The sequence below is a fragment of the Macrotis lagotis genome, chromosome 1 (assembly GCF_037893015.1).
Source record: "Macrotis lagotis isolate mMagLag1 chromosome 1, bilby.v1.9.chrom.fasta, whole genome shotgun sequence".
NCBI lineage: Eukaryota > Metazoa > Chordata > Mammalia > Peramelemorphia > Peramelidae > Macrotis > Macrotis lagotis.
The window spans coordinates 820562188-820634276 of record NC_133658.1 but is presented as its reverse complement, the minus strand read 5'-3'; the positions used below and the strand labels follow the sequence as shown (position 1 = coordinate 820634276).

Here is a 72089-nt window from a genome sequence, read left to right as displayed (position 1 = left end):
TGAGCTGCTTCAATTCTGTCTTGCTTGTAGAGCACAGCATCCTCTCTGTTGAGGACATGTCATGCTGGATGATCCCATGCCAATGTCTCCTAAACCTAATAATCAATTCCAAAGATCATAAGAGAGACTTTCAGGATCTTCCTATTTCCCTTCTTCTGACATTTCCTATGAGGAATTCCCTGTGTAAGTTCTCCACAGAATATCATTTTTGGCAAGAATACATAGAGCATTCAATCACTTTGGCCAGTCCATCATAGTTGTGCTCTTCACGGTAATGTCTGAATGGAGTAAGCACCTCAGGATCTTTTACCTTACCCTGCCTGGTGATTTTTCAGAATCTTTTTAAGACAATTTAAATGAAAGCAATTAGACTTCATGGCATGGGGCTGATAGACTTCCAGGTTTCACAGGCATATAGGCATGAGGTCAGCACAATGACTCTGTAGAACTACAATTTGCTAGTCAGTTTAATACCTCTTCTCTCCCACTTTTCTTTCTGAGTCACCCAAATAGTGAACTAGATCTGGCAATGCATGTATCAACGTCATCATCAAAGTGTATCTCCCAACTAGGTATAAGTGCTGCTAAGGTGAATGAACTTCTCCAAAGTATTTATTGTAGCTGATGGTCCCACTCATGGTTGGTGTGGAACTGGTTCACGGATTTCTTGTGATTTCTTGATATTGTTAGAGCAGAGAATAGATTCATTCTTTGTTGTATCTCAATGTCTGAGGTTGCATTGAATGTAAAATCAATTGCAAACAGAAAATCATGCACACTCACTCCCTGTACTTTGGACTTGGCCTTTTCAAGTTGAAGAATTTGCAGATGTTTTGGTAACTGAACTTGATACCATGTTCATCCCCAGTAAAGGCATTTAATAACATGGTTGAAAACATCATGTTAAAAATCACTGGAGCAGGGATATTCCATTGATGACTGGGAAATCATGAAAGCATCATCCAGTATCTAGTAGCTAGGCACACATGCTGTCATGAAATTGATGTACAACACAAATGAACTTCTCTGGGCATCCACATTTGTATATTTTTCAGAAGCCCTGAGGACTGGCAATATCAAGGTCTTGATCTTATCTACAAATGTTGTATACAGAAGTCTGTCCTGCTACTCTATTTTTTCCTGTAGTTGTTGGATAGAAAGAACCTTTTCAACTGTTCTAAAGCTGCACAGACTCTCAAATAGGTGATCATCATCGAGGTGAAAGATTAGACTATTAAGGAAATCTCTGGCAAGAATCTTATCAGCAATGACTAAGAGAAAAATACACAAGAGTATCTATTTGTTAGTTTTACTTTTGTAGAGATGGACAATAGAATTGTTCTTGAATTCCTTGGGACAAGCTCTTCATGCCATATAACTGGGAAGACTTTAATCAACTTTTGTGTGAGCAATAAATCCTGCACTGCCACCCCACCTTATAAATTTCAATTAGAATAGAATTGGCACCTTGTGCTTTGCTACATGAAAGGAGCCTAATGGCATTCTAAGCCTCTTCTTTAATTGGAGCTTCAGCTAGGGATGAATTCACTTCAATTTGAGGAAAAGGATCAATGGTTTCTTTTCTGATGATGATCTGTTAAGGAACTTATGTAAGTCTGCAGCCTATCTGTCTAAACTCATGGCCCTATCACTAATCAATGTTGCCCCATCAGTATGTTTGAGATGCATCCTATGAAGTTGGTCCATGAATAGCCTTAAGGACATCTTAAAAGCATTTTGGATTGCTACTATCCACATAAAAGTGAATTTTATCTGCCTCTTTATTGAGCCAACAATCCTGAATTTCTCTAAACTTCAAGTTTTCTTTTCTTTCAATGGAATTGAATTCTGCCTTTTTAAAAATGAATAAACTATCCTTCTGGTAAACCCTATTGGAGTTCTTATTTTTCATTTAGCAGCTTATGCATTTATTTCCCTCACATTTTCATCAAACCAGTCTTGATGTTTGTAAGGGTTCTGAACCAGATGAGCAAATGCAATGCTGTATACCAAATCTCTGAAAGCTGCCCACTCCTTTTGTTCTGTACTGTTACCAACTGTGTATTAGATCAATATTTCTTTCAAGTTAGCCACAAACTGCTCCTCCTCAGAGAAAACATCCAGTCTCTTGATATGAGTTCTTCTGTTAGTCACTTTGCTTTGGTTTGGCCATTTGAGTTTTCTGTGAATATTGAGCTTGGAAATGAGTCTGTCATCAGGATAGCACTCTGCAACAAACTCATTGCCTTCTTTACTCTCACCTATTGCCTGTCTCTTCTTCTTACAATCACAGAGTATTAGATGTCAATATTTGCTGTGTGGGTACATCCAGGAAATTGTATTGCATTTAATAAGGTAAAGACAGTGTTGGTGATGAGATCATCAGGTGCACAAGTCATCAGTGATAAGTAACCATAATTATTGCTTCTTCTTATTCCAGTCTTCTCAAGGATCCCTGTGAAGTCTGGTAGTCTGAGCCCACTCTAGCATTAATGTCACCCAGAATTATGTTAGTCTTCTTTTGTTGCATTCACGATAAAGATCTCCAGGTTTTCATAAAGTTTTCTTTGACCTCATTAGTTTTTGTCTTGGTATGATTCTAGATACTGATGATGGTGTCGTGTCATTTTCCTCCCAGTGGCAATCCCATTGTCATACATAGATAATTCATTCCTTTTGTTAGTTATATAAGCTTGTTGATTAGGTTAGTTTTCATCAAAAAACCTACCCCAGTTTCACAGTGTTACTCCCTGTGAGTTACTTCAGAAAAATGTATATTCAGCTCCAACCTCACTAAGCCATCTTTCATTTGCCAGCTTTGCCAGTCAAGTGAAAAAAAGAAATAAGTGTGAATACCCTGGTAACTGTAGTCCCAGTCCTGAACATATGTGGCCCATGTAATAGAGTTGTCTCTGCAATGGAAGCACAAGTAGGATTCAAAATTCCTCTGGATGTCTGGGCAAATAGTATGCCATTTAGGTTGCTATTTAGATATAATAATTGCTGAGATCTCTTGCAACAAAAACTACTCAATTCTCAGTTCTATTGGACTTGAGTCTGAGTGTTCACACATTTTATGTACATGAAGAAGCTTTTGTACTTTTTTTTGTGTTTTGAGCACAGGATGGATTCTTGACTGCTGTGGTAATCAGACAAGGGTTGATTAAGCAGACAAATTTTAGAATACCTTTTCTATCCCCTTCCTCTCATCTGTATCTATATCTGTAACTGTAGTATAAACCTACAAAGGCTGCTCAGACACTCAGGGGACTTCAGAATCCCAGTGCTGCTTCCAGTGAGGAGATAACACTATGACCTGGGCCATATATATTCAATGTTGTGACTACAGCTCCCATGGTATCCGCACACTTGTTGCTTTGTTACTTGCCTGTTGCTACAGGTCTTTGAGATAAAAATGGTAAAATGCTAGGGATGATGTCTTTTGATTCATGTGTAAATTGGATTCAAGTGAGTCAATGTTACACCAAGTCATGATCCTGTGCCTCTCTTCCAAAGGCATCACAAGTCAGTGGCAAAATAGGGTCAAGACAATTGGTGATGGCTCTAGATATAGTGGATGACCTTGGCATCTTTTCCAACCTCCAAGTGCTTTCATACTCCTGCTTCAGCTTCCTTGATAGACATTGGAGGGAATTGTTCTCATCCATCCATTCTACCTGTGGCATGATTATTATCCATTGGGAAACAATTGTTACAGGCTTGTGGGGGGGGTTAGGAGAAGGAAATTCCACCCAAGAAATCAAAAGAGAAACTAAGTGAGAGCTCCACATCAAAAATTATTAGAGACCGGGTTCTCCCAAATGACATGTAGCACAGACCCTCTTGTGATCTGAGATGCTGATGCATTCCAGTACCCCACTTTTATAGGTCTTTTAAACATGGTACAATTTTATTGGTTGTCATATGATGTATCCCCTAGAATATGCTAGAAGAAGCAGAAACAAATGCCAGGAGTGTCATTATTTGGGCAAAGTTAAAGTATTTATGCTGGCTACGTAGTCATAATGTACTACTCCTACTTGGAGATGGTTCAGCTAGCTCGTCTACTCCTAGGTTTGAGCAAGGGAAGATGGTATGGACATAGATGTGTTCCAGGAATTATTGGGGAGTAGTACCCTTAAGTACCAGAGCAAGAAAAGGGACTTTCCATACCATACCATCATCCTGAGGAGGGGGACTTTCTGTACCATGCTATCACTTATACATAGTTTACGTATGAATATAAGCAAAAACAGGATGGAGATATCTTGTATCCGTTTTTGCAGTAAGCAAGTGGCAATGAAGGCTTAAGGCCCATTACAGGTATTTCTAAATTTTATATATTTCTATATTCTATATATTTTATGTAGTTAATTTATAGATAGTATAGGTTAACATATAGATTGTTTATTTTCATGCTATTACTAGATGATTGGTTAAACATTTTGTACTCAGAATATATATTTTGTTTTTTTTCAAGGTTTTTACAAGGCAAATGGGGTTAAGTGGCGTGCCCTAGACCACACAGTCAGATAATTATTAAGTCTTTGAGGTCAGATTTGAACTCAGGTACTCCTGACTCCAGGGCCAGTGTTCTATCCACCGAGCCACTTAGCTGCTCCCCTATTTTATTTCTAACCCTAACCTTAACCCTATTGTAACAAATTGTATATGAAATTTATGTTTTCTAGTGAAACATTCCATTGAAATGAGTTCTGCAGATAGATTGAAATATTATTTAGAAATAAAAGATGAGAAAACAAGAAAGTAGAAGTAAAGGCAAGTAAAGTGTGGAATCAATATGTAAAGAAAGATAAGAGTCATTCCATTGTCAGAAGCGATTTGAGCAGAATATGACAGAGAGAGAGTGAGGGAGTGAGTGAGAGAGAGAGAGAGAGAGAGAGAGAGAGAGAGAGAGAGAGAGAGAGAAAGCAGCCATGAAGCTTGGCTTTACCTGACTTGAAGGTTAAATACCCTTCTATGGTATGGTAGGTTGGACAGAGGGTGGCTCTTGGGGAGAGGTCTTACATCTTGGGCCAGGTATCTTCCAGTGGCAAGCTACATGCTATTCCTTCCTGTTCCGAGGTGTTTGAACTCCAAGTTAAACATGTTATTGCTTGTCAAGCCAGTATCTAGACCAAGGTTAAGTGAAGAGGCAAATGGGGAACAAGATACAAGCCACTGTGTTAAGGGTAGGCAGGATACAATCAACAGGTGTTCAGTTTACATTTTGAAAGGTGAACCTCCACCCATTTAACAAGATTCAACAGCATTTTAGATTACAATTTTTGTTTCTGTTATGTTCCTAATTCTCTACATCATTTCCCTGGATCATTTCTTTTTATTTTCTTCCTTAGTTATTTATTGTCTGATTGCATGCAGTTTTCAACATTCATCCTTTTGCCAGCTTTTGAATTTCACATTTTTTCACTACCCTTCATTCCTACCTCCTTCTCTACTGCAGCAAATTACCTGATATAGATTGTTCATTTAAAATTGAATTTAATATATTTCTACATTAGTCAAATTCTGAAAGAATAACTAGAACTAAAGGGAGAAACATGAGAAAAGAAAAAGCATAAAAATGTTTTAAAAAGTGAATATAATATATTTTGCTCTGTATTCAAAATGCATGGTTTTTTTTAGTCCCTGGTGGATGAGGATGGCATCTTTCTATTTTTAATTCCAAATAAGGATTTTATTTATTTAGAGTTTTACAGTTTTCCCCCTAATCTTACTTCCCCCCCCACCAGAAGACAATTTGTCAGTCTTTACATTGTTTCTATGGTATACATTGATCCAAATTGAATGTGATATGAGAGAAATCATATCCTTAAGGAAGAAACATAAAGTACCAGAGGTAGCAAGATGAGACAATGAGATATCAGTTTTTTTTCCCTAAATTAAAGGAAGTAGTCCTTGGTCTTTGTTCAAACTCCACATTTCTTTCTCTGGATATAGATGGTATTCTCCATTGCAGACAATGCCAAGTTGTCCCTGATTGTTGCACTGATGGAATGAGCGAGTCCTTCAAGGTTGAACATCACCCCCATGTTGCTGTTAGGGTATACAGTGTTTTTCTGGTTCTGCTCATGTCACTCAGCATTAGTTTACATAAATCCTTCCAGGCTTCCCTGAATTCAATGGCATCTTTCTTAATAAATCTCTCTAAATTTCCCTTTATCACTGAACTTCTGAGAGGGGTTGCTTTGATCATAGTTAATCATCTCACAATGTTGCTGTCAGAGTTCTCCTGGTTCTGCTCACTTCACTCAGTATTTGTTAAGGTTAGTCTTTCTTTTCTTAACTCCTTTCTTAGGGAACAATAATATTCTATGACATTCTTATAATATAACTTGTTCAGCTTTTCCTCAATTCATCTCTTCAATTTCCAAATCTTTGCCGATACAAAAATGTCTTTGGATTATTACATTTAAAATGCATGCAGGATAGTCTTTCACACAGGATGCAAGAACAGCCATTCTTGTTCCTCAGAGAGGGCCAAGACTATTGTTCTTACATATTATGTGGAGGACTACCCTGCATGTATTTAGATAGTAACAATCCAAAGATCATTTTCCTTTTTTGCCTTTTTAGACAATCTGATAGGTATGAGATTTTGCCTCAGAGTTGTTTAAACTTGCGTTCCTCTGAGCAATAATGATTTAGAGCATTTTTATATGACAATAGGTAGCTTTAATGTCTTCATATCATTTGACTATTGATCACTCTTTATATCTCAATCCTGTACCCATTTAGACCTTATCTTAATAAAGTGTATGAGATGTTGGTCTAAGACATTCCAATATTAGTATATATGCCGCTAAAACCTACAAGACTCTTATTTTCTGGGATAAAAACTCCTTATTTGTAAACTGCTCGGAAAACTGTAACATAAGGTGGGGAAAAATTAGGCATAAGTCCTGAGAACCAGATTTTTCTGCCACATAATCTTATTGGTGGTGAAAGAGGTGATACAATTAAAGATGAAGTAGAAGGCTGAGAAAAAAAAAGATTCAAAACTTCAGTGACTGCAGATTGAGGAATGGGAGGGTCAGGAATAACTTGAGAAGAGAGTGATCTGAGAGAGGGGTGCTTACTGGCCCTAAAGGTGTATGTGTGTGGGGTGGGGTGGGGGGAAACTAGTAAAGGTCATAGCCTATGAGATTATTACTTGCAGATTTCCTGAAACTCTGGAGCAATTGTAAATTTGTGCTTTCCAAGGTGCATACTGACAAGGTAGCTTTTTCCTCAAGTGACATGCTGTAATGAGGATCAAAATTTTGGGTCAGTTGTTATGATAGTAGCATATGGAACCATATGATCTCAGCAATGGCATTCCTGAAGAATTTCCTCACAGCTTTCACAATACACAGTTATGTAACAAAAGCCTAAGCAAGACCACCATGAAAAAAAAAATACAAAAGAAACACAGTTGATATAGAAGCTCTTGATTTTGTCCTGAAGCAAGTATATGATTCCCTGAGTCAAAGAATGTTTTATGGAAGAAAATCAGTATTCTGAGATGCAGGTAAATGGTTGGCTGAGTAGAGAGAGCAGTGGGTAAAACAATATCAGTAGAATCTTGTCTTAGAATAGGGGAATGTAGCTGCACAGTCAGGACCTTTAGCAATGAACTTACAGAAAAAAGTCAAAGAGAAGAGACCTTCCCTAAATTAGCTCATGTCCCTGAAGTGGTAATTTCGTTCTCAGACTGAGACATTTTTTCTGTCAACACATAGGAAATCTGTTGAAGGGAGTAAAGGGATAATTGGATTTTTTCTACAACTTTTAAATTTTCTTCTTCTTTTATGGTGCAAAAATAAGGATTTTGTGATTATAGCCACTATCAGAAATGCTCCCATACTCCAGACAGACACTCTTAGAAAACAGTAAAACAATTGTCTTTGATGTCTTTGGAAAAAGGCAATCTGTGCCATAATAAAATGGGACAGGAAAGGAGGAATGGGTGAAGTAGGCCACTGGCAACTACAAGGAGTCTCTGGAGGTACAGCAAAGAGAATCAGTCTGAAATGAAATCTTGGATATTATTATCTTATGTTAGGACAGACAGACAGGAACACTATTCCTCCATGAAAAGTCATAATGGATTAAGAATAAATAGTCAAATTAGTACAAAATTTAAAAAGCCAAGTTAATAAGGAAAAATGAAGTTAAGGGTCTATGAAAAATGAAAGTTTAAACTCTTACCAGTAGCTTAAAGTTTGAACCATCTCTGTTGTAAGAAGCTTGGCTCACTGAGATAATGTATCTAAATGACCCTCTAAAGCAGTATTAAATTGTTCAGCAATCCCTGATAATGCTGTGTTAATTTGCCAGTTGCCTCACTGAATCAAAAGCATTGATATCCTGTGATCTCCTTAAGCCTTGAAAAAGTTGAGGAGTCATCCAGGGACCAGGGCTTTTGGTTTGCTTTCTCTTGATTGGCGTATTCACCTGTAGTCATTTCTTCAAGAGAGCATCTCCAAATATTAGAGAGTACATCATAGGAGGGCATCATCCCTTCTCTGTTCTCTTTGTGCTTTTACAAATGGAAACTTTTGCAATGGAAAGTATAAGCAAGATGACCCCAAGCATCACAAGTCGAGACATATTCTGGTTCCAAGGATGCTAATTTATCTTCTATCTTGATGAGGGGAAGGGACTTCACAGTAGAAACTGAGGAAAATTCCATTTATGACTTTAGCAATAAGGGACAAGAAAAAAAAATCAACAATAAACTCTGAATGCACATCTGGTAGGTATCTTGAACTCACATGCAAAGCAGCAATTAATGCTTACTCAAAAAAAGAATAGCAATAAAAAGAAAAGTTAAGACCTACGTGAGTATCAAAGAATTTCTCCTCCCTGCAAGAGAGAAGCAATCCAAAATTCCCAGGAGGAAAGTTCCCACTATTCTCTACCACTTGGAGGCAAATAAGTCTGTGGGACTCTGTGTTGTGTCATTCAAAATCCTCTGGAGTTTATGTATATTAGTAATGATATTTCCTTTAGGGGTTCTATAAGAACAGCAAGATTGTTAGATACAGCCACTAAGGTTGTTAGAGGCATTTGTTTTCCTACTGACTTGTGAGGCCCTGAGTCCATCTCCATGTACAACCTACCACCCTGAAATAGCCACAGTAGTACACTGAATGATAGCTCAGGTATCTTGGGCAAGATTTTTCAGGGTAGTTAACAGGTTCCTAATAAGTCAATAAATTTTTCAGTCAAACCTCAACTGGAATCAGAGCACAGAAAATTACTGTAACTGGTTCCTCTTTTCACCAGACGGTTTGTCAAATTTCTCAAATACTATGCTTTTGGCGATACTACCATGCCCCTATTCCTGGTTATTCTCACCTCAATCTTATTGTATAATTACTTACAGTCACATGTGCAATGAAATAAGGTATTCTGCAGGTCCTGTGACAGCAAGGTGGGAGACAAGAAAAGACAACAGGAACAGATAAAAAGTTATCCAGGGGTATCCAGCTCCTATGGCAGTTAAGGGATTCTTGCAGTAACACTGGTCTGGTTGTGCTCATTATAAGTAACAGATGCAAAGGAAACACTATAATTCTCAAGTTTTTGGTTTGTGAACATACAAAAGAAGAAACTTCATTAACATCAGGATTAATGAATGTAAAGTTACACTTCACTGAATTTTCCAAATGTATTCCAGTATTTATATTCTTACTTTTATTTACATAGAAAATAAAATCACTTAAGGAGTGAGATACTGTTAATGGAGGAAGACTAGCTTTATAATGATCCCAGGTCACATTGTTGTGGGCCAATATGAGAAATTTTACCTTAAAACATTTGAGGCCCAATTCTTGGTGACACAGAAATGTCCCATTTAGTAGCTTCCCATGATTTTTAACCAGTGGCACAGTGAGCATAAGGAAAAGGAGCAATTGGTCCAGTGAAAGAGAAATGATTTCCTTATACTTGGATCATAATATCTTCTGTACTGTCAGGGACAGCTATCCATGGTTCAGATGAATTATTATAAATCTTATGACAACTTCAACATCCATGCTTTCCAATAACGTCTGCATACAACAATTTATAATTTCTTTGACCATGCATTCGAATAAAATAATTGTTCAAATCCTATTCATTTTTTAATTTATGAGCTCTCCTTATCAAATTTGGGGGTCTTGAAGGTATGAGTATAGTTGGGGTACAGAAAAATTTTCCTCCTTGGTGAAAGGTCACAAGGTGAACCCAGGTGCAAGGAAGACAGCAATAAAGATGGAAATGAATGCAAAGGTGTCTACTGAGGGAAATAACAGAAGGCTTGGTATGAGCAGTATTCAGCAGTGGGTATTGGAGAAAACGTGCCTTTCTAGAGGTTATAGGAAGCAGGGTGATATGGTTCCTATAGGGACTGGGAGTTGTTTGGGGTCACCAAGGTGAGACTGGGAGCTTTTTGGAATATTTATGTAAGTTAGGATTTGTTTTCTTTGGGAAGGATACTCAACATGATTCTACTGGGCACGAGTGGGACTCAAGTCTGAATCGAACATTCCAGCTTTTTTGTCGGTTCTTCATAAGTTGCTTCTAGTTGAAAGAGCATGATATGGTGGTGGCTAGATGGCATAGTGGATAAAGCACCGGCCTTGGAGTCAGGAGTACCTGGGTTCAAATCCTGTCTCAGACATTTAGTAATTACCTAGTTGTGTGGCCTTGGGCAAGCCACTTAACCTCACTTGCCTTGCAAAAACCTAAAAAAAAGAAAGAGTATGATAACATCATCAGGTACTGCAAAGGTTCGAAGGTGGAATTGTTGGGCCCAAAGTAACATCATGAATTTGTTCATCTGTGAAGTTGCTTTATTTATTGTCTTATGGATGAAGGATGAATATATCCTGAACTAAGGAAGACCTAAGAGGAATGCTGAGAGAGCATGATTAGTGGGATTAATATGGGGAAGAGTCAAAAGAGTATTTGGCAAGACTGGAACCAATTGGACCAAGTGTCAGTTGATTTTTTCTTAATATATGCGGCTCTGTCAAACAGTTTTTGTAGCAATATCCCAGACCAATCCAGATTCTTTAACACAAAAGCATCATTCTTCATCCAGGAACAAAAAAGGCCTGCCTTCTCCAGTATCAAAAAGTCTAGGTCTGTTTTATAAGGTTACAGCAGCTAGGGAAGCCAGCTGATCTTGAATCTGTAGCAGATTTGTGGCTATATCATCAATACTTTCCTGGAGGTCTTGTGATGGCTGTTGGAGATAATAAATAGAAATTGAGAGGCCTCTTACCCCTGTACCTACTTCAGAAAGGATCCCTATTTAGTCGCTAAGAAAGGAATGAGAGGGGTTTTTGTTGAACCAGGCAGTTCAGGAGAGCTAAAAAACTGAACATTCCTTCTTTATACAGCAAATCACAAATTTATTACCTATGACATTGTAAAATGCTAGCATCTAAATTCCCCAAATAAAATTATCCACAATGAAGCAATTACATCTAAAGATATAATAAATACACAGTATTCATGTCAGATTTGTCCTTTGTCAATCACTATGTTAAGCAATTTCAGTCATATGACTCTCACAGTGACCTTGGAAGGTGGGTGCCTTTAGTATTCCTTCCCAGAAGAGTATCCAGAGATAAAAAAGCATAGCATAACTTATTAACAAATTTCTTAACGGCAAATAATAAGTGTCTTTTGAGTTGATCTTAATTATCATAATTATCTCATTGATGCAGGGAATTATGGACATGGGAGAGTGGTACATCCCAGGAAGTGCCATTCCTTCGAACTCTCTTGGTTCTTCCAGTCCCCCATACAGAAGGTTGGGGCTTTCTCTGGCTCTTTTTAATCCATGTGAGGATGTGGGCCTTGCCATGCAGCCTGATTAAGCCAAGATTCATGACTGCCTGCCCTTCTCTGTCTCTCTGTCTCTCTGTGTCTCTCTCTCTGTCTCTCTGTCTCTGTGTCTCTGTGTCTCTGTCTCTGTCTCTGTCTCTCTCTCTGTCTCTGTCTCTGTCTCTCTCTCTCTCTCCCCCTCAAACTTCACCTGGCCTCTCCTCATGGTACTTTACTGCTTTCCTTACTAATTTTGCCCAATGTTTCTTGTAACAAAATTTTGCCATAATAAAATTCTGAGTAGTTTTAACATCCCAGAAAGCTGCAAATTCCTTTGCTTTTTTCAATGACTTTCAATCTTGTGCCTTCACTCTCCAAATCTTTAATAATTAGCAAGAGTTGAAAATTGGCATAGAACCTACAAGCACTTCAATCACAATAATGCTGTTCATGCTTTATCTTTTTAAACCTTGATGCACATTTCCTACTGATCAACTTAAAAGGAAAAAAATAATTCCTTTTTAAATAAATATGTGTTTTGTCCCATTCAGATGCTATGGTATTAGGAGTGTAAAAGAAAAATTCAGTAATAAATAATACTCCCTTCCAAGTCATAGGCAACTGATAGAAATGGTGTTTTAATTTTAGACTAATTATGTTCTTAAATTATAGCTGCACAATTGTTGAAAACTTATGAATTCATGGATTCTTACACAATTCAGTATATTATTTTTGAACTTAGCTGAAATTATTAAATATAAGTTCCTAGATAACTATTAGATATCATGCTATTGAACAATGTACTACTACTATTATGCAATATTTGCAGTCTTTAATGCATTTCATAACAATATATGTATGTACTCACATATCTACATAAATATGCATACACATATCTATACATATTTAGATGTTTGTGCATTTCACATTAAACATTTTCCTAAACATTTCTTGGTCTCATATTAACCAATATGATAATGGGACAAATGCAAAAGAAAAAATGTTCCCCTTCTAAAGATATTACTCCCCTTTAAGGAAGTTAAATATGGGTAAAGAAAAGAGGGCAAGAAAGTTAGACAAGGGTTGGGATATTGAGGGCCCTCTTGGGTAGGGCTTCTGACCTAGATATTGCTGCTGTGGTGGTGGATAAACCTGATGTGAAGGTGATCCTTGATATGCATCTTGCTGCTGACCATACTGATCATTCCCATCAGGGTAATATTGCTGGTTCATGCCTTCTGGAGGACCTTGACCATCATGACTGTATTAGTCCCTATAATAGTCTTCATGGCACAAATATTGCTGTGGTATACCTTGCTGAGGTGGCCCACAAGGAAGAATCTGTCTTTGATTCTTGGTTATATGATTAATTCTCTTGGTTAACATAACTTGTCATTTCCCTTGGGGACTATTGTCCTGGAAAATGCTTAACACCTCCCTTTGGCATTTTACTATTGTGAAGGAGGCTGCTGGTGCATCATTTGACCTTGGTTTGGTTGCATGTTCATATTTGGTCTAGGGTCATAGTTTTACATAGGCTCTCCTTGACTCCTTGTCACCTGATTCTGTATAGGCCTACTTTGTGAGGATGGCACAGAATGGTTGTTACTTTCCATGGAACTATGATTATTTGAAGGCATCTCCATAGAACTGCTTATTATATTGAGCTGATTGTGTACAGGCTTGTAATTTGGCACACATATATCTGGCTGTTCATCTGGTTCTGGAGGTGTGGTACAGGAGGACCCCCACCTACCATTCCATCTGAAGACATGTGAGAATGTGGAGGTGGGAGAAGGTCACTCTGCTTCATCCTTTTTGGACCCACAGACATATTCTTTGTTCATGGTACCTGTGTAACCTTCAGAAAGTCATTTCGCCCTCTCCGGGTCTCAGTTTCCTCATTTGTAAAGAGATGGAATTGGACTCAGTGACCACTAAGGCCCTTGCCAGCTCTAAATCTATGGTAGCATAGTCTGCATAGGTTGATTGGAGCCTGTTATAGCAAGACAAACAAAATTTGTATGTAATAGCTGTTGATACCTTCTGAGTCCCTGCAGTAATGCCTTGGACCTGAGGACAAACATATTGACCCTCTTGCAGCTGACACCCAGATTCAGCATTTTTATAACATGACTAATACAGTAATATGCTTTGCAAAATTGAACAAGTATAACCTATGTTAAATTGAGGAGGTTAGGGAGGAAGAAAGAAAATTTGGAACTCTAAAATTTTTAAACATGAATGAGTGAATATTAAAAATTGCCTAAATGTGTTTTCACATGTGAATGGGGAAATAATATTTTTTTAAAAAAAATCATTATTTTGAAGAATAGAGTTTAAAGAATACTTTTTTAAAATTTTTAAATATTTATTTTTTCTTTTTTTTGTAGAAATAATTTGTTTTATACATGAATAAAATAATCTTGTTTAAGAGTAAACAGAATACCCCTCCCCACACAAAATATAGACTCGCTTGAGTGATAAAGTAAAGGGGAGAGAAAAAATTAAAATTAAAAAAAATACTAGTAATAAGTGTAGGTATGGCCAGGTGGTACAATGGACAGAGCCCAAGCCCTGGAGCCAGGAGCACCCTAGCCCATATCCAGTGGCATAAACCCAACAATCACCCAGCCGTGTGACATGCAAGCCACCCCAACCCCAATGCCCTGCAGAAACCAAAAAAAAAAAAAAATAGAAAAAAAAGAGGCAAAATAAAATAAAATAGTAATAATAGTAGGGGTGGTTGGGTGGTGGATAGAGCATTGGCCCTTCAGCCAAGGGGCACCCAGGTCCAAATCAGACCTCAGACACCCAAAGATCACCCTACCTATACTGCTCCAGGCAGACCACCCAGCCCCATTTGCCCTGCACCCTCCCCCAAGTAATAATAATTATAAAAAATGTGCTTCAGTCTTTGTTCCAACACCAACAACTCTGTCGCAGGTGGATGACATTCTTTATGGTAAGTCCATGGCAAAAGTTACTTCCATATTTTTCCACTGTTGCCAGTGCTGATCGCAACTCCCTCCTTTCATATTCCTCCACTACCATATACTATATTTTCTCTCTCCTTTCACTGACTCTGCTGTAGGGTATTTGAGTGGCACAGCAGAGCTTCTAATGTAGTTGCTGCTAAGTCCTGTGTGATCCTGACTGCAGCTCCGCAATATTTGAACTATGTCCTTCTGGCTGCTTGTAATATTTTCTCTTTGACTTGGGAGTTCTGGAACTTGGCTATAATATTCCTAGGGGTTGGTTTTTTGGGACCTCTTTCTCGGGGGGGATCGGTGGATTCTCTCCATTTCTATTTTGCCCTTTGCTTCTAGAATATCAGGGCAATTTTCCTGTAGTAATGCTTTGAAAATGATGTCAAGGCTCTTTTCCTGATCAGGACTTTCAGGTATTCCAATAATTTTTAAATTATCTTTCCTAAGTCTGCTTTACATATCAGTTATTTTTTCAATGAGATGGTTCACATTTTCTTCTAATTTTTCATTTTTTTGGTTTTGAAGTAATGAATCCTGGTTTCTCATAATTTCATCAATGTCCCTGAGTTCCATTCTTTGTCTGAAGGATTTGCTCTCCTCAGAAAGTTTTCTCATCTCTTTTTCCATCTCGCCAATTTTGATTTTTAAAGCATTCTTCTGCTCAACAACTTTTTGAACTGTTTTATCCATTTGACCTAAGCTGGTTTTTAGCATGCTATTTTCTTCAGCATTTTTTTGGATTTCCTTAACTATGCTACTGACTTCATTTTCTTGTTTTTCCTGCATCTCTCTCCTTTCTTTTCCCAGTTTTACTTCTAACTCCCTCATTTGATTTTCAAAGTCTTTTTTGAGCTCTGTCATAGCCTGAGACCAATTTCTGTTTTTCTTGGAGTCTTTAGATGCAGGAGCTTGTGCTTCCTCATCTTCAGACTGCAAACTGTTTCCCAGTGGTCTTCCTCTTGTTTCTCTGCTTGCTCATTTTCCCAGCCTGAGCCTGGTTTTGTTGTGCTTTCTGAGCTTTTGGGACATTTCCACAAGGATATCAGTGTGAGGCTCTGTCCTCCCTCCTGGTCTGTGAATGACTATATGTACCCGCCTCTGTCATGGGGCTGAGGTGGGAGGGGGCCCTGCTGCTCTATGGGGGGCCTAGACTGTGATCAGGATGTGAATGTGGTCAGAGCCCCAGAGTCCTGTTCCAGGGACAGAGGACAGAGCTCAGCAGTATCTCCTCACTCCCCTCCCTCAGCTCAATGAGCTCACGCATGGGGGCTCCTGCTTACTGGCTCCTCCTGCTTCTGTTTCCTAGATGTGGGCTGTGGTGGCCTGGATACTTGCTGTGTGCCGTGATGGCTGGGCTTCACATGCTAGCTCTGGCAGAGGTCTCCCGGCTGTTCCCCCAATTTTTGCGTGGTACTCCCAGAGTGTAGCTCAGGAGACTCCCCCGCTGCTGTGAGCCGTGGCTCCCAGCGCCGTGGGGCTGCCTCCTGGCGGCTAAAGTTCTTTCCCTCCCGCGGGCCGCCCCTCCGACCCTGGGGAGCAGAGCCTTTATGCTCTTTTCAAGGTTACCTTGAGTAGGAGAACTGCCTCACTGGGTCCCTTTGTGGGTTCTGTCTCACCAAAGTTTAGTTAGCATCCTTAGTTTCGAAGATTTATGAGAGAGCTTCTAAGAGACACTGTTCTCTTGCCGCCCACTTGGCTCTGCCCCTACATCTATCTTGAAGAGTTCTTTAAGGGCATTCCTACTAGGTATTGAGGAGAAATGTTTTGATTAGCAGGTCAAATAAGTCAAATTTCTGGTTTTCTAAAACCAAAGCTTTTAGTTCCAATTGCAATTTTTGTCATAGGTCATTGATATTTCTTCTCCCACTCTACCCTCACAGTTAAGGCAGTCCCTCAGACATTTTATAAGTACATGTATATGTTTTTGAGACTGTCTCTTTAATTATAATGAGAATTCCTTAAGTGGAAGTATTCCATTTTTTAAATTTAATTTGTATTCACACGTTTTAACACAAAGATGAACAATTAGCAATCTCTTATGAAATGGTAGTTGATTGATTGAAGAGTTAACACCTTCATTGAAATAAGGCACAGAAAGGTCTGGATTCCCTGGTCTTTTCAGAACTGACTTAGTCTAGTGCTTCACACCTTGAAAAGGGTTTTTGGAGGAGGCTAAGTACCTGGCAAAGGTATAAAAGGCCAACCCTAGGTTAGTGTGTTGGTGCAGTCTTCTCTGAGCCAAGATGCTCCTTCAAGCTGAATTCCTGAGGCAATACCAAAGGTAGGTTTCCTTCTGAGGACAGTTCTTTTCTGGGATCACTTAATTCTACCACTTCATTTTACATATGGGGAACTGAGTCCAAAGAGACTTAAGTAACTTGTGTCCAGTGTCAGCCAGAGAGAAAGTTTTGAGTCCAAATGCATGCTTTGGTGAATAGAGAGCAAACCCTGGATTAAGGAGGGACCTGAATTGGATTCCTACTTCAAACTTTAACTAAACATTTCCTCTGGAGCAACTACCAAACCTCTCATCCTAATTTTCTCTAATCATACTGCAGATAATTAGAGTATCTCCTTGATTTGCACTAGTTGGCCAAAATCAAAGTGGGAATAGCAAGTTTTGAGTTCCAGTCAACTGTTTGACTTTTAGCTTAGAGCTGAGTAAAATAGAGGCCTTGGTTGATATGTTGTTGCTTGAGTTTATTATCACCTGTGAAGAATCACACTTTGAGACTTGGGAATGCAGGTATAAAAGAGAAAAGGGATTTATTAAAGAAGTTATAAGACAAAAGAAAGTAATAGAAAAGTTAAGTAGAGTTGTAAGAAAAGGCCATGTGGCTAGAAAGCTAAGAGAGTCAACCTCTTCCCCAAATCGCCTTAAATTCTCTCTGAAGGTGGGGAGGGATGGTGACCTGGGATTGACCCAAGTCCCACATTGGAGATTTTGCCTTTTGAGGAGGGGTCCCATGTGTGGTCTTAGTGTTTCCAGCATCTATGCCCCTGGCTTCCCCTGACCAAAAGAGAATGCAATCCAGAGCAGATTGAAGGTCAGGCCCTCAGGTCTTGGCCAAAATTAGATGATAAAGGAAGGAGACTGGATGTTGATCTTAGGTGACTCAAACCTCAAACTGATTTTCCCCATTCCATCTCCAAGACAGATAAGCAGTACCTACTTTAAAAGAGTTTCTGTGTGTATCAGTAAAGATCCTCTACATAAAGCATGTCCCAGATTTATAGGGGAAATTGATTGTTACTTTGCTTATGCCATTTTCTAAAATGTCTTTGTTTTGAAGTAAAAAACAAAATGACAGTAGAAGAAACTTCTCACTGTCTCTCATTGTCTCTACTCAGGATGTATGCAGATGAAATTGAAGAAGAGGAAGACAGTGTTTGTGCTATCTGCTGGGCTTTCCACTCTAAAACAGTCATCACTGAATGTGGACATCGTGCTTGCTTATCTTGTTTCAAGGAAAAGCCTTTCTGTTGCCCTACATGCTGGGAATTCTCCAAGCTGAGAACTCTTCAGTCTGACATTGCTATGCATGCTGAAGGAGAAGGCATTTGTGAACTCCACCGGGAAGATCAGAAACTGTTCTGTGAGACTGAACAGCAGCTACTCTGCGTGACCTGCTCTAAATCAGAGGATCATCAGGATCACATACACTGGCCCATTGCAGTGGCTGCTGTGAGTTATAGGGTAAGTTATGAAAGGGTCAGTGGAAATCATCCAGGTAGCTTAGGATGTTCATGTGTAGTGACCTCTCCATGGCCATTTTGGTTGCCTCTATTTTGCTCTTTCCCTTGGAATGGTTTCCTGAGAACACTACTATCCTTTGGGGATGAGATAGATACTCTTTTTAATCTCTACTATAGATAATGTCATCATTTTTGGTCTTTTAGTTTCATGATTTTCTTGGCTCTTTATATTTTTTAGGCCTTAGGCCTCCTGGTAATGCTTATTTATGTTTCCCCTACAGAAAAGGATCCAGACAGATAGGGACATCTTAAGTTATCATGTGAAAAAAATTCAAGAACTTCATTTTCGTGAGAAGGGGGCGCCTCTGGCATGGGCTGTGGTGTGGACTGTAAGTATGTCATTCTGTCTCTTTAAATAGTATCTTGCACTTATTTATTCACTCAAGAAATATCTCTATTAAGCCCTGACTTTCTTTTCTGGCACTATGCTAAGTGTTTGGATGCAAAACAGAAGCAAAAGATAGTCTCTGCCCTCAAGGAGTTTGCAGTTTAATGGGGTGGAAAACACTGCAAACACATACAAAGCAAACTATAAAGAGTGTAAATATTTACTAATTAACAGAGGCAAAGCAGGAGAACTGGGAGAAAGTTGAGAAGGTTTTCAGGAAAAGATGAGGTATTTGTTGGATTTAAAGAATGTCAGGGAGGTCAAAAGGTAAAGCTGAGGAGAGACAGCATTTCAGGCATTTGGTATGGTCCAGAAAAAGACCAGAGTGTCTTGTTCATGCAACACACAATCTGTGTTGGATTTTTCAACGGACTTTATATTTTTAATCATAACTAACAAATGAGGAAACTAGTGTTCATAAACATTATGTCTCTTCCTCTTCTTGGTACTACTGAGTATAGAAAATGGATCAAACCCATGTCGTCTAATTTGAAATGAAATAATGTATTTTAAACTGTTAAACAGCTAAAGTTGGCTTCTATCTCTGCCACATGGCTTCAGTTTTCTGATTTGTGTTGCTCAGGGTCAAACCCTTCCATTCACCAAAGCAGAGAAGTAAGCACTTGATGTGAGAGAGAACAAGGTAATTAACCAGATAGAAAATTTAGTCAACAAATAAGCTTTGATAAATGACAACCTTTGCTAATTAAGTTGTATGACATGATTTGAAGTATGACCTTGGAACTAAGACATGGATAATCTTTCTACCATTATCAGACTCAATAAAACTCAATCAAGGCACATTTATTAAGCACCTATGTACCTCTAAGGACCCTTTATAAAGTTTCAGGCATCCAAGGAAAGACAAACTCCTCCTCCTGTGGAACCCATGGTTTGACGACACACTAGACTTATAAAGGGAAAACTGGCAATAATCAATACTGGGGATTTGTAAAACATGAAGGGGATGTTTAGAAATTTCATACTTTTTCCTGTGATTAGAGGGAGAACAGGAAGACAGAAAGCAAAAAATGAGGAGAGAAAGAGTTCCAGGCAAAGGAAAAAGTCAATGAAAATATATAGAGTATATGGATATATGGAGTATGGAGTGTCTTGTTTGAAAAGCAGCAAGAATATGAGTGTTACTAGGCCCTCGGGGCCATAGAGGGCAATAAGATTAACAAGTTTAAAAAAATTTAAGAAGACTGGAATGTTAGCAGCACATTTTTAAAGCATATTTCTTGTTTACCTTACCAACTAAGCCAGGTTGCTAAGTGTTATGATCACCTTTTTTTGCAGAAGATGCAAATTTTAGTTCTCCTTATACAGGCATCAAAATTTCTCATCCTACAAAACCAATAACTAAACAAAAGAAACACCAAGGTAGAGTTCAGAACCAATGGCACTTTATTAAAGACTGACCCTTGCATTTGTCCTGCAGCAGCTACCACACCTCTCATCCTTATTTTTTCCAATTATAATGCAGATAATTAGCATATCTACTAATTTACAATATGGTCACCTCAGATGAAGTGGATCTCAGATTTTCTTCATGATCTGAGATGATCTCTTCTACCAAGACCTTTTTTCATAATTTTTCAAAAGAGGCAGGCAAAATATAAAATGTTACTATTTGATGGACCTTATTCTTGAGGGTCAAAAATGACATATCATCAGGAAGGGGTGCCCAGTTGGGAGAAGTGTGGACCATCACCCCTCACTAAGTGGTCATAAGATAGACACTTGCTCATGTGGGATAAGAGAGAGAAGTTCAGAGATAAAAAAATAAGTTGGGGGTCTTTTCATGTCATCAAGTCATCCCACCCATTCTGGGTTTAGACATAGAATTTAAGCAAAACAGGATGGAGATATCATTGTCAACATTCTTGTGTTTGTGCAAGTGGGCCTCAGGTGACCTCTTAATAAGCAATTAGTGAATATGAAATTAAAATTTGAGTTCCACTATGAAACCTTTCTATCACTCAATGATTTATGTAGAATATCAAACCTATTAGTACTGATTGTAATAGACTTGAGGCCCAAATTATTTTTTTTCTCACCCGAGGTTAGGGAGAAGTATTTAGGATTTCAAGTCACTAAATTACTGTAAGTACAGCAATGCTTATAGAAAATGAATGCATTTACTAAATAAGGAATATCATTGAAGACTCTGATTGTTTGTAGAACTTAGCTTGTTTGTCTACTAAGACAAAGGAATCTATTTTCATGTTTTCTTCCACAACCTATAGAGATAATGACCCTTGAGCCAAATTTAAAAGGGAAAAAAAGCATAAATTTTCAGAAGACAAAGTGTTTGATCTTGGAATTTGACTTCTAATTCAAAGATGTGACATAAATAACCAGAGACTAATAGGACGTGTAGTGAAAATAAAAGGTCATTGCAACTTGTGTAGGTCAAGAATACCTAAATGTCCACTGGTGAGATGTTTCATGAATAGTATTGTCAATGTAGGCATTAAGGATTAATGTGACCACGAGATAGAGAAACTAGATGATTACTGAGATAGCCTGAATATTAGGGAAGCCTCTATGAATGTAGTCTGGCTCCAGGTTGTTGAGGGGTTCAAATTCTTGTCAAAGTATTTTTAATCTGACCTATCAAGAAACAGGGACCATGACAGGAAATTTAAGATGGAAGACTTGAACAAGTCCAAGCACAAAGCTTCCCAAAGTAAATTTAAGTTTAAATTCATATGATTTCATAAATTTTAAGAAAGCTGAATTACTTGGGAAGGGGAAGAGAAATCAAAGAAGAGAATAGGGTAAATGATAGAAAACTTGAATGCTTTGTTTAGGGATTGTTTAAAAATTGAGAAGCCACGTTTGGACAAAAAAACAAAGTCAAACTCTCACCTGGACTGCAATGGTAGATGGAAACTTCCAATTCCACTGGGTGGAAGATAGCTCTTTTAGTAGAGGAAGCTCAGAGGCTAAGAAAGATAGTTTGGTCTCTAAAGAACTCCAAAAAATTGGAACTGGAAAAACCCTTTGGCATCTGTCTTATTTCTATGAAAAAGAAGTCCTGGTATGATTGTTTCCAGATGAATAACCCCACTCCCCAATAACCTCCAGTTAAGATATCAGTTAGACAGATGCATTTAATATGTCCATTGCTACAGAGTATGGACAGAATGGATTGTAAAATATTATTAATATATAATTAAATATAAATAAATTATATTATTGACATAAATACCTAAATGATAATATGAATAAATGCAGATTGTTATACTTGGAAAAATAAGATATTCCCTGAAAATAAGCTCTAATGAATCTTTTGGACCAAAATAGAACCAGTATTATTTTGAAGGAAACATGATATATATATATATATATATATATATATATATATATATATATATATATATATATACATATACACATATATATTTATATGTATATCTTTCTATCTATCATTGCATATCTATATCTATATAGTTTTATATCATTATTTATTTTAAAATAGAAAACTAAAGCCAGAAAAGTCTCCAAAATAAGTCACACAGTCAGTTGAGCTTGGAATCCTGAACTCTTAGTTCAATGTGCATTTGCACCATTCTGAGCAGGCAGAGATAGAGTAAGAGCATGAAGCAATTCTATGTACACCATCAGGATAACATCTTTCTTTACAGCCCCATGAAGATTTATCCAGAAAAACATTTGAAACAAAAATACTGGAAATATGGCAATACCTGAAGAATAAGACTGAGACAGCAAAAATAGAAGACCTCATAATGGCGATGGGTAATGAGAAGTTTATTAAACTCTATCAGAGGCTGAAGGAGATGGAAGCTTTACAGAAACATGACATAATGGAACAAAAGAAGAAGTGGGAGACCATGATGTGTAGCAAAAGTAGATTTTTAATGGACAAAATCAGTGAGTTGGAGGAAAAGAATCAGAAATCAAATGTGGAACTGCTACAGGTAAGATTAGTGGATCCTTGTCAGGACAAGTTGTAGGGGGGGAAATTGATGACATCATTTTTCATTGTCCTTCTTTTAGACTTTTTGGAGAATTGGAGTTAAATGACTTGCCCAGGGTCACATAGTTTCTGAGGATACATTTGACTTCCTAGCTGATCCTCTCAGGTTCTTTTTGAGATCTGCTTTTGTTTTCTGCTGTATGTGACTTGTGTTTCCTGGGGGAAGAACAGGAGTTCTTCCTGAGTGAGGAGATGCTTGCCCACAGGGTTTGACCTTGAAAAATGGACACAGCATTGTGTGATGATGTTAGGCAGAATGAGTTCTTAAGCAGGAATCCTGACCCTTCAATTTGCATTAATTACATATCTAAGCAACTATGGCTAAAATTAGTCACTAAAATCATTCAATTAATAAACATTTATTGAATGCCTAATATGTGCTAAGTGCTGAAATGCCAGAAGTATACAGAGTCCTATGGAGTTAGCAGTAGCAGAACCCTTTTCTTATGAGGATTTAAATGATCATCACAAATAATTTTTTGTTCTCCTTGTGATAGATATGCACTGAATAATGAGATAAAAATATAGAGTCCTGAAGAAATTTTGCTTAACTGCCTTTTTTTTGTATCACAACACTGAGTCTACCCCAAAATTTCCCCAAATTTCAGAAATCTGTGTCCAAAATCTAACTTTCCCAAGTTGAGAATGAGTAAGAAAGAGAGAGGAGAGGGAGCCAGGGAAAGCGAGGGAGGAGAGAGTGGGAGGACAAAGAAAAGAATAAAAGTGCAATGAAAGTCCCTAGGGCAAGGTCAGGGAAAAGGAACTTCATGAGCTTCTTAATGACTATGAACTTCACTGACTTTATTTTTTTTTCCCCCTAGGATGTAAGTGATACATTTGAAGGGTATGTACCTATCGGATTATTGTAGAAATCTGGGGCATGGGGCTATAGAATCAGAAAAGAATGAGTTTCTTTGTTTGATCACAACAGAACAATAACTGATTTCCTTTTTGTTTGTAGGATTTTTATAGAAACAAATTTAACACATTTCATTCCTCATATGGATATTTCTTATCTCACTGTGGCAGCTGAATTTCTACAATTCTTCCATAGTAAGTATCAATGTTTTAGCTATGAATTCCTATTAGAGTCTCCTTCACACCACAGTCAGTTTCAACTAGCTAGTTATTGCATGTAAGGTCTTGACTGTCTGTTTTGAAGACTCTGAAGTCCTTGTGGCCTTACCTTTAAAGGTCTCTTAAGTTTAGATAGAACCATTTTATTAAAATTTTCCGGAAACTGGAATAGTTTTCCTCTTCAAAGTTGTATGATGGAAGCTGACACTGAAACTGGATGCAGAAACCACTGAAAGAAAGAAGTAAACTGAGGAGATTCACTGAGAGTTCTGTCCTATTGATGGTCTCTGTTTATAACTAACTGGGCAGTCATGGAGATCCATTGGGGTTCATTTTTGCTCAGAAGCAGAAGTAAGAACAGTAGGAACGGAGATCTGTTTCTGTGGTGAACTGGGTGGGGGGCATAAGATAGCTAGACCTGATGCTTGGCATAGAGCATATATTTAAAAAAGACTTTTTCATTCTTTCATAAAATCTGAAAGAAAATTGGAAATAAGATTGAGGAGGAATTTCTTAGAGACCCAGGAAGAGGAAGATTTTTGAAAGGAGTCATCATGCTCCTCCTTCATAAATTATGCAAGATCAAGAGGAAGGCCTAGGCATCAAGAAAGAGTAGGGTCAGAAGAAAAACCTCTTGGGTTGAAAGCATAAACAATTATATTATTCCTGCAACCTTCTGTGTGTGTTTTAAAAATTCATCTCCATTTATTGGTGAATTCCCTCATCTCTCCCTGGCAGAGAAATGTCGAGTAGAAGATTTGATCAGATTCTTTCCAAATCTCTGATCTTATTATATCTTTTGCAAGTGAAATCAGAACCAAGAACCTTGAGATTTGTACAGTTGTACAAAGGGGTTACTATCTGTGTAGTTGTATATGAAGCTGTGTATAACTAGGTAAGAGATAAGGGCTTATTTGATGGACAGATACTGAAGCCCTAGGAACTGATGATATCGTTTATCAAGGTGTATGTTAATAAACTTTCAGCTATTTAGGAAATATTCACTAGAACCTTAAACATTACTCTGGTCAACAAGTAGACAAATGTGGAAAAAACATTTAGCAAGCTTTCTACTCTGTGGGAAGTAACTAATGGGAAGTAAATGCTGGGGACCTTGTCTGTGCAAGTATTTTGAGACAAATGAAAACTTGACCATTGCATCCTTTGTTTACTCTACTGTTCCCTGAATTATTTAACCCTATGATAATTTTTATTTAACAAGAAGGAGACTTTTCATTCTTTGCCTAGACTAGAGATATCTGGCAGGCAGATCGAGGATCTGGAGGTCTATTTGAGTATTAGAGTAGGAAATGCCTAAAAGAAAAGTCTGTTTCTCAGGGAGAAAAATATGTCTCTTGTCATAACTATAGCATGGTATACACTATTTCTCCCAGATTTCCTGCAGAACAGGGAGAAATCAGTAGACAGACTATGTAAGATTTTCCTGACAATCAAGACATTGTAATTCTATTGTTTTGGACTGATATTATTTTCTTCTCTTTTCTGTAGCATCTGGATTGTCACAGACCTGTAATTCCTTCACTTTTTCTGAAGAAAACAAGAGTGCCATCACATTTGTTCCTGACTCTTCAGGAATGACATATGCCGCTTTAATAACTGGGAATCTTCCAGCTGACTCGATTAAAATGAGAGCATTCTTATTGAGGACTTTATGTCAGGAGAGAATTGTATTAGAAAAAGTATCTTCAAGAATATACACCACTCTCTGGACTGTTATTTTAAAGGAATGAATCAACTTCTAATTCTTTTTGTCTCAATTAGAAATGCTGTATAGATAGATTCCAGGGAATATCAATTGGAGTATTTCTGAATGGTCAGGCAAATATGTTATCTCAATATCTTTGCATTTTGTCAAATACTTATGTTTATCTTATTCATACTTGGTCGGTCCTGGAATGAAAAATTCAGAGCAAGAATTGTCTGTTCTCTCATGTCCCTCTCTCTCCTCCACAAAGACTGCAACTTACTCCTTAAAAAATGAGACAATGTTCTGTTAATACATGAAGGCTTAAACTTGGAGCTAAAAGGCCTGAATCTAATGTGTAAAATCAGTATTGTGTACATTGCATCATTTAGGCATAATTTCAGACTTTGGTAATCTGCTCTTACATTTCTATGAAGGCAAAGACCTTCATCTCCATTGCCTTCACTATTGTGCCCATATCAGGAAACACATTTGGTGGAACAAAACTTTGTGACTTGGAAATGGACATCTTCCCATACTGTTTACTTCACTATTGTTGTGAGAAAATAGCTATATGGAACTCATTGAAGATATATGTAACTGAGAGAGGAATGAGAAAATCAAGTTATACTTTTATTCAAATTATTGATTCAATGTCAACTATGTAGAATGATAATTAAATAATTTCTGTACATATTTGTTCTCTGTCTCTTGTTCTTCCAGGCTTCTCTTCCCCCTCCCCTATGCTATAGTCTAGGTTAGGAATAATAAATATCTAATCAACACAACAGCAATCAAACTTATATTCAATTTTAATAACTTTGGGAGAGGAGAATTTTTGCCACAAACTTTATGTACCTAAGAGGTTTCAAGAAGGAAATAAGATGGGTTAAACCCAAACCCCCCTCCCCCCAATCGCACAGCCCGAGCCTAGAGATGGGACAATATTTGTCTCTTCTGTATTTACTGAGAGGCAGCACAAATTGTAGTCTCATGTCCAATTCTAATTTCAAGAACGTCTTAAATGTCATGTTTTTCCTTCAGTCTTGCTGTACATTTTCATGGTTGACAAAGTGGAGAATCTTACAATGTTCCAACTTTGAGGTACTTAGATTAGGTTGTTTTCCTTGGTTTTTGAAGAAGACCCAAATGATATCATAATATTAGCATCAAGTTACAGCATATTCAACTGTGGTTGATCACACCAATATTAGCTTGGAATGCTCTGCCACAGATCAGACACAAATAATCCATGTGAACAGCTGACACAGTGACTGTAAAGTTCTGCATCTCATGTTTTCTTTGAGCTGCTTCAATTCTGTCTTGCTTGTAGAGCAAAGCACCATCTCTGATGAGGACATGTCATGCTGGATGATCCCGTGCCAATGTCTCCTAAACCTAATAATCAATTCCAAAGTTCATAAGAGAGACTTTCAGGATCTTCCTATTTCCCTTCTTCTGACATTTCCTATGAGGAATTCCCTGTGTAAGTTCTCCACAGAATATCATTTTTGGCAAGAATACATAGAGCATTCAATCACTTTGGCCAGTCCATCATAGTTGTGCTCTTCATGGTAATGTTTGAATGGAGTAAGCACCTCAGTATCTTCTACCTTACCCTGCCAGGTGATTTTTCAGAATCTTTCTAAGACAATTTAAATGAAAGCAATTAGATTTCATGGCATGGGGCTGATAGACTTCCAGGTTTCACAGGCATATAGGCATGAGGTCAGCACAATGACTCTGTAGAACTACAATTTGCTAGTCAGTTTAATACCTCTTCTCTCCCACTTTTCTTTCTGAGTCACCCAAATAGTGAACTAGATCTGGCAATGCATGTATCAACGTCATTATCAAAGTGTATCTCCCAACTAGGTATAAGTGCTGATACGGTGAATGAACTTCTCCAAAGTATTTATTGTAGCTGATGGTCCCACTCATGGTTGGTGTGGAACTGGTTCATAGATTTCTTGTGATTTCTTGATATTGTTAGAGCAGAGAATAGATTCATTCTTTGTTGTATCTCAATGTCTGAGGTTGCATTGAATGTAAAATCAATTGCAAACAGAAAATCATGCACACTCACTCCCTGTACTTTGGACTTGGCCTTTTCAAGTTGAAGAATTTGCAGATGTTTTGGTAACTGACCTTGATACCCTGTTCATCCCCAGTAAAGTCATTTAATATCATGGCTGAAAACATCATGTTAAAAATCACTGGAGCAGGGATATTCCATTGGTGACTGGGAAATCATGAAAGCATCATCCAGTATCTAGTAGCTAGGCACACATGCTCTCAAGAAATTGATGTACAACACGAATGAACTTCTCTGGGCATCCACATTTGTATATTTTTCAGAAGCCCTGAGGAGTGACAATATCAAGGTCTTGAGTGTACCTACAAATGTTGTATACAGAACTCTGTCCTGGTACTCTATTTTTTCCTGTAGTTGTTGGATAGCAAGAACCTTTTCAACTGTTCTGAAGCTACACAGACTCTCAAAGAGGTGATCATTATGGAGGTGAAAGATTAGACTATTAAGGAAATCTCTGGCAACAATCTTATCAGCAATGACTAAGAAAAATACAAAGGGCTATCAATTTGTTGCTTTTTCTTTTGTAGAGATGGACAATAGAAGTGTTCTTGAATTCCTTGGGACAAGCTCTTCATGCCATATAATGAGGAAAACTTCAGTCAACTTTTGTGTGAGCAATGAATCGCGCACCCCCCTACCCCACCTTATAAATTTCAATTGGAATAGAACTGACACCTTGTGCTTTGCTACATGAAAGGAGCCTAATGGCATTCTAAACCTCTTCTTTAATTGAAACTTCAGCTAGGGCTGAATTAACTTCAATTTGAGGCAAATGATGAATAATTTCTTCTCTGATGATGATCTGTTAAGGAAATTATGTAAGTATGCAGCCTAGCTCTCTAAGCTCATGCCCTATCACTAATCAATGTTCCTCCATCAGTATGGTTGAGATGTAGCCTATGTATTTGGTCCATAAATAGCTTTAAGGACATCTTAAAAGCACTTTGGATTGTTACTATCCACATAAAACTGAATTTTATCTGCCTCTTTATTGAACCAAGGATCCTGAATTTCTCTAAACTTCAAGTTTTCTTTTCTTTTGATGGAATTGAATGCTGCCTTCTTAAAAATGAGTAAACTATCCTTCTGGTAAGCCCTATTGGATTTCTTATTTTTCATTTAGCAGCTTATGCATTTATTTCCCTCACATTTTCATCAAACCAGTCTTGATGTTTGTGAGGGTTCTGAACCAGATGAGCAAATGCAATGCTGTATACCAAATCTCTGAAAGCTGCCCACTCCTTTTGTTCTGTACTGTTACCACCTGTGTGTTAGATCAATATTTCTTTCAAGTTAGCCACAAAGTGGTCCTGCTCAGGGAAGCACCTAATCTCTTCACATGAATTCTTCTGTTTGTCACTTTGCTTTGGGTTGGCGATTAGAGTTTTCTGTGAATATTCAGCTTGGAAATGAGTCTGTCATCAGGATAGCACTCTGCAACAAACTCATTGCCTTCTTTACTCTCACATACTGCCTGACTCTTCTTCTTACAATCACATAGAGTATTAGATGTCAATATTTGCTGTGTGGGTACATCCAGGAAATTGTATTGCATTTAATAAGGAAAAGACAGTGTTGGTGATGAGGTCATCAGGTGCACAAGTAGTCAGTGATAAGTAACCATAATTATTGCTGCTTCTAATTCCAGTCTTCTGAAGGATCCCTGTCAAGTCTGGTAGTCTGAGCCCACTCTAGCATTAATGTCACCCAGAATTATGTTAGTCTTCTTTTGTTACATTCACGATAAAGATCTCCAGGTTTTCATAAAGTTTTCTTTGACCTCCTTAGTTTTTGTCTTGGTATAATTCTAGACACTGATGATGGTGGTGTGTCATTTTCCTCCCAGTGGCAATCCCATTGTCATACATAGATAATTCATTCCTTTTGTTAGTTATATAAGCCTGTTGATTAGGTTAGTTTTCATCAAAAACTTACCCCAGTTTCACAGTGTTACTCCCTGTGAGTTACTTCAGAAAAATGTATATTCAGCTCCAACCTCACTAAGCCATCTTTCATTTGCCAGCTTTGCCAGTCAAGTGAAAAAAGAAATAAGTGTGAATACCCTGGTAACTGTAGTCCCAGTCCTGAACATATGTGGCCTAAGTAATAGAGTTGTCTCTGCACTGGAAGCACAAGTAGGATTCAAAATTCCTCTGGATGTCTGGGCAAATAGTATTCCATTTAGGTTGCTATTTAGATATAATACCTGCTGACATCTCTTGCAGCAAGAACTACTCAATTCTCAGTTCTATTGGACTTGAGTCTATGAGTGTGCAAACATTCCATGTACACGAAAAAGCTTTTGTACCTTTTTTGTGTTTTGAGCACAGGATGGATTCTTGACAGCTGTGGTAATCAGGATTGATTAAGCAGACAATTTTTAGAATACCTTTTCTATCCCCTTCCTCTCATCTGTATCTATATCTGTAACTGTAGTATAAACCTAAAAAGGCTGCTCAGACACTCAGGGGACTTCAGAATCCCAGTGCTGCTTCCAGTTAGGAGATAACACTACGGCCTGGGCCTTATATATTTAATGTTGTGACTACAGTTCCCAGGGTATCCACACACTTGCTGCTTTGTTACTTGCCTGTTGCTACAGGTCTTTGAGATAAAAATGGTAAAATGCTTTGGATGATGTCTTTTGAGTCATGTGTAAATTGGATTCAAGTGAGTCAATGTTACACCAAGTCATGATCCAGTGCCTCTCTTCCAAAGGGCATCCCAAGTCAGTGGCAAAATAGAGTCAAGACAATTGGTGATGGCTCTAGATACAGTGGATGACCTTGGCATCTTTGCCATCCTCCAAGTGCTTTCACACTCTTGCTTCAGCTGCCTTGATAGCCATTGGAGAGAATTGTTCTCATCCATCCATTCTACCTGTGGCGTGATTATCATCCATTGGAAAACAACAGTAACAGGCTTGTGGACATGGCGGTGGGGAGGAGAGGAAATTTCCATTCAAGCAATCAAAAGAGAAACTAAATGAGAGCTCTACATCAAATACTATTAAAGAGACCAGGTTCTCCCAAATGAAATGGAGCACAGACCCTCTTGTGATCTGAGATGCTGATGCATTCCAGGACCCTACTTTTATAGACCTTTTCAACTTGGTGCAATTTTATTGGTTGTCATATGATGCATCCCCTAGAATATGCTAGAAGAAGCAGAAACAAATGCCAGGAGTGCCATGAGTTGGGCAAAGTTAAAGTATTTATGCTGGCTAGGTAGTCATAATGTACTATTCCTACTTGGAGATGCTTCAGCTAGCTCGTCTACTCCTAGGATTGAGCAAGGGAAGATGGTAATATCATAGATCTGTTCCAAGAATTAATGGGCAGTAGGACCCTTATGCACCAGAGCAAGAAAAGGGACTTTCCATACCATAGCATCATCATGAGGAGGGGGACTTTCTGTACCATGATATCACTTATACATAGTTTACGTATGAATATAAGCAAAAACAGGATGGAGATATCTTGTATCTGTTTTTGCAGTAAGCAGGTGACAATGAAGGCTTAAGGCCCATTACAGGTATTTCTAAATTTTATATATTTCTCTATTCTATATATTTTCTGTAGGTAACTTATACATTGCATGGGTTAACATATAGATTGTTTATTTTTATGTTATTTATTAATAGATGATTTGTTAAACATTTTGTACTCAGAATATATATATATATATATATATATATATATATTTTTTTTTTAAGTTTTTGCAAGGCAAATGGGGTTAACTGGCTTGCCAAAGACTACGCAGGCAGATAATTATTAAGTGTTTGAGGTCCGATTTGAATTCAGGTACTCCTGACTCCAGGACCAGTGATTTATCCACTGCTCCACCTAGCTGCCCCCAGTATAAGTATTCTTGATTATTGATAATCATTACTCCTTACGCAAGCATAATGAATGTATTACAATATAATAATTGACCAATCAGTTGGCTAATACTGATTAGAATTTTAGTGAGAATCCTAACTTATTGAATCAACTTGAAATCAACTTTCTCGGTTGAATATTTTATATGACAATACTTTAAAGATTTAATTATCCGAGGTGTTGGTTGACTGCTACTAATAACCCTGCAGAAGTTGGTAAGTCTTATTGTTGTTGTTAGATAGGAATAGACTCCCTGGACTCAGGAATGTTTCTGTGCCTGTGATGTCCAGTAGAGTCAGTCCCCTTTGGTCAATTAGCCTTATAAAGAGAATGGTACCTGTGAAAGTCAAAATTTATATTAAATGAAAGGTAATTAAATGATCAAGAAGGTTTGTATTCGGGGTGGCTAGGTGGCAGTGGATAAAGCACAGGCCCTGAAGTCAGGAGTACCTGGGTTCAAATCCGGTCTCAGACACTTAATAATGACCTAGCTGTGTGGCCTGGGGCAAGCCACTGAACCCTGTTTGCCTTGCAAAAAAAAAAAAGAACCTTTGTATTCTAGTAGCCCACTCCCAAGATCCATTTAGCCCCAGTTGAGTTTCAGCTGTCTCTGGTATTCAAGTGGTCCCTAGAAATAAATTTTCATGCTTTCATTCTGAGGTAGTTTCATGGGTGGCAGCTCTGAATGTAGGCCTTTTTAGAATGACTGCTTATCTGATTTAAAGTCACTTCAATAGGTTTCTCAGGTGTTCTTTATTTTCCAAATATCTTAATCTCTCTATTTAAAGCGAACTAAAAATCAAAAACTAGATATTTAAAAGTTCTAAGAAAGGTTTGGCTCTAAACCTCTTCAACTCAGCCTTACAAATCAAGAAGTTTAGCAGGTGGTAAGCAGGATGTAAACTTTTATTGAGTGTTATTACTCCTAATGGGACTATGATATGACTAGCATAAAAATGCCTCAGGGTAATCAAATAAAAGATTTTCAATAGAAGATAATTTGCAAATTCCATGTACTGAAACTTAACTTTCCTTTCTATATGGATATTATTGTGTATTGTACTTTTAAAAGATTGTGCCAAAAATGTTTGAAAACCATTAAATATCTAATGGGTTATTGTTTCTTTCAAATTAGAAAATAATTATGACACTTTTAGGAAAAAAGAATAGCAAAATTCTCTTAAGTGATCCTGGTTTGTGAGATTCCTTAGAATTTTCTACACACACTGGGTCATAAGATCTTACCAGCTCCTCTGAAAACATATTACAAAACACCGTAGTGCTACAGTTTAAGGAACTGGGACCTTTCCTAACTAAAGGCCTCCAATAATTACCACCTCCAAAGCCTATCTGCTCTGGCTCATCTGTGATGCAAACATTCGTGCTGACATCTTATGTCATCTTGAGCAGGAAAATTGTTTCAACTGAATTTTTGTCAGCTCAGTTACTCCAAAACTGCCTGTGAAGCATGATTTTTGAGTTACTTTTTTGGAGGGAATTTGGAATAACTAGGTTGGGTACTTCTGTAATCTATCATGTTAGCTCTGCCTCCCAGAATTGAGTATTTATACATTCTTATCTATAAATATATTACAACTCCGAATGTTAGAATATATATCCTCTACCTGTAACCCAGGAACCCTCATTCTTTCTGCGCTACACACCTTACGATATTCTTTAAGAATATCATAAAGGGGGGCAACATTAAAGATGAAATGGATAGAGTACCAGCCCTGGAGTCAGGAGGACTTGAGTTCAAATATGACTTCAGACACTTGATAATTATCAGTGTGATCTTGGAAGGATCACTTAACTCCATTGTTTTGCAAAAACAAAAACAATAACAAAAAAAGAATATAAATTTTTCAAGCTACAACCCTTACAATATTTCTCAAGGTTGAGCAATTATTTTGTTTTTATGTAATGTTGTATAGAACACTTGCTATCAGTATTGTCTGTATTTTACCCAGGTAAATCTAGCTTTTCCCTGTGGTCTGATCAGCAAAAGGAAAAAAAAGGATGAAAAATTTTTCTTTAAAGCTTTGAAAAGATAAAGTCTCATTTCTGTGTTGCTAATTTTGACCATGTTTAGATCACAAAAAGAAAGAAAAGAGAAAATATAATTTCATCATTTGCAGGAATTATTAGCTTGACAAGTTATTTAAAGGCTAAATTTCTGAAGGAAGTATAATCTGTTCAGTGTGAGTATCCATATTATGATGGGATTGTGGTTTATGTTTGCTATATACTGGAATAGCTTATTGACTTTTGAGAATCCATTCTCAAAGAGTTCATGTAAGAAGAGACTTTGTGGATATGCATATAAATGGCACTCAAATCCTTCTATGACTCTCTGCTATCCCTATGGAGGAAAAAAAGAAAATTAAAATTTTATGTACTATGAGAGAAGTTGATTTCACACACTCATATTCTAAACACTGTCAGGCCTAAAGAAATCTAAGGCTAATCTAAAACTTCACTTGAGTGATTCCTAACACAAAGAAAAAAAGGTGCAAGCAGTTTTGCAGTTTGATGTTCTAAAGCCTAACCTGATTCTGCATAACCACCTACGAGCTAGCAAAGAAAAGGGTTTGATTAAATCAAAACAAATGACTTGGAATAATTCAAAACCTCATTTAAAGAATATACCACTGTAGGGTTTGGTGAAAGATTTCGTAGTATTTGATTTCCTAAGGTACCTTAGAATCAATGTCAACTAAAAGGAATTAAATAGGCTCATGCTTTTTGAGATTATTAATTAAGAAAGAACTTAGAAGTGGTTTACTTGACAAGTTTTGAAACGTTGTTAGTTGTTGGAAATTGACTCCCAGGCCTCAGGAATGATTCTGTGCCTGTGATATCTACTAGAACCAGTCCCCTTTGGTAAATTAGCCTTATAAAGAGAATGGTACCTGTGAAAGTCAAAATTTATATTAAAGGAAAGGTAAGTAAATGATCAAGAACCTTTGTATTCTAGTAGCCCACTCCCAAGGTCCATTTAATCCCCAGTTGAGTTTCAGCTGTCTCTGGTGTTCAAGTGGTCCCTAGAAATAAATTTCCATGATTTCATTATGAAGTAGTTTCATTGGTGGCATCTCTGTTTGTAGGTCTCTATAGAATCACTGATTATCTGATTTAAAGTTACTTTTTTCTAAGGTGTTTTTGCTATAACAGATACAATTTCTAACCCTAACCCTATTTTATTTCTAACCCTCACCTTAACCCCATTGTAAATATTGTATATGAAAATTATGTTGTTTTCTAGTGAAAGATTCAGTGGAAATGAGTTCTGAGGATATATTGAAATATGATTTAGAAATAAAAGATGAGAAAACGAGAAAGTAGCAGTGAAGGTGAGTAAAGCGTAGTATTAGTGTGTAAAGAAAGAGAAGAGTCATTCCATTGTCAGCAGGGCTTTGAGCTTAATATGTAAGGATAAAACAAAAAAATGGTACAAGTTCAAACTTTTGGCAATGACACAGCATGAATGTGAGGGTCACTTGAAGGGTAATAAAAACATATATAAAAGTGCACTTAGAAGTAGAAAAAATTTTAAACTGAAACTCAGTTTAGATCCCTATTTGATAGTATATAGAACTAATGATTTTTTTTTCATAAAAGCAGTGATAATATAAAGTTCTCAGGTTTTCCAATTGTTGAACTGTCTACTGTGGGTGAAAAGAAAAGACTATGATTTGAATTAAAAAGCAGATTTTGGAACAGGGAGAACAATTTAAGTTTGTTCTGTGTGAAGGAAGGAACATATATATTATCTCTAACCTGGTGCAGTAGAATTGGGGGATACCAGGGAATTTTGCCCATTCTGTTTCTTCACAGATGATTGTTGGCCAAATAAAATGGTTGACAAAAGCTTCCCATCTCCATAGAATATTACAATTTAATATAGCATTGTAAGCATTAATTGGAATATATTTCTGAGTTCCTAAACCAGATATGAATCTATCAGGATTTTATGGTGAGGGGCATATTGTCTATGTCAACACAAAACAACATAAAAATCATGTCCAGGACATTTTTTAATTAGTCATTCCACATATTTGCCAATGAATTAATCATTTGAACAATGGTAAATTTTTTTTTTCACATTTCTCTAGCACTTGAAAATTTCAGATGCAAGCAGTAAGCACACCTCCTACATATTCAATAAAGTTGTTTCCTCAGAGGAACACTGAAGTAGGCAGGACAGTTTATAGCATTCCCATTTTCGAAGGAAGTAGTTGGTTCAACTCAAATTTATTGCCTAGCAAACACAAGTTCATAATATGAATGGAAACTAATTTTTCTGCCTTCAAGTATAAAAGAAGATTTAATCTAAATTACTTATTCTACTCAATTTGGGCATTAGAAGTTGAAGTCATGACTCTTCTAGTTCCATATTCAGGCTTCCATTTGTTACATAAGGCTGCCTCAAGAAGTTGACATATTTCCAATAAGGTCAGTGGAAATTCTGCAATGATTATTAATAATGGTATCTAATAACAGTTATTATTTATAAAGTATTTTATACAAATTTTTCAAATCAGCTCTGTAAGGTTGGTGTTGTTTTGCCCTTACTAAAGATGAGGAAACTGACACAGATAGAAGTTAATGTCTTATCAAATCACATAGCTAATATGAACTTCAGTCTTCCTGAATTTTTTCCTTATGTCTTCTATGTTTAAGCCCTTTCCACAAGACCACTGAGTTAACTACCAATATTCAATCACTTGGGACCAAATAAAAGCAGATTCTGAATTGTGAAAATTATAGTGAATATACAGTAATTGTGTATAGCTAGCTGTCTTTTCCATGAATTGAGTTCTGATGGAATGATTGTACTTTAGACATTTGTACATTGCAAAAAACATTCTATAATTAATTGCAATACTTTTGATAAACTGATCTGTGTACAGCATCAGGAATTCATAAAACCCCTGAAATTGGGAAAGGGTATTTGTGGCAGGTTCAGAACCCCTGTCTAGATTTATAATGCTATAACTGAACAAATATGGAAGCAATAGGCATGAATATTTGACAAGATGTGAAGTTTATTCAATACAAAGAACTTCATAACCATACACAACCACCCCAATATGTGCATAGGCATTTGCTCATGCAGCCTTTCTATTGGGTGTAGGGGAACTTCATAGAAAATTCATCCCTCTAAATGTCATTCTTAAAAATGGTAATATTTCAGCAAATTTTTCCTCTTCAAGAATTGTATCCAGTGATGAAGTCTTCAGCTTGAAAAGGGCAGTAGGTGGTGCAGTGGATGGAGCATTGACCTTGAAGTCAGGAGGATGGAGTTTGAATCCAGCATCAGACACTTGTCACTTACTGGCTGAGTGACCTTGGGCAAGTTGCTTAACACTGATTGCCTCACATCCAGGGTCATCTCCAATTGTCCTGATTCATATCTGACAGATGGCTCTGGAGGAGAAAGTGAGGCTGGTGACTTAGCACAGTACCCCCTCACTCCAATCTGATTCATGTGCTTGTCTTGACATCACCTCCCTGATGTCGTGGTCTTCTTCAAGAATGAAGGACAAACGTCATCATCATCATCATCATCATCATCTTCTTCTTCAGCTTGGAATGCTCTTTGCCTGATGGTCTCAACTTGAACACTCCCAGTAAATAAGTACCACTTATCTTATCTAAAGATCTAGGAAAAATCCTAATTTCTCTCTTTTATTCCTCAGAGAAGTCATAGTCGTTGCAGCTCTTTGACAGTTTATGTCCTAAAGAAAGGGAAAAGATATTAATCTAAAAGAAAGGGATTTCAATATCCTGAATCAAAGGGAAACCTTTCATGAGCTCTATTCTCATTTTCTCCTCTTCCACAGGAAATTTTTCCTTTATTTTTTCTGGTTCTACAAATAAAGGCAATAGATGATATATCATAGTCTTCTCAAATCTCTTCTCTGTCTGCTCAGTGTGATGTAATGTAGAAGCACAGAACTTAAGTAGAGTCAAGAGTTGTGTGACCTTGAAGAATTTACTTAATTTCCCTAACTTCAGTTTTCTCCCTTAAAAATCAGAGAATTTGCATGTATGATTGACATTTAAGGACTTTTCTGGCTATAAATTGCTTATTTTTAAGCCCCTGAGGTAACTTCTTATCATCCCTAAAGGATATGCAGTCTGTTCTTGCTTGTCCTTATGCAATTAGGAAATTTCTGATCTCTTCCAAAGAGACATCAAATTTGGTAGATTTGATTCCCTAGCAAACATTTTAAGATACAGATGGGTCCCAGTTTTCTTTAGTTCTCAGAGAGTGGTGCTTACTAGTCTCATGTGGATGCTAGGTCAATTTAGTGTAATCAATTATGAAGACCCACTCTCATACTACTGTCTACCTTATGACCAATCCTATTGCCTTCCCTAACCTTGTACTCCCCCAAACTATATGAAGATAAGTAAGCCCTATCCCAGGGTCTTGGGGTCTTAGACCTAATTTATTAGGTATCATTAAGTTAATTAAAGAATTTTATTCAGATCACTGCCTCTCAGTTTCCCTTAATTTTCAAAGGCAACACATGTTTATCATGTGCCTCCAACCCCAGAACCCAATTCTCTGCTTTGGAGGGTTGAGGGGACTGAGGATCTGTACCACAACTGAGAGAGCTGAAATAGGAAAGCAGTAGAAATAGAGTAGCTTCAACTAGAGGCAGTTTATCAACCAATATAGAATTTTAGATCCAGATCATTGGTTTAATTCAAATTTTTCTATTTCCATTAGTTGCATGAATGAAGACTGGAAATATTGTGTCTATGAATCTCAGTTTTTTCAGTGGTCAAATATAGACATTAATGATTGGATATTTATCTTTGAAATCAAGGGAAATTAAGGGTATGAAAGATCTTATGCATACAGACAGCCAAATACTTACAGTCCATTCCACAATCCATGCAAGGGGTTGCTTATTCTTTTCAAGTAGAATTTCTTGAACCTTATTCATAGTTCTATGCAAGATTTTCAGAGTAGCCTGGATCTTCTTCTGTAAGAGAAATGTGAATAAACATTAATAGGAATTTTTTCTAGGCCTTAATTCCATGAAATATGAGGGACTGAGAAACTCAATAGCCTTGGCAAGCGAATAGAATTTGATAGATTTTAGGGGACAATAACAGCTGGAGAAAAGAGACTTCTAGAATTCTGGTGAGTAGTTAAGTACTGAAGGGATAGCTCCAAGGGATAGGCTAGTGAAGGAACAGCTATATTGAGCATGGAGAAGTCACTACCAATTAATACTCTAAGACATCTAAAGGATTTTTCAATATAACTTACTCTGTATTGAAGAGTAGACAATGGACGTGTTACTTATCATCCACTGATTTAGAACAGGTCACACGCAATAGTCTTTTTCCTGACACAGAAGAGTTTCTGGTCTTCCTGGTAGAGCTCACATATACATTCTCCATCAGGGTGTATGGCAATGTCAGCCTGAAGAGTTCTCAACTGGGAGAATTCCCAATTTGTAGAGCAACATAAAGGAGAAGAGATTTTTTTCTTGAGACAAACCTTATAAATAATGCATCCACATTCAGCGGTGATTACAACATTGATGTCATCCATGTCGTTAAAACCCAAGATGACTATCTTCCTGTTCAACTTCATCAACCATGACCCTGAGTAAAGATAATGAGGCAGAATAAGTGCTTCCCCCACCCCTCCAGTTTTTAAATTCAAACTAATCATATTTCATGAAACAGCATAGAAAGCAAAATAGAAATTGATGATTTCCCCCACAAACTTGGGGTAAAGTCTCCATCAAATATAAATTCCATGTCTTGTAATAATCTAATATTATGATTGAGTTTTCAGGAATTTTTCAAACATTAACCTCCTTAGTCCACACAAAAACCTCATGAAGTAGGTATCAGTAGAAACATCATGGCCTTCCCAAATCTCCCCTTTTCTACTTGCTTCAGGGTGAGGTAATGTAAAAAAATGAACTTAAGTAGAAGTCAAGAGCCCAGCTAGCTGTGTGATATTAGGGAAGTTATTTAATCTCTCTGGTTGTAGAGGCAGAAGTAGGTTTCTATGGATAGCCTCTTTCCCCATTATTGATGGGAAAAGTCAGATAAATGATTGTCACAAGCTCAGAGTCAGACAGAGAGCTATAATTTAAAGTAGAATGCTTTTATATAACAATACTCTTCCATTTATTCAATTACCACAGTTTATTAGGCAATTCCCAGTCTAAAAAGACTCACTTTGTTTGGAATTTTTTTCTAACAGGACAAATGCAGTAATGAATGTTTTGGTACATGTGACACCATTTTTCCCCTTGGAATATGTGCTTAGGAGTGAGAACCCTAGGTCAAATGGAGTCAATACATTTAAGACTTATTCTTGATGATAATTAAAATTGTTTCCTAGAAAGAGTAGCTCAACTCTGAGTTCCACCAGTAGTGCCTTAATGTACCTGCTTTCTTTCAGTCCCTCCAGAGTTGTCTGTTTCTATCTTTTTATCTTTGCCAGTTTTGAAACCTCTATCACATAGGAGTTGGTACCTTTAGAAGCTTTGTGAATTTCATAAAGGAAGGAATTCAGGGTAACTGAATATATTTGTTCTTCCTTCTTGAAGAAGACCATGACATCAAGAAGGTTTTGGCATGACAAGCAAATGAATTGCATTTGCTTGAAGGGGTGCTAAACTAAGTCATCAAGCTCACTTTCTATTCCTCCAGCGTAATCTGGGTTCGGTGGCCAGATATGAAACAGGACAATTGGAAATGACTATAGGATGACTAGATGAATGAGGAAAGTTATTAACCCTTTCTGCTTCCTAATTCTCCTTTTGGCTCAGCCAAATTCATTTCTCCACTTGGCCCATGTTGTTACAGCTTAACCCATTTACATGCATTCTATCTTCCTTTTCCCTTTTGATGGCTTCAGAGAACAAGTTCCAAGGTTGTTGGGGTGTTTTTTTTAATTCATCATGGAATAATATGTCCCTTCACCTTTATTTCATGACTTAGGACCAAGTACCTACATCTTGACAATCAAATAATATATCTCCTTGGGAAACTTACCTCATTCCTTTTGAGATTCTCTTGAGAGCCTTACATAGGAATCTTACAATGGGAATCCAAACCTGACTTATTCCAGTCCTGGTAGCTCTGAATCTGCTCTTCCTTCCTTCAAATTGTGAAGTCCAGGTAACTGCCTTGACCTAAGACTTGTTCACATCTTAGTAACTGCTACTTAGTGTACTTGAGAATCAACAAAGCATGGACCTAGAAGAAAGAGTTCACACCTCTCACCCAGTTCTAACAACTCCCTTCTACAAAGAAAGTTTAAAATAGAATTTTCATTTCTTCTTTGAAAACTTTATCAGGAAAACTGATACTTCACAAATAGAATTGATAATTGATTAGTGAAATTATCACATTTTCTAATAGGGAGATGGGATTTGTGTATGGAATGAAAAGCAATAGAGATTTTTTCCTGATAGCTTCGTAAAAAAAAAATCCTTTCTGTATGAGGATTTTTTTGAAAGAATATTGTTTATTAACCTCTTCTGTTTTTGTTTTATCTTCATTTTCAAGTCTATTTCATATTTTCATCAAATTGGCAAGCCATTCTTAATAGCAAAGGAAAAGACAAGGAAGGAGGAAGAGAAGTAGCAAAGAATGTAGATAAACACACACACACACACACACACACACACAAACACACACACAGACAGAGAGAATAGTTCAGAAAAACAAATGAAACTACCATTGACATAATCAATATTTCGTGCTAATTGTCCAAGATGTCTGCAAAGAAGGAAGGAAAGGAACATGTCTTTGAGGAAGGAGGGAAGCAGAGACAAAATTAATCATTGCAATTGTATTGCCTTCAGTTTACTTCTGTGGATCTTTTTAATTGCATGGTTGTCTTTTTATATTTTTTTTCTGCCTTTATTTACACATTTGACATCAGTTTATATATATTTTTCTATGTTTCTATGAATTTCTTATATCCGGTGGCAGATAAGTAACACAATGAATGGGGTTCTGGGCTTGGAACCAGGAAAACCTGAGTTCAAATCCAGAAGTATGAGCATAGTGAACCTGGGTAAATCTCTTAAGCTCTGACTTAAGTTTCCTTAAATATAAAATGAGCATCATGTCATTGACTTTGCAGGACTTTTATGATTATCATATAAGATAATATTTGTAAAGTGCTTAGGATGATGTCTGTCACAAAGTAGGAACTTATAAATGTACATACCCTTTTTTCTCAGATACTATCAATCAGATGAAGCTGTCCCTTCAAAATGCATGTGAAGCCTCAAAGCAAAATCTAGTTTGATCTCAGGTCCAAAAAATATGTGTGTAAGAGCTTGAAAATGATTTTAAAATGCAAATTAGAGAGAGTAAGAGAAACTGAAAAAATAAATTAATGTCAAAGAAAAATGAAAAAAAGTCAATAGTGTGGGAAAAGATATATACAAAAATTTACTAGGAAAATAATTCCCTAAAAAATTGAATTGCCTAAGTGGAAAGGAAGTGTAAAAGATCACTACAGAAAAAATTTCCTTAAAAATTAGAATTGAGTTTTAGTTGACAATTATGAACTGGTTTGGCCCTGACTCTCCTTGTTTCACAGAAAAGTCATTTCAACTCTCTTGACAAAACAGCGTTGTTCATTATATTTAGAGCACAGAAGCTTGCTCCTCATCTAGTCCAACTTGTATTTTTGTTGTATTTGATTTATGATATAAAGAACCAGAAATTCTAAAAAAAATTAGAATCAAACACATGAAAACTATTGATACTATGAAACCAAAAGATATGATAAAACAAAATTAAAAAATTAAAAATCAAATAAAACATGAAATTTCTCATTGGAAAAGTTTCTGACCTAGACAAGAGGTCCAGGAGAGATATTATAAGAACTATTGAACAATCTGAAATTCATGATAAAAAGAAATTGCTGAATGACCCTTTTTAAGAAAGTATCAAAGAAAATTGTACAGATACATTAGAAAGAGGAGAAAATAGAAATTGAGAGAATCCATTCTCAAGAGAGCTCAACATGAAAATTCCCAGGAACATTATAACTAAATTCCATAACTCACAGCTCAAGGAGAAAGTATTACAAACTGTCAAAAATAAACAATTAAAATATCCTGGTACTATAGTCAGGATTACACAAAATTTGGCAGTTTACACATTAAGAACCAGAGGGTGTTGAATATGATACACAGGAAAAGCAAAGGAATTAGAATATAACCAAGAGACATCTACCCAGCAAAGTTAATAAAGGGGAAGATGTAGGTGGTGGTGGCAGACCAAACTTAAACCTTACTCTCATTAAAATTGGATTATATACATTTGGTTGGATATAGAAATCTATCTTTTTTTAATTTAATATTTATTCTCATTTTGTACAAATAATGTTTTCTTTTACATTAATAAAATATTCTTGTTGAGTAAACGAAATACCCCCTCCCCCCATAAATATAGACTTGCTTGAGCGATAAAGTAAAGGGGAGAGAAAAAAATTAAAATTAAAAAAAATAATAGTAATAATTGTAGGTATGGCTAGGTGGTGCAATGAATGGAGCACCAGCCCTGGAGCCAGGAGGACCTGAGCCCACATCTGGGCCATACACCCAACCATCACCCAGCTGTGTGACATGCAAGCCACCCCAACCCCACTGCCCTGCAAAAACAAAAACAAAAAAAGACCCAAAATAAAATAAAATAGCAATAATAGTATGGGTGGCTGGGTGGTGGACAGAGCATTGGCTCTTGAGTCAGGAGCACCTGGGTCCAAATCCGGCCTCAGACACCCAATGGTCACCCTGCTATGCAGCCCCAGGCAGGCCACCCAGCCCCATCTGCCCTACACCCCCCCAAATAATAATAATAAAAAATGTGCTTCAGTCTTTTTTCCAACGCGAACAACTCTGTCATGGGTGGATCACATTCTTTATGGTAAGTCCATCGCAAAAGTTATTTCCATATTTTTCCACCTTTGCCATTGCTGATCGCAACTCCCTCCTTTCTTATTTCTCTACTACCATGTACTATATTTTCTCTCTGCTTTCACTCTGACTCTGCTGTAGGTTAGCTGAGTGGCACAGCAAGCAGCGGCTCTGGGGCCAAGAGGCCCTGAGCCCCCATGCCACCCCTTAGGCCCAGCATCCACCTGGCCCTATGGTCCTGGACAGGCTAGCCAATCCCAGCCCCTTGCAAGAAGTATAAAAGAAAATGTGTTATATCTGACCACTCTCCCACCATGGTCCATCCTCTCCTCCTTCATTCACATCCCCACTTCTTCCCCCTGTTCCCCCCCTTCTTACTCCAGATGCCTCTACCCCATTGAGTATATATATATATATATATATATATATATATATATATATATATGCTGTTTCCTCTCCTAGCCACCTCTGATGAGAGTGAAGATTCCCTCATTCCCCCTTGCCTTCCCCACTTCCATATCATTGCAATAGCTCATTGTAATAAAGAAAAATATTATTACATGAAATATCTTGGCCTATTCCCCCTCTCCTTTTTCTTTCTCCCATCACATTTCCCTTTTATCTATCGACTCCACTTTTACACCATATTTTGTCTTCAAATTCAGCTTTCTCCTCTGCTTCAATTATAAAAGCTCCCTCTACCTGCTCTATTAACTGAGAGGGTTCATATGAGTATTATCAGTGTCATTTTTCTATGCAGGAATACATGCAGTTCATCAAGTCCCTCATATTTTCCCCTTCTCCTCGAATCTCTGTGCTTCACCTGAGTCCTGTATCTGAAGATCAAATCTTCTGTTCAGCTCTGGCCATTCCAACAGGAACATTTGAAATTCCCCTGGTTCATTGAAAGTCCATCTTTTTCCCTGGAAGAGGACATTCAGCCTTGCTGGGTAGTTCATTCTTGGCTGCATTCTAAGCTCTTTTGCCTTCTGGTATATTATATTCTAAGCCCTATGAGCTTCCAATGTAGTTGCTGCTAAGTCCTGTGTGATGCTGACTGCAGCTCCACGATATTTGAAATGTGTCCTTCTGGCTGCTTGTAATATTTTCTCTTTGACTTGGGAGTTCTGGAATTTGGCTATAATATTCCTAGGGGTTGGTTTTTTGGGATCTCTTTCTCGGGGGGATCGGTGGATTCTCTCCATTTCTATTTTGCCCTCTGCTTCTAGAATATCAGGGCAATTTTCCTGTAGTAATTCTTTGAAAATGGTGTCAAGGCTCTTTTCCTGATCATGACTTTCAGGTATTCCAATAATTTTTAAATTATCTTTCCTAAGTCTGTTTTCCATATCAGTTGTTTTTTTCAATGAGATATTTCTCATTTTCTCCTAATTTTTTCATTGTTTTGATTTTGAACTATTGATTTCTGATTTCTGGTAAATTCATCAGTCTCCCTGAATTCTATTCTTTGTCTGAAGATTTGTTCTCCTCAGAGAGTTTTCTTATCTCTTTTTCCATCTGGCCAATTTTGCTTTTTAAAGCATTCTTCTCCTCAATAACTTTTTGAACTGTTTTATCCATTTGACCTAAGCTGGTTTTTAGCATGCTATTTTCTTCAGCATTTTTTTGGATTTCCTTGACTAAGCTGCTGACTTCATTTTCATGTTTTTCTTACACCTCTCTCCTTTCTTTTCCCAATTTTTCTTCCAACTCCCTCATTTGATTTTCAAAGTCTTTTTTGAGCTCTATCATAGCCTGAGCCCAATTTCTGTTTTTTCTTGGAGTCTTATTGCAGGAGCTTGTGCTTCCTCATCTTCAGACTGACTGTTTTGATCCTTCTTGGCTCATATGCAAAATATTTTTCAATGTTCTTCCTCTTGTTTCCCGGCTTGCTCATTTTCCCAGCCTGGGCCTGGTTTTGGGGTGCTTCCTGAAATTTTGGGACATTCCCACAAGGATCTCAGTGTGTGAGGCTCTGTCCTCCCTCCTGGTCTGTGAATGACCATATGTGCCCCCCTCTGCCACGGGGCTGAGGTGGGGGGCCTGAAGTGGGGGGCCTGCTATTCTATAGGGGGCCTAGACTGCGATCAGGATCTGAATGTGGTCAGAGCCCCAGAGTCCTATTCCAGGGGCCGAGGATAGAGCTCTGCAGTCTCTCTTCACTCCCCTCCCTCAGCTCAATGGGCAATCTATCTTATACTATGAAAAAAAAAGGGTTGGGATTAAGAGAAGGGGAAGGAGTCCTGATTAAAAAAAAAAGGGGGGGTAGATTGGGACAGGTGATAATTAGAAGTAAAATATTTGTGAGTGGGTGTGAGAGAGAGAGAGAGAGAGAGAGAGAGAGAGAGAGAAAGAGAGATAAGTGAAAAAGTCATGGAGTAAAATATACAATTAGCTATCATAACTATAAATGTGGGATGAACTCACCCATAAAATGGAAAAGTTAGCAGAATGAATTAAAAATCCAGGCTTTACAATATATTGTTTACAAGAAACACATTTGAAGGAGATAGCTATATACAGTTTAAAAGTTATGAGATTGGAGTTAAATTTGATGTGCTTTCTCTGAAGCAAAGATAGCAGGGATAGCTATCATGGCAAAACAAAAATTGATCACATATATCAAACAATATAGCATCTACATTTTTGAAGAAGTTGAATGAGTTATAGGAGGAAATACATAATAAATCTATGTTATTGGGACTTCAATTTTCCTCTCTCAGAAGCAGATAAACCCAATAAAAAATTAACAAGATAGAAGTTAAGGGGATGTATAACATTTTGGAAAAGTTAGGTATGATAGATCTCCAGAGGAAATTTTATGGGTACAGAAGGGAACGTACCTTTGTATGTACATTGTATCTACACAAAAACTGACTATGTATTAAGACATAAAAATCTCACAACCAAATTCATAAAAGAAAAATAATAAATGTATCCTCTTCAGATAATGATATAAAATTATATTCAATAATGGACAAAGGAAATGGAGATTAAAAATTAATTGTAATTAAATATTCTAATCCTAATTAAACAAATTAGTCAAACAAAAATCAGAGAAACAAATACTGATTTCATTAAAGAATATGACAACACTGAGACAAACATACTAAAATTTATGGGTTGCAATCATAGTGGTACTTAGTGGGAAATATAGATCTCTAATTACTTGCATCAAATAAAATAGAGGAAAAAGAGTAACAAATTGAGCGTGCAACAAAAAAGAAACTAGATAAAGAACAAATTAAAGATCCTTATTTAAACACCAATTTGGAAATCCTGAAAATCAAGGAAAATATTAATAAAATTGAAAGTAAGAAAATCATTGAAGTAATAAAAGTAGAAACTGGTTTTATGAAAAACAATCCAATAAAATAGACAAACTATCGATTAATTTGATTTAAAAAGGAAAGAGGAAAACCAAATAACTAAAATCAACAATGAAAAAGGTGAATTCATCAGCAATGAAGAGAAAGTTAAAGTAATAATGGGTTCTATTTTACCCAATTCTTTGCCAATAATTTTGACTATAGAAATGAAATGTATATCTACAAAAATACTTTACTCAGTTCAATAGAAGAATAAATAATATATTTATATAACTCAATCTTAGAAAATGAATTTGAACAAGTCATCAATGAATTTTTAAAGAACATATTGCTAGTGGGGTGGCTAGGTAGTGCAGTGGATAAAGCACCGGCCCTGGAGTCAGGAGTACCTGGGTTCAAATCTGGTCTCAGACACTTAATTACCTAGCTGTGTGGCCTTGGGCAAGCCACTTAACCCCATTTGCCTTGCAAAAAAAAAACATAAAAAAAAAAGAAAAAGGGGTGGCTAGGTGTCGTAGTAGATAAAGCACCAGCCTTGGAGTCAGGAGTACCTGGGTTCAAATCCGGTCTCAGACACTTAATAATTACCTAACTGTGTGGCCTTGGGCAAGCCACTTAACCCCATTTGCCTTGCAAAAAAAAAAAAAATCTAAAAAAAAAAAAGAACATATTGCTAGGACCAGGTGAATTCACAAGTGAACTCTACCAAACTTTTATCTTTTTTTTTTTTTGCAAGGCAGTGGGGTTAAGTGGCTTGCCCAAGGCCACACAGCTAGATAATTATTAAGTGCCTGAGGTCGCATTTGAACCCAGGTACTCCTGACTCCAAGGGCTGGTGCTCTATCCACTGTGCCACTTAGCTGCCCCTTTTACCAAACTTTTAAAGAACAATTAAAACTTTAGGGAAAATAGGCAAAGATGGAATCCTACAAAACTCCTTTTATGACACCGTTATGGTGCTAATACTCAAAACAAGAAGAGTAAAAACAAAGAAAAACATTTTAGACAAATTTTCCTATTGAATATTGATGCAAGATTTTTACATTAAAAAACCTTATACATAGTAGATGCTTAATAAATTTTGACTTAAAGATAAAAATTTAAATAAAATACTAACAAAGATTATAGCCATTTGTCAAAATAAACATACACTATGACCAATTTGTCACCAAGATCATACACAATGACCAGGAATGCAGGACTGGTTCAATATTAGAAAATCTATCAGCACAAGTGATCATATCAATAATAAAACCAACAGAAATTATATGAATGTCTCAGTAGATGTAGGAAAAAAAAAACCTTTCAGAAAGTAGAGCAGCCATTCTTATTGAAAATACTAGCCTTTCCCACATGAGACTTGTCTGGAATCCCCGCTTGAGGTCCTGGAGCGCTACCTGGTGAGGGAGAGGGGGTTGTTGGCCCAAAGTCACAGCTCTAGTCACCTGGCCAGGGAGGCAGAGCCGGGGGGTCTAGTCTGAGGGGAGGGGTAGTGCTCCAAGGGGGAAAAGGCTGGGGGGCATCTACCGGGTGGAGGAAGCAAGGAGGCAGGGCTCCGGCTGAGGGGTGAAGGAGAGGCAGTCTTGTGTACCCCCGACCCCCGCACCTGTGATGGTCCCCTACCTTCTCCCGGGGGGAGGAGAGGAAGACTGGGATAAAGCCGCTGGTGGCCTAGAAGAGGACTGCCACCCTGCCGGAGAGACAGAGGGGGCCGCGGGAACCCCCGCACCGCACAGCTCCCAGCCTGGGTTGCCTTCTGCATTTCAGCTCCGAAGGGACAAAATTCAGCCACCCAATGTTAGGCTTCATTTTGGTCAACAGCTTCTGGGTAATCAGACCCCAGTTCTCACCCAGAGCTTCAAAGAGGGGAGTCAACCAGCTCCCTGGGAAACCGACTATGAAAGCAGAGCAGTAACTGAAAGGATAGGGAATTCTGGATCTGGTAACCATCTGGCATCCATCCTTCCGTGCCTGGTTTGATGCCCAGGACCAAAACATCCTTACTCCGCCTGAAGTAGAGGGGAACAGGGAGCACTCCCAGAGTAATAAAGATTTTCCAGCTCTCTGCTCTGAAGATTTCTTTTTCTCCGATCCTCTCTTGCCTTCCATTACTCGGATTCCCCTTGGCCTATCCCAATCGCCCCAACAGATCCTGAGGAGGTCTAGACAACTTCTTGCCCCACCCCTCATAATGCCAGTCTCCACACAGCCAAACCCAGCCCCCATCTTGACTTGGCAATGTGGTCCGGAGATAACTGCTGTTACCTGCCTACTTGAGATGAGCCAAGGGGAGACAGAATCTACTCCCACTCCAAAGTCCTCCCTAGCCGCATCCACTCCATAGCTCACTTAGCCAAAGTTGGATTCTATCATTTTTATCCTCATCTTATCCCTCTCACCAATACTCTTTGGGCGTAAGGAAAGCTGCCTCATGTCCTTCTCCCCTCTTCCCCCAAGGAGTCCTATTTCTTGTTGCTATATTACAGTTTGGGGAGTGAGAGCAAAGAGTGCTCTTATTTCTTTTCCCTTCCCCCTTTTTGCTGAAAATGGTCTATTGCTGTGGGGCTGAATAAAGAGTCAGGGTAATGTGTATTCAACTGTATTCAACTGTCTCACATTCAAAATTATTATCTTTCCAGGCATTGTTAGCTAGGTGCTGAGAATTCAAATATAAAATAACTAAAGTAGTTTATGATCCAAAAAAAAAAAGAAAAAGAAAATACTAGAAAGTATAGGTCAATGGAGCTTACCTTAAAATCATAAGTGTTATTTAACTAAAACCCTTTGTAATGATTATCTGTAATACGAATAAGCTATAAATCTCAGATCATGATTAGTGAAACAAGGTTGTTCATTATCACCTCTATAAATTTAATATTGTACTAGAAATGTTAGCTCTAGCAATGAGAACAAGAAAGTAAAGGTATTAGTTAATGAGCAAAGAAAGCTATCAATCTTTTCAGATAATATGATGGTATTCTTAGAGAATCTTGAAGCATCACCTAAAAATTTTGCTTGAAACATGTAGTGCATTTAAACAAGTTTTTTCTCTTTTAGGTTTTTGCAAGGCAAATGGGGTTAAGTGGCTTGCACAAGGCCACACAGCTAAGTAATTATTAAGTGTCTGAGGCTGGATTTGAACTCTGGTACTCCTGACTCCAGGGCTGGTGCTCTATCAATTGTGCCACCTAGTTGCCTGCAACTTTAGAAAAGTTGCAAGATAAAATATAATCTCACATACATCATCAGTACTTCTAAATATTACCAAGAAAATTCAGCAGTAAAAGTTAGAAAGAGAAATTCCACTTACAATAATGCTAGACAATACAAAATACTTGGGAGTCTACCTGCCAAGACAAACCTCAAAATTATATGAAGTCCACTAAATGAAGTCCAATCTAAATATTTTGGGAAAAAAACAATTACTCGTGGCTAAGCCTAGTTAATATGCTGAAAAAGATGACAATTCTACCTAAATTAATCTATTTATTCAGTGCTATACCAATCAAACTATGAAAAAAATTATGGTATAGGACTAGAAAGATATTAACAAAATTCATGTGGAAGAACAAAACCTCAAGGATATCAAAGGAATCATTGAAAAAAATGCAAAAGAAAGTTGGTCTAGCTGTACAAGATCTCAAATTGCATTATAAAGCAATAATTATCAAACTGATTCTGTCTAAGAAATACTGTTGGATCAGTGAAATGGATTAGATACACATTACATTATATAAATGACCATATAGTCATTTATCATATATTCATGAAATCTTTTTAACTAATATGATATAAATATGATACAAGCTTTTGAAACAAAAACTCATTATTTGAGAAAAAATGCTGAGATAAATGGAAAAAAGTATGACAGAAACTAGATATAGGCCAACATCTCATACCATATAACAAGATAAAGTCAACATGGGAATATTATTTACACATAAAGGGTGAAAACATAAATAAATTTAGTGTATCTGTTAAGTTTGAAAATAAGGGAAGAATTTGGAACCAAAGAAGATTTAGAGAGCATGATAAAATATAAATTAAATAATTTTGATGACATAAAATATAGTATATGGTAGTGGAGGAATATGAAAGGAGGGAGTTGCGATCAGCAATGGCAAAGGTGGAAAAATATGGAAATAACTTTTGCGATGGACTTACCATAAAAATGTGATCCACCCATGACAGAGTTGTTCACATTGGAAAAAAAGTCTGAAGCACATTTTTTGTTATTATTATTTGGGGGAGGATGCAGGGCAAGTGGGGCTGGGTGGCCTGCCTGGGGCCACATAGCAGGGTGATCTTTGGGTGTCTAGGGCCAGATTTGGACCCAGGTGCTCCTGGCTCAAGGGTCAATGCTCTGTCTGCCACCCAGCCACCCCTACTATTAGTACTATTTTATTTTATTTTCTCTCTTTTTTTTTCTTCTTTTTGTTTTTTGCAGGGCAGTGGGGATCGGGTGTCTTGCATGTCACATGCCTGCGTGATTGTTGGGTTTATGAGACTGGATATGGACTCGGGTGCTCGTGGCTCCAGGGCTGGTGCTTCGTCCATTGTGCCACCTGGCTAGACCTACAATTATTACTATTATTTTTTTAAATCTTAATTTTTTTTCTCTCCTCTTTACTTTTTTCGCCCAAGTAAGTCTATCTATATTCATGGGGGAGGGGTATTTTGTTTACTTGTAAACAAGAATATTTTATTAATGTAAAAAAAATTTGTACAAAATGAGAATAAAAAATAAATTAAACAAAAAGAAAAAAAAGAAAAACTGACCTCAATCCACCTTATAAACACTTTTGAACTAGAGAGGTATGGCATCTAGCAATTTGTGATAATTAGGAATTTATGTTGCTTTAATACTTTTGGGGTTTATTTATGAAAAGACATTTTACACAAACTTTTTTGATAAATTACTATTTTAAAGATATGTTTTTGCTTTGAGATTGAATAAGAGGGAAATCTGTTATAGGTTTTCAACTAATATACTTCATGAAAGTTTAGTGACTATCTTTTTAACATCAGGATAAATTTTAAGCTGTTTTTCAGAAAAGAAAATACTTTTAGGAAGGAATATTTAAGTAAAAAATCTTCCATAAAATACTTTTGTATGTTTCTTAGAAGGCCTGATAAATTTTTATTTGTTAAGTTAATTTATTGCAATAATTTGATAGTATTAAAAGCTACTGTGTTTACTGAGCCTTTATTGTTTGAGGATAAAACTTCAAAAATTTCATTTTTAGTTTTGTGGTATATCTGGGCCTTCCTTAAACAGGTACTTTAAAAAAAGTCAGCAGTCAGCTACCCAATTGTCAAGCTATTTGGAGACAACTATTTCCTAGAGCAAACTATTCTCTGTGTATCAATATAACACAATCTTTTGCACTCTAGATTATCTTGAAGATGAGAGATTAGGTGGTTTGAACTCAGATCTCCCTTCTTTCAGGCACAACACTCTATATTTTTTGCCACATATATAATAACAATAATAACAGCAACAAATAATAGTAATAGATAGATAATTAGATAAATCATTCTGTCATCCAAGAAAAATAAGCAACTTGGAATCAATGTCTATGCATGAATCTGTGTTTTATCTCTTTCAATATTTCTGAAGTTGGCCACATTATTAAAAAAAAAACTCTTTTGATTGTAGTTTTCCCCTCTGTGAAATGAGGTTGATAGTGATAGAGTAAAACTCTTAAGATTTTCAACTCTCTCTAAATGTTTAGTTCTGGTTGTTTCAACAGGAACATCTGAAATTGCCCTGTTTCATTGAAAGTCCATCTTTTCCCCGGAAGAGGACGTTCAGCCTTTCATAACATTATATTCTAAGCTCTACAAACCCTTAATAGGGATTCTGCCAAATCCTGTGTAATCCTGAATGTAACTCCATGATATTTGAATTGTTTCTTTTTGGTTGCTTGTAATAATTTCTCTTTGACTTGGGAATTCTGGAACTTGGCTATTATATTCCTGGGGGGTTATTTTTTTAGATTTCTTTCAAGAGGAGATCGGTGGATTCTCTCAGTTTCTATTTTGCCCTCTGCTACTAGAATATCAGTGCAATTTTCCTGTAAAAATTATTTAAAAATGAAGTCAAGGCTCTTTTCCTGATCATGACTTTCAGGTAGCCCAATAACTTTTAAATTGTCTCTCCACTTCCTTCTTTTAGTTTTTCATTCTTTTGGTATTGTGTTGTTGTTTCTTGATTCCTCTCAAAGTCATCAGCTTCCTTTAGCTCCATTCTATATTTGAAGTAGTTGTTTTCTTCAGAGAGCTTTCTTATCTGGCCAGTTCTGCTTTTAAAGGTATTAACCTCATTAACTTTTGGATTGCTTTTTCCATTTGACCTAAACTAGTTTTTAACATGTTATTTTCTTTAGCATTTTTTTTCTGGATCTCCTTCACCAAAGTGCTGACTTGATTTTTCATGATTTTCTGTATTGCTCTTATTTATTTCCCCATTTTTCCCCCCTCTACCTTCCTTACTTGATTTTCAAAATCTTTCTTGAGCTCTGTCATGGCCTGAGCCCAACTGCTATATTTCTTGGAAGTTTTGGATACAGAAGCTTGGACTTTGTCATCTTCTGAGTGTGTGTTTTGATACTATATGACCAAAGTAATTGTCTATGGTCAGTGTGAGGAATGTAGGGTGTTGGTCTTTACAGGGTGTGGAGGAGGGGCCCTGAGGGAATCCATTACAAAGGGGGAATGGCCCAGCCAATCACAAAACTGGGAGAGTTTTCCTACTTCCATTCCAGAGATAGCAAGCCCAAAACTGGCTCTCAACTGGTCAAGAGTGACCTAGAGATCTTGACCTAATGTAACTGAGTTTGTGCAATTAGATAATTCACTATTGACCCCCCCCCATGATGATTGGGGTTCATCAGCATATCATGCATCATTTGATGTGGGGGAAATCATATTAGGGACATGTCATGGAATGGGTAGATCTCTTAGATTGTAACTCAAACTCTGAGAGCCCATGAAAATCCAAGAGGGAGGGGAAAGGGTTTCTGAAGAATATTAATTATCTAATGTTCCAAGGCCATCTTGTGTCTCATGCTAGATGAGGTATCTGTATCCTACAAAGTTTGTGAATAAAAATCTTCAATTTTCTCTCACTCTAGTAGGTTTTTCTTTCATTCATTTGTAAGTCAGTTTCCTTTTCTTCTGTTTGTTCGTCTCCCCAGACTGTGCCCTGATTTGGGGGTGCTTCCTGAGCTTTTGAGTATTATTGGGACACCCCACAAGGTCCTCAGTTCCTTCAAGGTCTTATGAGAGGCTCTGACTGCTTTCCTGGCCTGGGCTTTGGTCTGTGGATGATCACAAGCATATCCTTCTGCCCTGGAGCTGTGAGGAGGGTCCCTGCTCTGTGGCAATGTGGGCTGGGGGGAGGACCCCAGACTGTGATCAAGTCTAAATATGAACAAAGCACAAGAGTCCTATCCCAGGAACAGAGAAGAGACCTCTACAGTCTTCCCCACTCCCTTACCTTCTGTGGGCTGAGTGCTCTGGAAACAGCTGCTGGGTGACTCCCTGCTGGGTGGTTCTGTGGGCTTGTTTCAGTTTCCTGGGCTGTGCTGAGGGCCGCACTGGTTCCCACTCACTCTGGCAGAGATTTTCCTGCTGATCTTCCAAGTTATGTGTGATGTTCCCTGGGTTGATAGGTCAGAAAACTGTTTCTGCTGCCAGGGACTGGTGCTCCCAAGGACCCAAGTGCCTTGTGGGCTGTTCTGTGCTGCTGCCCCCTCCAACCCCATGGAACTGAACCTCCCCATGATCTTCCAGGTTACCTTGGACTGGAGAATTGCCTCATTGTATCTTTCTGTGGGTTTTGTCTTTTGAAAATTTAGTCAGAGTCATAATTTTAAGGTTCTTTGAAATATTTTGGAGAGAGCTCCTAGGAAAGGCTGTTTTCTTGCTGCCATCTTGGTTCTACCCCTTATCCTTCAGAGCCCTCTCTAAATGCAGATCTTCAGCAAAAAAAGAACTTTCCTCAGAGAGGATACCTATTTGATATCTTTTCAAGCCTCTGACTTTAGGAAACCAGCATCTTAGCCGAGAACAAATACACTACACTAAAACAAATAGGGGCTGAGCTTTTAAACATTTTCCCAGTAATGTAATTTGTATGAAGTACCCTGAATGGAGACATGAATTATAATCTCCATGAAAACCCTCTTGTGATTTGTTACCTCCATATTCTCATTTACCCTTCAGGAACTAAATGAATCTGGGATATCATACCTCAGTCAGGCAATACCATTTCTTGAATGATGATTAAGTGTTAGTGTTTTCTGCAACTCAGATGAATGCAATAATATAAAATATACAGAGATTATTAAATAATTTGTTTCCACATTGACTATGATTAAATTTTAAATATTATCAAATATTTCTTCACTAGATTTTTCTACTCTTCTCTGTCTTAAAATTTTTATGTAATTATTTATTTAATTTTCTTTCTACATAAAACAAGTTTTCAACAATCATTTTTGCAAGATTTTAACTTTCACGTTTTTCTCCTCTCTCCCTTCTCTATTTTCTTCCTCTGACAGAAGCATGTAAAAACTATGTTAAACATAAATCCATATTAATCATGTTGTGAAAGAAGAATCAAATGGGAAAAAATTTAAGAGAATTAAAACATAATGCTTAAGATAACTTTTAAAAATTGAAGATAGTAAGCTTTGGTCTTCATTTAAACTCCATAGTTTCTTCTCTGGATATGCATGGCATTTTTCTATCACAAGTCTTTTAGAATTGTCTTTGATTATTTTACTGCTGAAATGAATAAATTTATCATAATTGAACATCACCCAATGTTGCTGGGTGTTGAATGTTCTTCTGGTTCTGTTCACTCAGCATCAGTTCATGCAAGTCTTTCCAGGCTATTCTGAAGTCCCCTCCCTCATGATTTCTTATGGAACAATAGTGTTTCATCACATTTCATATACCATGATTTCTTCAGCCATTTCTCAGTTGATGGATATACACACAGTTTCCAGTTCTTTGCCACCTTAAAAAGAACTTCTTTGACCATATTACTTTCCAGAAAGGTTGGATCAATTCACAACTCCACCAACAATGTGCTCCACTTTTCCCATCATTCCTTCCAACATTTATCATTTTCCTTTTTAGTCATATTGATGAATATGATAGATGTGAATTGTTTTAATTTGCATTTCTCTAATTAATAATGATTTAGAGAAGTTTTTCAAATCACTATAGATAACTTTAATTTCTTCATTTGAGAATTGCTTTATCATTTATTTTGGCCATTTGTTGATTGGAGAATGATGTGTTCTTAAAAATATTTGACTCAGTTCTTTATATTTTTAGAAATGAATCCTTTATCAGAAATGTTATCTGTCAAAATTGTTTCCCAGCTTACTGCCTTTCTTGTGCATTGGTCTTATTTGTGCAAAAACTTTTCAATTTAATGTAATCAAAATTATCCATTTTGCATCTCATAGTATTCTTTATCTCTTCTTTTATCATAAACTTCCCTTTCCACAGATCTGACAGATAAACTATTCCTTGTTTTCACAATTGGCTTATGATATTTTTTTTTTTTGGCAAGGTAATGGGGTTAATTATTAGGTAACTATTAAATGCCTGAGGCTGGATTTGAGCTCAGTTCCTCCTGACTCCAGGGACAGTGCTCTATCCACTGCACCACCTAGCTGCCCCACAATATTATCTTTTATGTCTATATCCTGTAACCATTTCAGTCATATCTTGATATAGATTGTTCATTCATACATAGTTTTACCACACTTGCTTCCAGTTTTTCGAGCAGCTTTTTTTTTTTTTTATTAAAGAGTGAGTTCTGTCCAAGAAACTAGAGTCCTTGGGTTTATGAAACAGCAGATTATTCTGCTGCTTCCTTCTTTTGCACCTAATCTACTCCACTGATCCACCATTTTATTTCTTAATCAGTACCAAGCAGTTTTGATGACTAATGTTTTATAATATCATTTTAGACCTGGTGTGGCTAGACCACTTCCTTTGTATTTTTTCATAAATTCCCTTGATCTTCTTTTGTTCCTCATTATGAATTTAGTTATTATTTTTTCTAGATCAATAAGGTAATCTTTTGGTAGCATGATTGGTATGAAACTGAATAAATAATTTTATTTAGGCAGAATTGCCATTTTTATTATAATATCTCAACCTACCCGTGAGCAAATGACATTTGACCAATTATTTAGATCTGATTTATATAGTTTTTGAGTTTGCTTGGCAGGAAGACTCCCAAGTCTATTATGTTGTCTACAATTATTTTAAATGGAATTCTTCTTTCTAAATCTTGCTGCTGTGTCTTATTGATAAAATATAGAAATACTGATGATTTATGCAGTTTTATTTTAAATCCTGAAACTTTTCTACGGTTGCTAATTGTTTTAAGTAAATTTTTAGATGATTTTCTAAGATTCTATAAGTATACCATTATATCATCTGCAAAAACTGAGAGTTTTGTTAATTCAATATCTATTCTAGTCCCTTCAATTTTTCTTCTTTTATTGCTATTTCTAATAGAATGTTGAATTATTGTGGTAATAATGGGCATCCTTGTTTCACCCTGATCTTATTGGGAATGTTTCTAGCTTATCCTCAATACATATAATGCAGTTTATCATTTTAAGGAACACTTCATTTATTCTTATATTCTCTAATATTTTTAAAAGGAATGGTTGCTATATTTTCTCAAAAGCTTTTTCACCCTCTCTTGAAACAATTATATGATTTCTTTTAAGTTTGTTATTAATATGATCAGTTATGATGACTGTTTTCCTAATATTGAACTAACCCTGCAATCCTGTACAATTGATCATAGTATATTATTCTAGTGATAAATTGCTATTAACTTTTTGCTATTATTTTATTTAAAATTTTTACATCCATATTTATTGGGGAAATGATCTATAATTTTATTTCTCTGTATTAATTCTTTTTTGGTTTAGGTATCAGCACCATATTGGTGTCATTGAAAGAATTTGGCAGAACATTTTTTCCAGTTATTGTATATATATATATATATATATATATATATATATATATATATATAAAGAGAGAGAGAGAGAGAGAGAGAGAGAGAGAGAGAGAGAGAGAGAGAGAGAGAGAGAAAGAATTGTAACTAATTGTTTCTTGACTGTTTGGTAGAATTTATTTGTGAATCCATCTGACCCTGGAGATTTTTCCTTTGAGATTTCATTGATTGCTGGTTAAATATCTTTTTCTGAAATGGGGTTATTTAACTATTTCCACTAATTTTAATCTGGGTTTCATTAGTATCCATGCATTACACTTAAATTATCAAATTTATTGGCATACAGTTGGAAAAAATAACTCTGAATTGTTACTTTAATTTTCTTCTCATTGGTTGTGAATTTACCTTTTATCATTTTTGATACTGGTAATTTGGTTTTCTTCTTTTAATCAAATAAGTTAAAGGTTTATTTAATTTATTGGTTTTTTTCCATAAGACAAACTCTTAGTTTTATTTATTAGTTCAATAGTTTACCTACTTTTGATTTTATTAATTTTATCTTTAATTTTCAGAATTTCTAATTTGGTATTTAATTAGGGATTTTTAATTTGTCCCTTCTCTAAATTTTTTAGTTGCATGCCCAATTAATTGATTTCTTCTTTCTCTGTTTCATTGATGTAAGCATTTAAAGGTATATAAAATTTACCCTAATAGCTTCTTTGGCTCCATCTCACAAGTTTCAGTATGTTGTCTTCTTATCATTGTCTTGTATGAAATTTTTAATTGCTTTTTTGATTTTTTGACCCATCATTCTTTAAATTTGTTATTTAGTTTCCAATTAATTTTAAGTCTCTTTCTACATATCCCTTTATTGTGTGTGATTTTTTTTGCATCATGACCTAAAAGGATATATTTAATATTTCTATCTTTCTGCATTTGATTATGAGGGGGTTTTTCTGTTCTAATATATTTTTCACGTACTGCAGAAAAAGTATATTCCTTTCTATTCCCCTTCAGTTTTCTCCAGATGCCTATCTTATCTAACTTTTCTATCATTCTATTCACCTCCTTAACTTTCTTCTTGTTTGTTTTATGGTTAGATTTATCTAATTCTGAGAGAGGGAGGTTGAGGTCCCCTACTAGTACAGGTTGCTGTCTATATATTCCTATATTTCATTTAGCTTCTCCTCTAAGAATCTGGATGCTATACCACTTGGGGCATATATGTTTAATATTAAAATTATTCCATTATCTATGGTAACTTTTAGGAGGATGTAGTTTCCTTCTTTATCTCTTTTAATGATATGTATATTTGCTTCTGCTTTGTTTCAGATATGGATTGCTATTTTTTTCATTTCAGCTAAAGCATAATATAATCTACTTTAGCCTTTTACTTTACTTAACTCTATGTCTCTCTGCTTCAAATGTATTTCTTATAAAGAGCATATTGTAAGATTCTGTTTTTTTTCAAATCCAGTCTGCTGTCTGCTTCCATTTTATGGGATAGTTTATCTCATTCACATTCACAGTTATAATTACTAACTCTTTTTCATTCATTCATGCTAACTCCCATTTGTAATTTTTTCCTCCTTTCACCTTATTCTTCCTAACCAGTGTTTTGCTTCTGAATACCACTTCCCTTAATCTCCCCCTCTAACAGACACTATCTTTTCTTGCCCCTTTCCTTTCCCCCTTCTTCCCTCCTTTCTATCAGTCCCTCCATCCCTTTCCCCCTCCTAATACCTGAAGGGTAGATAAATTTCTAAACCCAGTCAGTACCATAATATCCATATGTAGAATAATTATCACAAAGGAAGAGGCACTAAAACTGGAATGTTATGAGAACCTCAGCTTTGCCAGAAATCAAAACAGTCAGTATGGGCTAAAAGAAAAGGATGATATTTACAATTCTTGAAAGCAGAATTGGACAAGAGAAAACAGTACGATGCCTCTGGGTGAATGGCAAAGAGATAGCTGTAGACTGGGGCATTGGGATTGAAGGTTGGAGTGTGGTTTGACCCATTTTTTCCCCTCCTTTGGAAGATTTAGGTCCCTAAGATACATGTCAAACTTTTCCCATCTCTAAAAGCTCTTAAAATTGAGATAAGATTGATAGTTGTTGCATTGATTTGGGATGTTTATGCTTTTCCTAATCCAGACTAGAGCATATGGGAGGGAACAGGACTCTGGGACAACTCCAATGATGACACAAAACAAATTCATGTAGATATCATTATATTATCATTCTACATAGTTGGCATTGGATTAGAAATTTGATAAAAATAGAAGAACCTTTTATTTTCTCATTTCTCCCTCACATAACAAACATCTTCAATGGGTTCTGTATAGGCATTTCTTCACAACAATATTGAAATAGGCAGTATGGGGAGAGATCTCCATTTTCAAGTCACAAAGTTTTGTTCCATCAAATGTGTTTCCTGTTTTGGGCAAGGTAGTACAGGGGATGGAAATTAATGTCTTTGACTTCATAGAAATATAAGAACAGAATACCAAGGCCTGAAATTTAGCTTGGACTATATAATCTATATTTATATTGACTTTATAGATTAGATTCAGATCAAGTAGTTAGCATATTACTAATGGGAAAACTGAATTCCTAATCTGAAGGGAATTAATAAGATTAACTACTAGTTTCTAACATTCATATAGTGATTTAAGGTTTACAAAGGTTATCTCTCTTTATCTTCCTAAAGACTCTGTAAAGTAGATGCTATTGTCCTCTTTTTTTACAAATGAAGAGACTGAACCTGGCAGAAACTGGAAGACTAGCCCCAAAGTGTCTGGAGCACAGATTTGAACTCAAGTTTTCCTAAATCCAAACCCCCAAACCCAATCCACAGGGCCACCTACTGGTCTAACTGTCAATACTGATGATATTTATCCTTTTTTCTCCTCCAGAGCCTTCTGGGTTCAGTGATCACATATGAGTCAGGATGACTGGAGATAATCCTGGATATGGGGCAATCAGGATTAAGTGACTTGCACAGGGTCATACAGCTTGTAAATGTCAAGCCTCTGAGGCTGCTTTCAAACTCCTATCCTCCTGACTCCAAGGCCAGTACTCTATCCACTGCACCACCTAACTGCCTTACTGCCAATATTATACAATGGAAGCATTAATATTCAAGATGATTTCTCCTGGAAGATAAATTTACAGACAGTTTCAAAAACCATATTCTTATTTTGTTAGCAACTTTCAGCTATTTGGGAGATGAAATTCAGGAATGGTTCCCAGGTTGGACTAAGGTATCCTTAATATCCAGGATCTCATTTTATGAAACAAGTACTATGGGCAAACATAAAATTGATATTGAATCAATTCTCATAAATATTGAAAACTAATTATTAATCTCTACCACCTTTCAAAAAGTTTTCCAGACTTTAAGTATTTAGAGTAGTCAACTTTTTTTGTGTGTCATAAATTCTTTTGACCATCTGGTGATACCTGAAGATCCCTTCATAGTTTAAGGTAAGTATATTCTCTTATAAAAATTAATAATTCTTATTTAGAAATTTAAACATGATTTTGTTTTTATTTCATATTCACAAACCTAATGTTAATACACTGAGTTTTTGTGAAACAGGGGAGAGGGATCTATATATGAAAGATTAAGCAACACTCTAGATTTTTCATTCTATGACTGACAAAATATGCATAGGATAAACATGAATATTTGACAAAATGCAAAGTTTATTGATAAAAAGGTTTCAGAATCATCCAAAAATACTCCAATCTTTGTTTGTTGGCATTTGAATAGACCACATTTCTAATTGAGTTAAAAAGGAATAGAACCTAACCCTTAAAAATGACAGTCCAGACAGAAGTGCTTATTCTTGTACAAACTTTTTCTAAAAGAATTCTATCCTGACATAAATTCCTGAGAAGGAATTCTTTCATTCTCCTAGAGTGAGCTTGAAGATTGCCAGTACTAAAAGCAGCATATGTATTTCCTGAGGAGTCATGTACAAATGTGATCGTGCTCTTGTTTTCTTCAGAAAAGTTGTAGGAATTATAGGTCCAGGAATTACATAGTCCAGATGCTATAGAGAAGAAAAAAAAATAAGCAATCCAAAACAATAGAATTGCAATGTCTTGCATGTCAGGGAGGACTTAAATAGACTGGCTACTGATTTCTCCCTGGTCTATAGGAAATTTGGGATGACCAAAGGAAGAAATAGTCTGTGTGTACTATGCTACAGTTATGAAAAGAGACATATACTTTTCTATCTGAGAACCAGATTATTCTTTATGGCATTTCCTACTCTAATACTCAGATAGACCTCTACTTCCTATATGTTCCCACAGGCAAATGATCCCTTAGTTTATTTTTAACCAAAAACTGTTTTCCTAGACTCTGAGATGCCTCGCTAAATTTCTCTAGCTATTCTGCTCTGAGTAAAGAATGAAGTCTCCTTCCTATTAAATAAAAATCACCCTAGGACTAAATAACTGATAGTTAATTAAGGGAACAATGCAATTATTAATTAGGACAGTAATCACATTTTCCAACTATCTCAAAGAATTGGAGACAACCCATCAGTTAATCCCACAGAGAAGAGAGTTTCCAGAAAAACAATTTGTCTTGTGTGTCTATTTGTTGCCTGGAGCAATGAGTCCTTAAGGTGCAATAAACGTGTGAAGTTTTATTTACATCTTTTTCTGAAATCTCCTCAGTTTTTAAGACTTCATTGTCTGAGTGCCAAAGTCTTTTGTCTTCATACCAACTGCACAGACAGTACAAATAGAAGAGGAGACATTTGTACAACTGTGCTAATCTTAGGCTTCTTGATTCTGATTTTACTTCCAAAAGACATAACAAGAACATAGATTTGGAAGGGTCTTATAAAATTTAGTAAACACCTTTCTGTGCAATTTTCTACCTGCAGGCAGAATATCTGTCAATAAATGGAAGGTGCTAGGAATAATTCAATTGTTTACACTTTCAACTCAGGAAGTTTTTTCCCTCTGACATTCAGGTCTTCAGGTACCTGAGCTTCCTGCTGTATCTTGCATGTTTGACAAAGGAGGAACATAATGATTCCCTAATAAAATCTTCATCTTTCTGGGTATCTAAGGAATCCCTTTTTAGTTTCATTTTCAGTTTTCTTCCAGCTTTACTGAATGAATGAAAAAAGTTCTTTAAACATTTACTCTCTCTCTCTCAAGCACCATTTTCGGCTATCCTATGGCCCCAATTCATCACCGAAAGAAATCTCTGCTCCTGTTGGTCTTCTATCTCTGAGCAAAATGAACCCCCAGTGAAGTTCTGCCCAAATAGATGCTTAACTAATCTTATTGTAGTCAGAGAGCATCAATAGGATGGAACTTTCATTGAATCTCCTTGAGTTTATTTCTACCCCCAACTTGGTTTCTGCTTACAATTTGGGGTCTGGGTTGTGAAACACTACTTTGGACAGGAGCACTATTCTACTTTCTGAAAAAGTGTAATAAAATGGATACTTAAACTAAGAGACATTCACAAAGTAAGTACACAAGGACTTCAGAGTCTTTAAAGCAGAGATATCCAAGACCATAATTATAAGTAACTTATTGGTCACCTGACAATGCTGTGAAGAAGGCTCAAATAGGGATTCATAGCCAAAAGTTGATACTTACTATGAACAAGTTTTAGAAATTCAGCTGCCACAGTGAGATAAGAGATATCCAAATAAGGAATGAAAGGTTGGAAATTTGCTTCTATGTAATTGCTACAAAAAAGAAAAAAAAAGGAAATGAGTTGTTATGATACTAAAAACCATACTGCCTGACTCTTGTGCTCAAAGATACAAACTCAATCTTCTCCTATCCCATAGCCCCACACCCCAAATTTCTGTAGTTATTTATTACTAGATAGGAACATACCTTTCAAATGTATCTCTTACATCCTATGAGGGAGAAAAATAAAGTTAGTGAAGTTCATAGACATCAATAAGCTCAAAGAATCTCCCTCCCTGTTCCTCCCCAAGCCCTGCCCTAGGGACTTTTCATTGCTCTTTTATTCTTTTCTTTTTCCTCCCTTTCTTCCCACCATCTTCTCTCTTTCTTACTAATCCCCAACTTTGGAAAGCTAGATTTTTGCATACAGCTTGAAGTTTGAGGTATTGCTGGGCAGCTTGTGTGACCAAAAAGATGGTCAAGCAAGAGTTTTCCAGGTCTCCATATTTTTATTTCATTATATGATAAGAACCATTCAGGAAATATCAGTCACAAGGAAGGAAAGGAGAAGAATTACTGATAATCAATAAAAATCTCATAAGAAATGGGTTCTCCTTGTGCCAACACCATAGAACTCTGATTGGTCCCAGCAATTCAGATCTTAGCACATAATAGACATTTAATAAATGTTTATTAATTGATTAATTTTAGTGACTAATTATAGCCATGGTTGCCTGCATATGTGATTAAGCCAAGCTGAAGGATCAGGATTTCTGCAAATGAATTCTGCAAATGAATGCTCTGCCCAGCATCATCACACAGAGCTTTCCCCATTGCTCTAAGGAAACCCTGTGGACAAACATCTCCTCACTAGGAGTGACTCTTGTTCTTATGCCTTCTCCCCCGCCCCCCAAATTAGGCACATATAGCAGAAAACAAGAGAAGATCTGGAAAAAATATCTGGCAGGGTCAAGTAGATGGCACAGTACAGAGAACCCCTACCTTGAAGCCAGGAGAACTTGAGTTCAAAGGTAGTCTCAGACACTGTGTGACCCTGGGCAAATCATTTAACTCCAATTCCTCCCCAAAAGTGTCTAAGAGGGGGACAATGAAAAATGATGTTCTCATTTTTCACTATACAGTTCAACCTGTTAAGGATCCACTCATCTTACCTGTAGCAATTGCACATTTGATTTCTGGCTCTTTTCCTCCAACTTTCTGATTTTGTCTGTTAGAAATCTGCTTTTTCTGGACATCATAGCCTCCCACTCCTTCTTTTGCTTTATGATGTCATATACTTGTTTAGCTTCCATTTGCTTCAGTCTTTGATACAGCTTAATGAATTTTTCATCAGCCATCACCATTATAAGTTCCTCTACATTTGCTGTCTCAGGTTTATTCTTCAGGTACTCCCATATTACAAGCATTTTTCTCTCAAAATTTTTTCTGGATATATCTTGATGGTTCTGTAAAGAAAGATGTTATTCTGATGATGCATATAGGGACTGCTTTATGGTCTTACCCCATCTCTGCCTGCTTATATGGTGCAAATGCAAAGGACATTATACTAAGGAGGAGACAAGAATCTAGGACTTCAGTTTCAACCAGTTGTGTGACTGACCTTGGCTAACTTCTCTGGCTTTAATTTTCTATTCTCAAATAAGCAAATATATATATATATATATATATATATATATATATATGTATATATACATACATACATATATATATATTATATATATATATAATATATATGAGGGAGAGGGAGAGAGAGAGAGAGACAGACAGAGAGAGAGAGAGATCTGTGAGTGGACTTAAACAGGTGTAATTTTTTTGGAATTGAGACAAACAAGCTATCTTTCTCTTGCTTCTGCCTTTCTTATGCCAAAAGAGATATCTTGCCACCTACCATTACAATCCACCTGAGAATCTCACTTTTTTTTTAATTCTTGGTTTGAGAAACTTGATTTCTCAATTTCTAAACATATCCCTAAAACTCCCAAACCTAGAAAGTTTTATATCATTTATCATATTCTCTTCTTTAATAACTCTTCTGCTTCCCATGTAATTTAGCTTTCTTAAAAATCTATTCAATTCTGTGAATTTAAACTTAAATGTGTTGTTTTTAAATAAATATATTGGCTTTGGGGATATTTTCTTCTCAGAACTTGTCCAGTCATTCCTGTCTTCAATTTTCCATCATGGTTCCTATTTCTGAGTATGATTAACACTTCTTTGACAAGAACTGGAATACCTCCACTACCTGGTGCTAGCCTATATTTATAGAAGCTTCTCTATTCTGACTCTCTTGGTAATCATGCAGTTTCCCTATGTTTTGGCCATGTTAATGGCCACCACTGGCCATGTTAAGGTGTTTTTTTTTTTTTTTGCAAGGCAAATGGGGTTAAGTGGCTTGCCCAAGGCCACACAGCTAGGTAATTATTAAGTGTCTGAGACGGGATTTGAACCCAGGTACTCCTGACTCCAGGGTTGGTGCTCTATCCACTGTATCACCTAGCCATCCCACCACCATTCTTCATTAAACTTCCCCCCAGAGGAGAATTCAGTCTTTCTGACCTTTCTAAACCTCAATGATATTTTATTTGCACTACTTATCCTATTTATTAGACTCTGGTCATTTATGTCATATCATTTAATTAGAAGTCAAATCCCAATGTCAAAACTGTCTTTTGCAAATTTTCATTTATTTCCTCTAAAATTCAGCCCAGGGCTCCCTCTTCATACCATAGCTGATTGACAGCATTTTTCTGATCATGTTGAAACATGGTCTCAAATTTCATTGTTTTTCCTAGGTAAACCAGCTAAGTTCTTTGGCCTTCTTAGCCTTTCCTTATTAAACACATTCATTTTATATAAACACTGCTATAGTCATAGCAATTCTATGACTGGAAATTTTAAACACTGATTCCTACACTGCTCAAGTATGAGAAATAATTCATTTGGACCCCTACTCTAGTCCAATAGCTATCAATCAGTTTGATATTCTACATAAATCATTGAGGGACAGATAGGTTCTTATATTGGACCTCAAACTTTAATGTAATGTTCACTACCAATACTAGGTTTATTTTTTACCAAGTTAACAGGCCCACTTGTGCCAAACACAATGATGTTGACAAAGATCTTTACCCTGTTTTATTTTTAATCTACCAGAAAGTTTATTCTGTGACAAGTTAACTTAAATAACAATTAACATTTATCAAGTGCTTTAAAATTTGAGAATAGAGTGAGATAACATATCATTTGAGTTTTGCAACTACTCTGTGAGAAAGGAACTAAAGAAGGCAATTAACATCATTTTACAGATGAGAAAACAAATTCAAATTTGTTAAGTGACTTACTCAGGGTCACAAAGCTAGTAAGTATCTGATGTCAGAGCTGAACCCAGGTCTTCCTGATTCCAAGCACAGTATTTTCACCATTGCCTCAGTTTGCTTCTGATGTTGCTTACATACTCAAAACTTCCATTTGGTGAAAAGTAGTAATATCTATTTAGTTTTTCTCTTTGGGGTAAGGTTTTATACCTTTTGTTTCAAGCTGTTATTTATCTCTCTAAATATTTCTTCTATAATATTCATGTCTTTTCCCGATTTTTTCCCTTTAGTTCTCTCATTTGTTTTAAATATAATTTTTAGCTCTTTTTTTCATTCTTGCTTCTTACAGGAATTTTTGGAGTTGTCCCCAAGTTGTGTTTTTCTTTGAGATTTTACTTAGAGAGTTTTTGGAGTTATTCTCTTCTTATTGACTTATATATCAGGCATCCCTGTCATTATAATAACTCTTTATTGTTGTTATTGACTTCCAGTCTTTTGAATAACTTCTGAATTTATATAAGGGGTAGTCTGTGTGTACTTTTTTTTTAGTTTTTTTTTTTGGCAAGGCAATGGGGTTAAGTGACTTACCCAAGCCCACACAGCTAGGTAATTATTAAGTGTCTGAGGTCAGATTTGAACTCATGTCCTCCTGACTTCAGGGCTGGTACTCTAGACACTGTGCTACCTATGTGTACTTTTAAAAAAAAATATTTATTTATTTTCCCATTACTACAATAATCTTGTTGTGAAAACAGACATAAAGCCCCCTCCCTCACCAAAAGATAGAGAAACTTCAAGAGAATGAAGTGAGAGGGAAAAAAAGTGTACTTCAGTCTGTGATCAGATATCTTCCTCGATTCTGTCTCTGGAATAGGTTGCATTCTTTATCATAAGTCCATCAGAGAAGTTGCTTCAATAGTTTTCCCATAGTTGCCTTTGTTGACTTTATTTCCCTCCATTCTATTCCTCCTCACTCCCATTAATTTTATTGTTTCTTCCTTTCACCTAGTCCCTCTTTAGAAGAGGTTTTTTTCTGACTACCTTCTCCCATGATTTTCCCTCTCTTCTATCACTTGTAGCCCCCTCCCCTCCCCCTGGCCCCTTCTCCCATCCCTTTCCTCTCCTTTATCCTCTAGGGCAAGACTGATTTCTGCATCCTATTGTGTATCTTATTTTCTCTGAGCCATTTCTTATGAAAATGAAGGTTCACTCATTCTCCCTTACCTAAAAAAAAGCTGTTATTTTTGACTCTTTTATGTGAAATGGCTTAGCCCATTCTACCTTGTCTTTCCCTTTCTCCCAATGCATTCCTTTTAAAAAAAATTTTTTTTCTAATTTTATTTATTTAGGGCAATGGAATTAAGTGATTTTCTCAAGGTCACACAGCTAGGTAATTATTGTCTGAGGTCAAATTTGAACTCAGGTTCATCTTGACTCCAGGGCCTGTGCTCTATCCACTGTGCCTCCTAGCTGCCCAGTACATTCCTATGTTACCCATTGACTCCATCTTTTTACTATATTATATCATTATTTCCTCTCCCTCCCATGCCTTGTCTAAATATGTTCCTTCTAACTGTTCTTATAAATGAGAAAGTATTCCATCTTGTTTTGTTCATATTCTATGGATAAACCCAGCATGACTGGAAGACATGGAAAATCTCCTGATTTATTTTTATGCCTCTGAACTTTTTCTCTCATGTCCAACTTGAGCAAGTGCCCATTTTAAGAACACTTAGTCAGGGTAGATGCCCCATGCTTCTTCCATTTGGGGATCCCTGCTGCTGACATATAATTTTTGAGCCTTAAGAGCAAGGTAAATCAACTAGTGAGATTCTATATTTCACCTTGCCTCTTTTGCATTTGTAGGTATGAAAACTTATGAAAAAAGGTCCTAGAAGGAGGCATCTCAGATCATGATGAAGATCTGAGATCCACTTCATTGGCTCAGGGCTCTGCCTTAGTGTTTGTTTCTGTTTGTTTTTGTAGGATGGACACCTCCTCACACAAGGAGACCTAAAACTTTACTCTTCCGCAGAAAGGTCATATTAACATTGTTATCTGACTGATTTGGCCATGGAAACATAATAAATGCTATGAAAATGTGCTCCTAGCTTTCCAGTCTTCTTAAATTTCCTAAACTTATTACCCTCCGTGGATCTAGAACCCAGAGATTAGATTTTTTGCTATTCTTCAAAGATGATATTCCATACTCTGAATTTTCATTGACTTTCCTTTTGCCTGGAACTCTTTAACTTCTATTTTTTGCCTTCCTCAACTCCTTCAAGTCCTGGCAAAAAGTCTGAACCCTTTTGGGTCCTCATTCATGCTAGTCCCTTTCCAGTGTGGATTATCTCCAATTTTCCCCTTATATACTTAGTTTGTACATAGTTGTTTTTAGATTGTCTTTACCATAAAACTCTGGGCTCCATGGGAGAAGGGACTTCTTTTGCCTTTCCTTATATCCCTATAATTTCAAAAAGGGTCCTTGGAACAGAGTAGGTACTTAGTAAATGTTCTTGACTGATTATTATTAAGTATGATAATGGTAGAAAGATAATGCAATGCTTCCTTCAGAAGTCATCTCATATTGGGTCATACAATTTAATCGACAAAGGTCTTCATTTGCTGACTAAATCTTGTTTCTGGTTAATCACTTTCCCTCTTGGTGGGTGGAAGGGTTTGAATCTGAGCATCATAAATCAGAAAATGAAGCTCTAAAGCTGAGAGGAAAATCAGCTTTAGCTGTTTTAATAGTCTAAAGTTCATTATTATGTTTCAGATTAGGAGACATTGGTTTGATTCAAATATACTTACTAGTGCCTAGAAGAAGGAGAAGTGTTATAATGTTTATGAACCTTAGTTTCCTTCACCTGTCAATTATGGCCAAAAATGAGAAGATTTTTATGAAATTTATTAGGGATTTCTGGGCCATACTACTTGCCTTCAATGCTCTTTCTCCTTTGCTTCTCTTACTGAGCTCCCTGACTTCCTTTAAATCCAACTAGTACCTCATCTTTTCCTGAAAACCCTCTCAACCTTCTCTTAGGTCTCATGCTTTGCTTTGATAGTTAATTGCTATTTAACCTCTCTTTAGGTTGATTAAATAAGTTAATATGGAAGTTAGGATTTAATGAGACAGAATCACATACTTACAGTCCACAACACAGTCCATGCAAGGGGGCTCCTCTTCTCATTGGATTGAAGTTCTTGAATTTTTTTTACATGACAGTCCAAGATGTCCATATTTTTCTGGATCCTCTTCTGTAAGGGAAACATAAAATAAACATTTTCAGGAGACCTAAAATCTACAAAATGTGAAGAGCCAAGAAAATCATGAACTCTGGAAGACCAATAATTTTTTTTTTGTCAAGGTCACACAGCTAGGTAATTAAGTGTCTGAGGCTGGATTTGAATGTAGGTCCTCCTGACTCCAGGGTCAATGCTCTATCTACTTTGTCACCTAGCTGTCCCCCCTCAATAATGACTAAATTATCTACAGTAGAGAGTAAAAAGAGCATCTCTCTGATCTCCAACTGTGTTCCAAGGGAATGATTAAAGTAGGGGCAATAAAAATGACCAAGGAAGAGTCACTACAAATGAGCACCCTAAGCTACCTGGATGATTTCCACTGACCCTTTCATAACTTACCCTATAACTCACAGCAGCCACTGCAATGGGCCAGTGTATGTGATCCTGATGATCCTCTGATTTAGAGCAGGTCACACAGAGTAGCTGCTGTTCAGTCTCACAGAACAGTTTCTGATCTTCTTGGTGGAGTTCACAAATGCCTTCTCCTTCAGCATGCATAGCAATGTCAGACTGAAGAGTTCTCAGCTTGGAGAATTCCCAGCATGTAGAGCAACAGAAAGGTTTTTCCTTGAGACAAGATAAACAAGCACGATGTCCACATTCAGTGATGACTGTTTTAGAGTGGAAACCCCAGCAGATAGCACAAAGACTGTCTTCCTCTTCTTCAATTTCATCTGCATACATCCTGAGGAGAAATAATAAGACAGTGAGGAAATTTCTTCTACTGTCATTTTGTTTTTTTAGTTCAAAACAAAGACATTTCAGGAAATGGCATAGTAAGCAAAGTTGCAACCAATTTTTCCTACAAAATTGGGGCAAACTCTTCCACAAATTTAGACACCATTAAGAGGATCACTGGTACAACCAAACGGACACATAAAAATAATAAAGAGAAAGATTTTAAGGTGCTTTATGTAGAATAGCTTCTGTGATGCACATAGAAACTCTTTTAAAAGTAGGTACTGCTAGGTATCATGAGGTCATGATGTTTGTCCTTTGCTCTCAAAGACCATCAGGGAAGTGATACCATGATAAACACATGAATTGAATGTGAGTGAGGGGATGCTGTGCTAAGTCGCCAGCCTCACTTTCTCCTCCAGAGCCAACTGGGTCTTGTGGCCAGATATGAATCATCCTGACTGGAGATAACTCTGGATTTGAGGCAACCAGGGTTAAGTGACCTGCCCAAGGGCACTCAGCTAGTAAGTGGCAAGTGTCTGAAGCTGGATTTGAACTCTCATCCTCTTGACTCCAAGGCCAGTGCTATATGCACTAAGCCACCTAGCTGTCCCTTGTGTATCTTGGAGATGGGATGAGGAAAATTCTTCTGAGGTTAAGTTGCTTGCCCATAGAAAGATAGTCAGCTATGATCAGCATCCAGACACCTGTTTTGTATTGACCAAAGATTCTACTTTGCTTAGCACTGAGCTAAAGTCAAACAGGGGACTGGAACTCCAGTCTTCTTAATCCCAGGATTTAAACTCTAGTTAGTATCAAATAGTGATCAAATAACACACAAAACCCCTGTGTAGTAGATACTTGTTATCTTCATTATAATTGGAGAAAATTTGATTGAGAGGTTTAGTAGCTGGTTAAGGGCAGACGTTTAGGTAAAATTTGAAGTAGGATTCCAATTCAAGTCTTCCTAAATCCAGGGCTTGCTTTCTATTCATCATATGAAGGTAGAGGCCACTAGCACTTCTCACTTCCATTGGTACAGAGGAACTGAAGCAACCAGTGGTTAAGCGAATGACTTTCCCAGGAAAATAGAACTAATAAGTATCTG

General features: G+C 36.8%; 2 pseudogenes; one reads left to right on the top strand and one right to left on the bottom strand.

Annotated features, from left to right (window-relative positions):
• Positions 1-12843: 12843 nt before the first annotated feature.
• On the bottom strand, positions 12844-13946 carry LOC141507270 (protein SSXT-like; annotated as a pseudogene).
• A 34645-nt stretch (positions 13947-48591) lies between these two features.
• LOC141507265 (histone deacetylase complex subunit SAP25-like) lies at positions 48592-49419 on the top strand (annotated as a pseudogene).
• The last annotated feature ends 22670 nt before the right edge of the window (positions 49420-72089 follow it).